Raw genomic sequence first — 70,634 nt, 5'->3', positions numbered from 1 at the left:
ATACATTGGAATACTACACAATTTATTGGAGAACTGATTATTTCCTAATAATGATTGAAACCATGTATCAAGTTTTCAAAAGAAAAATGAATAACTATAAAGCTGCAATGCCTTTTTATTCAGAATAATAGAATATAGGAAATTTTCCAATTACGACGAGAGCTTCTATTTGTTGTTCTCATTTGCATACAACCTACTGAATTGAAAGGTTTAAGAGGCAATGGTCAATAGTCGAATCAAACAGCAAATTTAAAATGTTGGTTTATTCGATTTTGGGCACGTGTTCTTATAAAATGAGAATAGATATATTCCTCTATTTTTTCAACTCACTAGATATCAACTCTTTATCTAGAGGTTCAGATGTATCTAAAAATAATACTGAGAATGAAAATCCGATTACGGTTTACTACAATCAAAAGGGTTTTCAGATGTTGGTAATGGTGAAAGAAAGATTTGTTCCAACACCGATATACATGATACATTATAGAAAGTAAGATTCGAATGCTCCTACACCGAAATTCAAAAACTTTCAATGTTGCCATGTGTGTACTTCTATTCTACTTATTTTTCATTTAAAAAGTGGCAACAGTTGACAAGAGAAATAAAAAGAGATTACCTCTACTAATGTAACTTCTAGAACTTCAATTTTGATTAGCAGATACACAGAAGTCGAGGCGATAGCAATAGTGACTGAAAATAACAGTTGTAATACAAATTATCTACCAAGACTCTTCGTTTTCCCCCATTAATCTCATAGCAAACACATCTTTTTATGTATAAATAATGTAGAAGCGCAGTTCTAGCATCCAAATCTGAAATAAGTTACTAGCTCAATCGATTGAAATGACAGTGGTTTATTATGAAAATAAAAAATAGTTAGTATCAAAGATGCACCTCATGTGATTATGATTAGATTGTGCAGCTCTTCTCCTAATTATTTTTGATGTGTCAGTTTCTATTTCGAAATACAATCAAGAAAACGAGAAAAAAAGCTATAAAAGAATATTTTCATATAGTTATAACTTTTATCGCACAAGTTCAAATGATAAATTTTATGCGTGTGTGTGTGTGATTTTTTAACTAAACATTATAAACTATCATCGCTGTCACTTGTTGTGAATTCAGTTCAACTTTTTGAGAAGAACGTAATTGTTTCTCAGATGTTTTCTACCTCATCAGTTGGCCAAAAGGTCTCGATAATGCTCTGCTTCATTTCTATGGCAGTTTCCTGTAGCTATTGATAACTGGACACTGGCGAATACTATAAATATCTGCATAAGTCAATTGCCTTGACGATTTTTTAGTGTGGCTTCTTCGAAATGCTGTCAAATCTTTATTTCTGGATTCTTGTGCTTCTTCGGATAATTGTCCTATAGGAAAAATTTCTAAAGAAATCACATGTGGCTCATGAATATTAATATTTTGTGCATTGTATTTTCCGTATAACACGAATAATGTTCAGTTCAACTGTATCCATGGCAAATTGGGCAAATGCCTCTACGTTTATTTTAAAACCCGAAGACATCGTCTAATTGAACTTTCATTCACGCCTGTAATTTGAGGAGAAACCTTGTAATTTTTGAGCTGTTCCAATTCCTCCTGTTCTTACTTAATCAACAATTAAGCTTGACTCACTCTGAATTTTCCTTGTATTTTTTTATCACTGGTTCTCATTAGCTCATGTTCCACTCTGCCACGCACTTGTCATTTTTGTAATTTCAATTTATATGATATGTGCAGGAAACAATCAAAAAACCTGTAACGTATAACATGGACAGGCCAAATTTTAATGAATTTTTATCCACACATAAGTATTCGAAAGATCGAATATATAAGAGATATATAATCTTTTATTGATTATCTGCTTATTACTTCTCGAGCGTATTTGTGGATATATTTGTGCTGAAAGAAAGTATTCGTTTATTAGGCGGAAATCTAGCATTCTTCTCCCGTTATTATTCCTGATACTTTCTCCATAGTTTCCAATGACTGTTCTATATTATTCATCTTTTAGGCCTACTCTGCAATGAAAATCTCCTATTTCATTAACTTCATTTTTTTGTTTCTGCTATACACATTATAATAAATTCAAATTTTTCAAACTCTTCTTCCAATTCTATTTATTTTCCTGTAATGCTTTTTATATTCCATGTCGTTAGTTTACATGTTGAGCTGTTTTTGGTTCCTTTATTCATTTTATTACTAACCCTACTGTTTGTTGTTCTTTCAACTTCAACAAAGTACGAAAAAATAGTTAAAAAATTCCTTTTCGATTTACACACTTAGACACTGCACGAACAGACGGCCGAACGGGTGAAAAACTAGAAGGTATCGATAAAGCCGTGTCTCTCTGATCATAGAATAATCATGTTTAGACTAGAGACCGATTCCATTGAGCCAGAACTCAGCAGAAAAAACTGATTGGGAAACATATAACACCAATGCGCATCCAGACCAGAAAGGCTAGACCAACTAATTGTGTAGCAAGATCTCAATGTAGTAAATGAGACTTGATCCATACGTATCGAGTTGCCCTATACAAGAAAGCAAAAGAAGTAGCGATGTTCTCTGTCCAAGTTAAGAATGGAAACACGGCACATCTTAAATACCTCCGTAAACTGGCACAGCTGCACACACTCACTGCTCACAATAAAAAAATTGAATAAACAAAGCAACAACTCACACCTGCGGCTTCCAGACTTCACAGGGTTCAGCGAAAGGCAAAGTCAATACAACTATGGTACTGGGGGAACCGGATAGCAGCTTCAGAGAGACTGAGGAGGACAGAGTACAGTTCTTGCTGAAGACTCACTTTCCGGAAAGTGGCGATTCAGACTCAGAAAACAAAATGGTGACACATAGCACATCTAGGAAAGAAACAGCAGCAATTGCAAAACAAGTATGCAACAGTGAACGAATAACATGAGCTTTAAACACCTTTCAATCGTTTAAGTATCCAGGAGTGGACGGAATCTTTCCAGCCCTCTATCAAAGACAGGAGTATATCCGCATCAGTAGAATCTGTCTCAAGCAGGGGTACAGCCTTAAAGAAGGGCCAAAGTAACCTTCTTACCAAAAGCAGGAATTAGCCTCACCTCATCTCTACTTGAAACGATGGGAAGATTTGTCAACAACGACATTAGGACAGAGATTCTGAAGTGGAAACTTCCATCCGTGTCAATTCGCATACCATGCAGGCAAATCTACTCCACGCTCTTACAAAGAAAACGTAGTATGTGATTTCTTAGACATAAAAGGCACCTAGCCAGACACGAGGCTGTCAAAAGAGCATTAGACGCAAGAGGAGTAGATAGAACAACCTCCAGATGGATGGCACAACTATTATCAACTGAAACAGCAAAATGAAGGTAGGGCAAGACACCTTTTCAATTACTGGAAACAGGGGATGTCCACAAGAAAGAGTTGCATCCTGACTTATGTAGAGATTAGTAATAGACTTAAGCTAACTGAACTCGGCATTCCCTGTCAGTGATGAGAATGTTCAGAAACAGGATTACCAAAGAAAATGATAAATAATGATTAATCCTGGGATAATGACCAATCCTTGGACATGTCTCTGGATAATGCATCAAAAAAGTTTGGCCTTTAGATAAAATTCACCGCAATACTAAGCTGTAGAAGTAAGTGGGATCATAATACCATACAAGAAATGAACAGAAATGCCATTAAACAGTAAACGTACGGATCTAAAATAGCAGACAGAACTGGAATAAGAGTGTACGGGCTCAGAACCGAATACTCTGAAATCCTGGGAAACACATCAAGCATTTTTCAAGCAGAAATTTATGCAATAGAAAAATGTGTACATTTCAACTTAAAGAGGAACTATCGCAAACAGAAAATAATTAAACGAGATAGACAAGAAAAATAAAGTTATCATACAATGGATTCCGGTACACACCGGAGTAAATGGAAATTAAATTGCTGATAAGTTCGTTAAGGCACGGGCAAACAAGCCCTTCATGAGACCTGAGCCCTTCTGTGGTATCAGTTACAGAATAATAGAAAAAGCACTGGAAAAGAAGGTAGATAGGAGCAAAATCAATTATTGGGACAACGAAAAGTGGCTGAGACAGGCAAATACTCTCCTTTGAAATGATAACCAGAGATCTGTTGAATGTTTTAACCTGAGAGATCTGTTGAATGTTTCAACCTGATTAAGAACAATCTACAAGTACTAACAGGAGTCCTATCGGGGCACTGTCGTAAAAACACACCTGAAAACGCTAGACTTAGCAGATAATGCAGCGTGAAGATTTTGTTGCACAGAGGACGAAACCTCTATCCATATTATTTCGAAGTGTGAAACACTACGGAACTCCAGCTGCTTTTCGACTGTAAAATACGAGGCTGGTTTGTATAGTGCTGATAAATTGGCAATCAGCATTGTCCATATATCGTGAATCGGTTTTCCTTTACTTCTCTTCAAACGAATGAAACTAAAACCTATTGATGCCCACATTAGCACGGTAGATAGAGATGTTGACTTCAATATATCTTTTCCGTTTATTTTTTTACTTGTCAATAAAATTTGATTCTTTATAATTGATTGTATATTTTTTTGATATTTTTTTTGTGATCGTTAAATTTATATTCTAAAAATTGAGATATCCGCCCTATGTAGACAGCGAAACAATCATTACAAGGAACTTGATGTATGATATTACTTCTTCTGTTTTTGAGTGTTTTGGATTCAAGTTTAGTGAAATATTTGGATAATGTATTTTGTCTTTCATGAAGTATACTAATATCAAATTTATTCAAATAATTCCATAGTTATTGGGAAAGTCCTTGTACATATGGCAAGGAAAAATGTTTGAAATTTAGATGTTCAGTTTCTTTTTTGTCTCATTTTGTTTGTGATTATATAGTCCAGTTATTTCAGGTTTTATCAGAGAAATACTCCTAGTGAGCTGAATTTTTGTATACACCTCTATTACAGTATTGTTATGAAGATATGAAAAATCGACATTGATATTGTACCGGCTGAAAAAGTTATTAAGGTTATGATAAATCAGTTTTTCTCAAATATCTCGTCATCTATTATTCGGAGGTCAATAGCAGTTATTATAAAAATTGTTACTAGTAAAATTATCTACAAAGAATTTTTGTTAAATTTTTCTGTAAAATCAACCGTTTTCGAAGTAGAGCACTGAGAAAGCGACTATATCATGACGATGCCCTCGTTTCCTCACCATTCACGAGGTACAATGCAAGGCGCGTTTCCACAGTTGGATTTACCATACGAAACCAATTACTCCACTTTTTTTTTCGTTCCTTATGGAAGGAACGAATACTTGTTTTCATTTTTTGGTTGATGGTTGATGGAGATTTTTTTTATTTGTTCCTCATTTTTATGCTTGTCATTAAACCATTTCACCATTGCAGTATGGTTGCATTAATGGATACAAATCTCCATTGTGGGCATGAATCAGTTACAAAATGCAAAAATTGGAAAAATAGTAATAGTTTGTGAAAAAGGTGGAAATCCTACTATCTGCATATGTCTAGCTTGAATTCATGTCAAATTACTTACTACTTCAGATTCTCTCTATGAAATTGAGGACAGCAACGCTTGAAAATCATAGAAAGAATCGAATACCGCCATTTCTTGGTTGATTAACAAAGTGAATAAATTGAAGACACAGTGAATTATATATTTAAACTTCGAATTTGGAATTTTAAAAACAAAATTACAATTACAAATATAATACTTTTATTAAGCCAAGTTAGAACAAAGAATGTAATATTAAAAGAAATACAGTTTCTATTATCTTCCATGTTTCCATGGAGTCATTACATTTCTCATATGCCGTCAGCTGTTACTTCATACGTAACTCCTCCCCTCTAAGATGAAAACATAACGGAGTGGTGTTCGAATTTGGGCTTTTCTATTGGATTTCCTCCTATTGCTTTTTCTTTCTTGTTTTGGTTCTTGCAGCATTGTGGAGAATTTTGTTTATTTTCTCCATACCAGTATTAATAAAATGATTAAAGATAACCTACTAGAGGTTATTGGGGTAGTGGCTGAATGCTAAAGTTTTTAGTGGTATAAGTTGATTCGCCATTCTGCTAATTTTTAAGATTGATTTTTTCCATTTTTGGCGTTTCGTATTCTGGAATGGTATGGTATTTTCCCGTAATTGGCTTGGGATGAAGTAGTGGTTATCCTCGTTGTATCTTGACGTCGTCTCGACGTATCTCGAAGAGTTTTTTTGCGTATACTTCTATTTGGCTATCTATTCTATTGGGTATTTTTATTAGTGCAGGTATTTTTACTTAGGTATTGGTCTGTGTGGCATTTGGAAAAAACCTTTACCATTTTTACTGAAATAATAATAACTTCCTCTTGTGTAATTTGTTCAGTAAGTGATTCTTCTAATTTTAAATTTATTTTTTGGCAACTTTTCGTCAACTGGTTTTTGAGGAGCTACTTTATATTTCTAACATGTTTTTGTAACTCTTGACTAGGAATAGTATAAATATAAAGTGTGTTAAGCGAAAGCTATCGAATTTTATGAATTATCTAAAAATGTTTACAGTCAGATTTATTCCTGAAATAAATGCTGGAATGGTTAAATATTCGTGGAATATTCTGGGAGAAGATTCTGAACCAATTCTACAGGAATTAGTCCCACGTTACGAGAATGTTAAATGGATTGAAAGAGGAGGTTAGAGTGGAACTCATAAATAAATTTCTGTCTCCTGAGGCGATTGTGCCTCCTCTAATTAACCCAGAAGTCAAAATAGCCGTACCAGGAAACACTCTTAAAAGAGATGCAAGGTTATCCATTCTACAAGTGCAAGTTGCGGCAGCCATAACGCATTTTTTATCTAATTTCGCGAAAAAAGGTGGGGAGGAAGAGATAAAGTATATAGAGGCTACAAATGATGCATTACACTTGCTGTGCGACGTTTTTCATCATTAATGTTACAAGGAGAGATCTCTTGCTGTTGAATTTGAATAAAGACCTTAAGACACCTTGCAAAATACCACGATTTCCGAGTACTTGTTTGGAAAGGAGCTAGATACCACCATCGAAGCTGCAAAAAAATCTCGAGAAATCGAGCGAACACTTGAAGATTAAAAAGAACAAACCACATTTTCCTACATTTGCCACATCTTCCAAACAGGGAAATTACCGTCGCCCATCTGCCAGAGGAGTGCCGCGGGTGGGCTACAGATCCCAGACACGCACTCCTATGTTAACTAGCAAACCGACAACGTCCACGTCCAAGTCACACCATCAGAGTTATCGACACAACAGCAATGTCGAGAGAAGACGCCGGTATTAAAGGTTAGCAGGCTATGCGGAAGACTACTACATTTTTCCCAGAAGTGGAAAAATCTAGGTTTTCATAGAAAGGTTATTTCCTATATAACTGGTCTCAAAATTCCTCTTATTAGAAGACCCATACAAAAAATTGTTCCTATGGAGCCTTGAAGGTCACATAAGGAATGTGTCTCCCTTGAAAATATAATTAAAAAATTTTTATTTAAAGGAATTTTTTATGTTGTAACACCCTGTAAAGATCAATATATATCGAGCATCTTTACTGTACCTAACCCAAAAGGTTCTAGTAGATTAGTTATCAATTTAAAATCACTTAATAGATTTGTCACAAGACTGTGATTCAACTAATTACTAAAGATTACTTTATGTTTATGTTTTCATAGACTTAAAGGATGCTTATTATTTACTGCTGATACATAACTCTCATTGCCAAAATTTTGGTTTTCTTAACGAAAAATTCGTTTTTAAAAAATATATTTATTCAAGCAATTACAAGTTTATTGTTAGAGATCTGAACAGAGAATGAATTATATTAAATGATATTACAAGAAAGTAAGATTTATCTACATAAATTGTTAAGTAACAATTTCTCAGAAAGTATAATGTTTCTGCTGCGCTTTTAAGTTTCCTTGATAAGCGGCGTATGTAACTCCTCCCTCCTTAAGTCTCGAAAAGTATGGATTGACTTTTCGATTTTTGGGCCCTTTCCAGGTTTTCTTGACTTTTTTCTTTTGTGTGTTTTCTGCATACTACATTTTTGATTTGAATTTGAACAAGACACCTGCTATTAAAATAATGAATATTATCGCTAAAAGGCTTTCGATTATTGTTATTGGAAATTTCTTGGATCGACTTCAATTTTCTTGACAATTCGTTGATTTAAAAAAGATCATCGAGATTGAGATTTGTTATGTTATATTTTTCGTAGCGTTTCGAAGTTGATAATTTGTTTGTTTCTAATTTAGGCAGGACAAATGGTTTACCGTAACTGATTTCGTCGTCGTTGATGTATCGTTGATTATTGATCCATAGTTCACAATTTTTTTGGGATTTTGACAAGTGATGGTTCTTTTATTTCGAGGTATTGATCGGATTGACATTTTGAAAGTATTTTTTCTTGTTGAATCGGCATTATCAGGACTTCTTTTGTTGTAACTTGTTGAATGATTGTTTCTTCGATATTGACTTCTAGGATTTGGCAATCATTGTGTTCCCTTCAAGTAGACTAAGGTTGCAATTATCCCTTTGGACAAAATTTTGACGGCAATAGTAGGTACCTTCGAGTGGTGGACATTCTTCTTTTTCTGATTGGGTTTCATTTTGCGTTCGTGCCAGGTAAGGGAATTTAGGAGTGTACATTTTATTATTTTGGATTATGGGAAAAAGGTGGTAAAATTCAAATGTTTCGGAGATGAGAATAGGTACGTGGGTAGCAAAGACTAATTTCGAATCAATGATTGATACTTGAGTTCCAAGAAATTGATAGTATGTTAAAATGTTAGAAAATTTAGGAATCTGTTTTTCTGAATATAGTTTTCCTAAATGTTGAATTATGTCCAGTATCTCGTAACTAGAAATTATAGACGTATGTACAGAATTAAGTTTCGAAAATACAACTGCGTTCTCAATATTATCTATAAACGTTATTGTTGACTGACAGTCTAAATTAATCTGATACAACATACCTTGAAACGTTAGATAACTTTCTAGTGTTTTAATTCTGTTATATACAGAGGCTGAAAATAGTTGTAACCCATTATTAAAGTTTGCTTGATTTTTATTTAAAGTAGTAATTGACTTATTGTAATGATCAATGAGTTTCTTATAGAGAGAAATTTGAAGGTTAGTTTCATGGATAATGTTCTTTGATTTTGTTGTAATAAAGTAATTGCGTTATCGTATTTTATCTCGTCATCTGAATCGAGGTTTCCAAATAGCCATTTGTTTATTTTACCAACGCCATTTAGTAAGCCTCTTCGATTTCTGATATTCTGAGGATTCAAATTTTCGAATTTTTTCTGTACAATGTTGATGAAATACTCTGTTCTTATTAACATGTTCTGTGCTAAAGCGTGATAGGATATAGTGTTTGTAGTGGTTACAGTTGTAATACTATTTTTTATGTAATTGAAATGCGTAACTAGACTATCTATTTGCTTAATAAGTTGGCTTAAATCTAAATAATGTAAAATATGAAATACGCGAAGAATCAGGTAAAGCATCAGGATTCGCGTGCTCGTCGACATCCTGTAACAATTTCCGAACATTACTTCTTGGTTTTCGGACAATACTTTTATGATACGTACCTTTATCGGTTTTAAGCAGAATACCTTTATCCTCTGATTATTTTAGTTTGTTTAAATTTTGGGAGTTTCTTATTTCTTAATTTAGTTTTTACGTAGGCAGTTTTTTGTTTTGAATAATCTAAAGGTTCGGACCTTTTCCTATTTAATTTCTCTATAACCTTTTGTTTAGTTTGTTCGTTTTGTTTAATTTTTTCGTATAAGCGTTTACTGGTTTCTTTGTGATTTTGAACGTATTGAGATATAACTAAATGATCATTCAGGTCAAACGGGTCAGGATTGTTTATATGTCCTTTTATAATTTCGAAAGGCGTGAATTTTGTTACGGTATGAACTGAATTGTTATAACTAAGAATCGCGTGTTTCATTATTTGATCCGGTCTCAAATTTTTATTATCTTCCTGAATACATCGATAATGTTCTAAAATACTTGAATGAAATCGTTCAACTGGCGAATTGGAATTGCTATTCTATATGGTGAAGTTTGCAAAAGTCTTCTAAATCGAAATTCTTAAATTCAGAACCACTATCTGTTGTTATTTTTTGAGGTAGTCCATGGTGAGTTATGACATTTAGTAAAGAGTCTAAATCTGTGGAAAATCCTGTGACACTTACTATGGGGTAAGCTTGTCCGTAACGCGAAAAAGAATCAATTACTGTTAAATAAATTTTATTTGCAATTTTAAAAACATCCATATGTACATGCTCAAACGGCTTAGACGCTGTGGGCGTTAGGCTTAATTTGACTACAGGGGGATTCCTATCGTATTTATTTTTCAAGCATGTATCACAATTATTGATAAAATTTTCTACATCTTCGATCATTTTCGGCCAGTAGTATCTACAACTAAGAGATGTTTTAACTTCGTTTATGCCCTTATGACCTGATTTATATATATGATGATATTTAATTTTTTCTAATTGCTCTTCTTTTGTTTCAATATCTGTTACTGATTTGGTACACATTGTAAGTTTAAATGCAGAATTCTTAAACATATTTTGTGCAGTTACAATAAATATTCTCGATAAGGGTTCGTTCTGGAAATAAAGTGCATAATTTTTTCTGGGGTCAATATATTCTTTAATGAAGGTTATTATATTATTTTCGATGTCAATTACCGGTAATGTAACGTATAGACGAATATTTTCGAATACTTTCTCTCTTCTAACCTTAAAGGTATTTATTTGACCGTTAGTACGATATATTTGATTTTTATATATATTAAATGGTTTCAGTGTCTTCGTTATTATTATGATTCGGTTCTTCCATTATAGGTAATATTGGTAAATTATTGCTTACGAGATTTCCTATATTTGAATCGTTTTGGTTAGATTTATCTAAATCTAATATATTTGTAAGATTTAAATTATCTAAATTCGGGAGAGTACTGGAATGAATTCTTTCAAATTCCTCATTTTTTATTTCATCGATGTCATTTAAATTGACATCCATTCATGCAGTTTCTAATGCATTTATATCGGGATATCGAGATAATGCATCAGCTGCTTTGTTACTTTTACCTTTCAAATATTTTATATCGTACTCAAATTCCTCAAGTTTAAGGCACCAGCGTACAAGACTTGAATTGGGCTCTTTTAATGACATGAGCCATTGCAATGGTTTATGATCTGAAAAAATTGTGAATTTTTGACCAAATAAATACGGTCGAAAATATTTACACGACCAGACTATCGAAAGTAACTCTTTCTCGATTGTAGAATAATTTATTTCTGCGGAATTAAGTGTTCTACTAGCATAACAAATAGGATGATTATTTTGAGATAGAATAGCACCTATGGCATATTTAGAAGCGTCAGTAGTTAATTCGAAAGGTTTACTGAAATCGGGATACGCAAGGACTGGTTCTGAAATTAAAATGTTTTCACAAGTTTTGAAGCAATTAATAAATTCTTCTGTGTGTTTAATTATGTGATCCTTCTTTAGACATGTCTTCATCGGTTTCGTAATTTGAGCAAAATTTTCTATAAACTTCCTATAGTAACCTACTATAGTCCTAAAGAGGATTTGATATCTTTAGCGGTTTTTGGGATAGGGAAATTTTGAATCGCTTTGATTTTATTCGGATTAGGTTTTATCCCTTGAGGAGTTACAACGTGACCTAGATACTCTACTTCTTTGCGAAGAAGCTCGCACTTGTCTAGTTGTATCTTAAGCTCTGCGTGGCGTAGTTTTGAAAATACTAATTTCAGATTTTGTATGTGCTCTTGAAGGCTCGATACCTGAATATGATAATGTCATCCATGTATACCATGCATATTTTGTTTTGGATGTCTTTAAGGACTTCATTTACAGCTCTTTGAAATGTAGAAGGGGCATTTTTAAGACCGAAAGGTAAGAAACATTCGCTCATTTGTATTTGATGGAAGCCGCTTGCCAAGTCGATATATATATATATATATATATCGGATATATTGGGAAGCGGGTACCTGTCATTAATTGTCTTTTCATTAATTTTCCGGTAATCAACTACCAGTCTCCATTTTTGGGTATTTGATGCGTCCATTTTCTTTTTAACAATTCATATCGGGGAGCTCCAAGGGGAATAGGACGGTCTAATTATGTTTTTATCGAACATCTCTTGAATTTGTCTCCTAATTTCCTCTCTGTGGACGTAGGGATATCTGAAAGATTTAGTGTGAACCGGTAGCTCGTCTTTGGTTCTTATAATATGTTTAACATTTGAAGTGAAAGTCAATTTATCCCCTGGTTTTAAAAATAAATCAGAATATTCTTTACACAACGAAATAATTTTTTGTTTTTCTTCTTTATTCATGTGATTTGTACGAATTAATTCGGTAATATTGTCATTAGGTTTTATAAAATTATTTTCATCAAAATCATTAGCAAAGCTTTCAAATTTACAGAGTTCATATTGTGAATATTTAAATGGAGTAACTTGAATTGGTTTTCGTAATATTATCGTTATCGAATTATTTGTGTGATTTTGAATTTCTATTGGTGCGAAACCGTTTCCCGCTGTAGATAAAATTTGTGGAATTATTATATTTTCTATTTTTCGAGCGTCTACAATAATATCCCCATTATCTATATTTACGGGTAATTTCTTTATCGTTTTTTCTCCGGGGTCTATTGAAAAAGAAAACTCAATATCGTTTACTTTTCTATACTTAAAAGGTAATCTTAGGTGAGGTCCTAATAGTTCTCGATTAGTCAGATCAATATTTATATTCATACTATTCATATTAAATCTTTAATACCGAGAATTCCATCAAAATAATTGTGAAAATCATATAGTATAAAATCGATTTGATAGTTTTTGTTTTTTAGTTCAGGAAATGCAGGAATAAGCGCTCGATACCTAAAGTTTTTACTTCCAAGACTAGTAGATATAGTAGTATCAGAATGATAAATTGTATCTGGAAAGTATTTTTCGGCAATAGAAGGTCTTATTATTGATTTAGAGCTACCAGTATCGATTAGCAATTTAATTTTTGGATTTGCAATTTCTATATATGGTAGCGGATTAACTGAAAGTATATTTATTTCTATGTTTTCCCGTCTAATGGACGAGCTACTTGAAAATTTTCATCGCGATTAGCTTCGTCGTTTTCGTCAAATTCTATTTCGTCATATTTATCATATTGATTGTCGTGATTATAGTCTGAATTACCATATTGATTTAAGTATAACTCTTCGGAAACAAAGTTTGGTTTAGCGTTTGGATTTGATCGGAAAAATCTATTATTACTATTATTATTATTGATAGGTTTTCGAGTACGTTCAGTAAAATTACGTGATGTCGTGGACATTGGTTCAGGTGTTGGTAATTGGTTTTGTGGAATTTGGTTAGGTTTGAATACATTTTTGGGGGGGCCGAATACTTGTCGATTAGTAAAATATCTTATTTTGTGGTATGGATTGAATAGGTATCGGCTGATTTGGCCAATTTTCTCTATTTTGTACGGAATTTGGTTGGTAGAATTGACGATTGCTATAAGAATTCGGATAACTGTTAACAGGTCTGTTATTTGGTACAAAATTTTGATACGTATTAGGATTTTTATAAAAATTTGAATTGGCTCTTTGAGAATTTTGGCTATGCGCATGCTGTCTATTACCAATATTAGGTGTATTTTGTCGATTATTTTTATCGTTTAAAGAACCGTACAGTCTTTCAAAATTTTCGAATTCGACCACATACGCCATCGCTTCTTCTAAAGAATGTGGTTTTCGTAAATGCATATTATTTTTCAGAGTACCGTCGCACCCCGCAATAAACGTATTTAAAGCGGTTTTATCGTATTGATTTATTTGACAATTTCTTTCTTCGGCAGTTATATTGGGGTCATTGCTAATTCTTTGAATTACACTACTACGAATTAATTGAAGTCTACTTCCAAAATCAATAAGATGCTCGTTTTTTAATGGTTTGGCTCTGATCAACTCTTGCACAAGACAATTTAAATCCCTTCTATCAGCAAAACACTGCAATAAGGCCGTTTTTAATTTTGGCCAAGTATTTAATTCAACTCTGTTACCGACCATGAAGGCTGCTCTACCTTCTAATTTCTCTTGAATACATTCTATAATGTGTAAATTTAATTCTGCATCATTATAAATTCTATATGACTCTATTAAATGAATTGTGATGAATTTATTCAAATATTCACTGTCACCGTTAAAAGGTTTAATATTTGATAATTTGGATTTGAAAAGATCTCAATTCATTGTAGGAGGAGCCATTTTGTTAGTACCAGTTCGTTCTACGTTATTTTCGACTAAAGAAATATTATTGAACAATTGAACTATGTTATCGAGATTACTAGAGTTTAATTCACTCATAAATTGATAATTTCTTTTTTATTAATTATATACGTTTTTGAAGCTTTAAAACTTAATAATCAATACTATCTTTCCGAAATCCAAAAAAGGTAGGAAAGGCAAGAAGAGGACAATAAGGCACTTACGTTTCTGAAGAACAGGCTTTTAAAATCTTCTCCCTCGATGATTCCCTGTTATCTCCAATGTTCACCATTAAAGGGCTATTGCACGATAATTGCTAGTCTAATATTGTTCGTTGTATTCGCACTTAAAACGTTGAAACGTTAAAGCCGTGAAGTCACTAAACTATGCACGATCCGAATTTTTGTTACGCACTGTATGCCCGTAAACGTTTTAGTGATTTTTGATTTCCACGACTTGCGCGATCCTACTGACTGCGCCAATTTTGGTTTTCTTAACGAAAAATTCGTTTTTAAAAAATATATTTATTCAAGCAATTACAAGTTTATTGTTAGAGACCTGAACAGAGAATGAATTATATTAAATGATATTACAAGAAAGTAAGATTTATCTACATAAATTGTTAAGTAACAATTTTTCAGAAAGTATAATGTTTCTGCTGCGCTTTTAAGTTTCCTTGATAAGCGGCGTATGTAACTCCAATTTTGTTTTTATGTTATTGTTAATTTTTTATAACGTGACATCAAAAAAAATCGATTTTATTATTTTCTTCGATTTCGATTTCATAAGGAGGAAACATGATAATTAGTGGAATCGGTGCAATTTCTGCTAGCATGAAGCTTGAGGTGTATCAGACATTTGATCTGTGCTTGGAAATATATTCCCATCTTAAAACACTACTGATCCTGTTTAAGTTTCTGTCTTGTGTTCCATACTTTAATATGTTATTTTAATTTTTTGAATAAATTTATATTTTGTGTATACATCATGACTTTGAACTTGAACTTTTTTTTAAACAAGGTCAAAACCTTTAGTATACCATTTTGGGTAATTTTGCCATACATCATAGAATTTTGTACAATGTTCAACAGCTTTTATAGTCTAATATTTAGAAAAAATATACAATCTTGACAGTATAAATTGATAACCTCATAAATTGAAGCCAGAAGATAATAAAAATAATCTACTCAAATTATAACCAGAAGAGACAAGAAGTGGAATAACTATCTAACTTTTTTCCTATTTCCATGCTATCGCTGCGTGTTAATTCATTATTATAATATTCTATACTTTCATGCTAGTTGAACACAGCCATAATTTGAATTATTCATTCCAATTGCATGAAAAGATACAATTATGTATTAATCTAGAATGATCACAAAGTTTTTAAACCACCACATAGTGTGTTTCCAATCTATTCCAATGTATTAAACACATATATTTAACAAGGATAAAGTTACAGCGTTTATATCTAACTATGGTATGGTGATGAGCTTAGCTTTTTAGCCGATTCAACTGAACACTCCTTATATAAAAAACCTAGATATAAGTTAAAATAATTGCTGATAATCTGTGGGACCTCATGTATAAGACAACTCCTTTGAAAGACATTTTATTGTTGAAGCAACTATATAGGTTTGGATCTATTGCAGGTATATTTCCTTCAGATTACATAACCGGCGAAATATCGTGGCAAATGGTGATAATAATAGTGATACTACTAATAGGAATGTCAGAAATGTACGAGTTTCTTTTTGGAGACATTTCACAATCTGGAATAACGTCTATTATTGAGACGTTTCAAAAATTGATGCAATATATTGTTTCCGCGCTCGTGTTTCAAAGCTTGATGCTAACTAAGAATAAGTGGAGAAAATTCTTTCAAACACTTGAAAGGATTGACAGAGATATTGGAGTTGTATATATTAACAGAAAGATGATATTAGTGCGAATATTATTTTACGTTATACCACTTTTACTAGTTGCTAGTTATAAGGTTTATTTCAAAGTTGATTTAACAATTAGTTCAAGCTTTGAATTACTTCAATCGATGATTGTAACATCGCAATTAACATCTATAACAGGTTTTGTTTTTGAAACTTGTCTATTTTTGAATAAAAGACAGAAAATCATTTGTATAAAATTGAGAACCTTTTTCCAAAATAAGAATAAAATAGCAATGGAGATCAAACGGGATGTTGTATCTCTCCAAAACGCAACTAAAAATATTTTCTTAGTAGCCAACACCGTTAATTTGGCTCTTGGTTGGCTGCTTTGCTCACTTGTCTTTTTGGATTTCATTATTTTTTACGGGGCTCTCAATTTTACGTTAGACATTTTAATGGATTATAATTTGAAATATACTCATGCCTTTAAGAAGAATGTGTTCAAATATGTTTTTTTGGGTTTATGTTCCGTAAGTATAATTGGTATTTTCTCTGGAATAAATAGTGGTATATCTAGAACAAGTGAAGTCTCCTCTCATCGCAGTGAATCACGTCCCTATTGTTTTTTATATTATCCCATCTTCTCTCACCTAAACTCACTACGGTGATAAGTGTCTACCATAAGTTGTCTCTAGTGAAAAATATAATATAATAAATACCTTGTTTTAATTAATCACCATTTTGAGTTATTAGTGTATGTATTAGTGTAGTATTATATATATAGTAATGTCATACTTCTATTACTGTTTCTAATAATATGTGCTCAAATTTATAATACATCTTATTTTGATACTTCTCTATTTGATCTTGCCATATTTTGATTTCTTTTTCAGTGCATTCTTCGAATTTCTCGAATACTTGGTCGCTAATGTTCGCGGTAGATCTCCGCACTTTACATGAATTATCCTTGTTTATGCCGTATCCTATGTTGATGAAATGTGTTAATCACTATCAAGTAGTTCAATATATACAAATCTATATCACCACTTAATTGGTATTTCCTTCTTTATCTCCTTATATACAAATTAGGTTACAGCTTCTGTCGTCTATTATTAATTTTCTACTGTGTCACTCAATTTATCCGAAAATCTTTTTTTCTCTTTCGATCTTGCATCTTCATTTACACCATACACTATATTTATTGTTGTGTCTCCTTTCAAATTTCGTTCTACTTCAGTATTTACCCTCACTTTTATTATTGTAACTGATGAGGAAGCAGCAGCGTCAGTACTGGAATGAGGCGAAGAAAAAATTATTCTGGCATCGCTCATATTCAGATACTTGCAGGCGAAACCATATCGGTTCATTGTTATTGCAGAAATGAAAAGGCTGGGAATAGATATTCTGGGCGTGAGTGAAACTCACTTGCCTGGCAATGGATAGTTTATAGTAAAATACTATACTACTCCGACAATGACACCATGCACACAACATAGAAGTTGAGTTGACATAATTGTCGCTCCAAATATTATACACAGTTAAATCCATTACCCTTTCTCAGACAGTATGTTGTTGATGCAATTGAAGTATATCCATTGGACTTGAATATAAACCAAGTATACGCCCCAATAGCTTAAATAACTTAAACATCGGAAAGTTGTACGAACAACTAGAGACACTGATTGAACTGACTAAGAAGAACGGAGTAATACTGATAATAGGGAACTTAAATGAAAAATGGAAAACGTTCGAATACCTGCTGGAGATTCTGGACTGGGAATCAGGAACAGGAACTAGGCTCTATACATGGAAAGCAAATTCAGCGGTAGGTATTGTAAAAAACCAAATTTACTTCATCATGGATGATGATAATTTCAGTTGAGAAAACAAAATGCATGAAAACGTATAAGGAACCTATATGCAAACATAAATTGATGGTCACGTAATACAACAGGTACTAAAATTTAGATATTTAGGAATAGACATAATGAGCTATGGAGATGTCGAGAATGAGGTGCGACAGCAGGTCGTCAGAACAAATAAAGTAGCAGGATGCCTCAACAGCACTATTTGGAAAAATAAACATCTTACAAAAGAAACAAAAAGCAGAATATATAAAACAACAATTAGACCTATAATGACATACACAGCAGAGACAAGACCCTAAGACAAAAAGACTACTAGAGACAACGGAAATGAAAGTACTCAGGAAAGTAGCAGGGAAAATACTTTTAGACAAATAAAGACGTGAAAACATAAGAAATACGTGCAAGAAAATGTGATTGGCTGGGAACTAAAACGAAAAGAAGGATGGAATAGTCAAATTAGCAGAATGACAAGCGAAAGACTAGTGCGTATCGCAAGGGATAAATCGCCAACAGGCAGAAAAAGGATTGGTCGACCGAGGAAGAGATGGTGTGACAATCTGGATCCAGGAGGCTGAAACTGAAGAAGAAACAGGTATTAAACCTACCATACAAGAAGGAAGATGATACCAAAACGATATAAAAACGCAAACAAACTAGCGAAAAGCTATCCTGGGATAGACGTTTATTCCGATCATCACCCCCTTTTGATGCAAAATGGAAATCAAATTAAGGTACCTTAAAGTGGAGAGACCTAACAATATGAAAATAAACATCAGAAAGCTTCATTATCCTAGCTAATATGAAACAACAAGTACAGTTATCCTAAGGCATAAATATAAGAGAGACATATGCAGATCTACAGATATTGAAATAGGGAAGTAGGAAAAAGTTGAACATTCACAACATATTCGAAGCAAGACAATATGAAGAAGGAATTTATGACAGATGAAAACCTTGACATGATGAAAAAAAGGAGGAAAAAATTGAAATTAATGTGCCAAACAGAAAATCAGTTTCTTGATATTTTGACCACCCTATTTAACACCATCTATGATAGGGGAAATATTCCTGAAGGCTGGCTGTAGCCAACCTTTATCGCTGTACCTAAAACACCAAATGCGAAGCTCTCCAAAAAATACCGCCTAATAAGCTTGATAAATCACATAACGAAGGGTCCTCTAAAAATCAACTACTAGTTATCATTTAAGACGTCTTTGTAAGTTGATTCAATAATAATAACTCCATACTTCTGATATTTTGAAAGAATGTCCTAGAACTGCTCTGAATGGTAAATAACTAAATCTTTTGAATCCAAACGCACACTCACGTATTTCCTAACCATGGGTTCTTTGACGTACATATATTTTAAACACGACATATATTCAGTAATAAATTATATGTTTTAGGCTATGATTATGTCGTTGGCAATAGCTGGGGATAAAATAGAGAAGTCTGGATTGGAAATAAAGAAGCTTTGTAATATTTTACAAGTCAATGAGGAAAATCTTATCATAAAGTCTTATTTGAAAGAATTTGCTATATTATTTGGAAATCTAAGACCTGTAATGACAGTTGCAGGATTTTTTATAATTAATAGAAATATGATACCTTTACTAGTATCCAGCTTCACATCATATGCTATTGTCCTCATCCAATTGAAGAGTGGACCATAATAAACATAAACGTGTTGCACCATTAAATGTATAACTTTTAAAAAATGGCACGGACTTCTGAAATAGATTTTCAGGAACGCGATAATCCCAAATTACAACACTTATTCTCATTGTGAAATGCTGTCGTGATAAATATGGGCAACTAACATATTTATACCTCGTTTAAGCGCACTTTAACTTCTTATAATTGACAATGTATTGATCTATATTCTATTTTTCAAAATTCCAATCAAATTTTCATAAGTTGACAAAATTAACTTTAATGAACATAGTTCGCAAAGTCAACACTTCTTTTAAATTTTTAAATAATTACTGTGATTGTCTTGGGTGTTGTTCGTAGAAAAATATATGCAAAAAATTCCGTTAAATCAAAAATATACTTCTGTGTCTTGATTGATTCTTCTTTCAAAAATCAATTCGTTTTCATTTATTTGGCTCAAATTAGTTACCAATTGAATTTTGAGAGAAGTTATACAGAGAACAGGAAAAATGAAATTTAACTGAGAAATCTGTATCTTTTTTTAATTAGAATATATTGTTATTACTGTGTGGAGTTTTGAAGAACAATGTTTCTTTTATGGAGACATAAATGCAGTCTATATTCGAATAAAAATGAGAATGAAGTGCAGTTTTGTAATTTGCACCTTCGTTCTCATGTCTTTCGGTTTTGCGTTTTCTGTTCACAAATAACTCTGACATTACAAAATTTCTGTTCTAAATTCTGCCAAGATAAAATTTGTCATTTTTATTGTCGCAATGGTTTTCTTTACCGAAATAAGCTGTTTAAGATAGCCATATCAAATATGATAACGTTCGTCCATAAGGTTGACTTCTCACAGATGTTTATAATCTTTTCTAATTAGGTTTGAACAGAGAACCTTTATTTTTCTATTTCCTTCCTCTTTTATTGTTTTAATTCAATCATAAAAATTTCGCCAGTAAAGCAGTTTGCTAATTTTCTAGATCTTTTCAAAGAACACAAGAAACTATATAAGAAAATATACAATAAATAGCATTGACGTATAAATATCATTAAAATACATTCGATAATCAATGCCAAGAGGTTTTGCTAACACATATTGTGGCGCGTTCATTAATAAATAAGCACCTTTGAGGTGTTGACAAAAATACCGTACATTTGACAAGCAAATTCCATGAAACTGTCATATCTAAGGTGTTAGACTTAATAATCTGTTTGGCTCGTACGGTGTGGCATATTGGCATATGAAAACCAAATTTTTCTGTCTCCATAATATTTTTAAGAATTTCTCTTTCAAATCTTAAATTTCTTCTTTCCCTAGGTATGTTTTTATCGATAATTTCATAATCCAAATTTTTAACTCTATCTCTATAATAGTACCGTCTTCAAATATGAATGGTATGGAGTTTATGTCACACGTATTATTTCGATTGTTGTCATTTTAATTATATTCTTCAGAATTCAAATTCCAAAATTCGTCCGTAGTTCCCGACAAATGAGATAAAATATCCATTACAGCATCTGAGGGGTACGGTTTTTTTGTAGTATAAAATGAAATTTTTCTTAAAAGACTAGTTCACGATGAGATAGGTGTATTAGATATTCTAAAATTAATTTTGCAACGCAGAAATCGATCGAATAATATTAAAACTAAAATAAACATAAAGAAATCCAATTGTCTTATGCTCTGTTTATCATAGTGGGAAAAATATAGTGAATTGGTTATTTATGATACAAGTGCAATCGAGCAATTGACCAAGGGTAAATTGACACTCATCACTATTCTCTTCAGGAACGTGTATATAATATCCATGGCTTGAACATAGGTTGGAGTACTGACACGTCCAGCCCTTTTCGCGGCACGTCCTGGCATTTTGTAAAAATTTACCAGACATTTATCGTGGTATTCAGCATTGACTGCAATTAAATCTGTTTGTAACCCCTCCTCCAAAAGGGTTATACGTTCCGCGATTTTCCCCCACTCGTCATCTCGCTCTCTCGCTTTTGCCAAAATCGTCTGTGCAACACCTGGGAGCGTCACTATCACCATAGCATTGCGTCTTTCGACATTCATCTTCACCTGTTTTTGTCTGTATTCATCATCAACTTTGTCCTCACATAGAAAGCACGTATTGTCAAACTGAAAAGGAAGCTCCTTTGACCGAGTTGGTTTGGAGGCAGCAGAAGTAGATGCAATACTCTCATGTCGACGCAAAAAAGCCTAAATCATTCTCTCATGGTTATACTGCTTTTGGCATTTCGCGTGCACATTTAATTCTTCCAATGGCTCGAGAAACTGACGATGTTGAGGGTTCTTGCGTTTGTCACTAGAAGCAATCCCTTTCTTCTTAACAATAACCACTCCATTTTCTTATGTCAAACTCTCCTCGCAAATGAAACACAGCTGAGGCACTGACGACGACGCCATATCCACCAAAAACGCGTTAAAGTCACAAAATTCACGATCAACTCACAAGCCCCTCAACAGAAATAAGGGCGAGCTGGGAGGTACCGTTATGGGGAGGGTGTCGTTACGGCGAGGTCGTTTACTCCCCGGACTTGAGGGCTGTTCTTACTTACTTACGACGCATATTTTTTGTGATATACGCCAAAAACCGAAAGACGTCAGAAAAAATCGCGGTATTTTGACCACCCCGATCAAGCATAGGCTTTTTTGTCAAAGAAACTAGGATTAAGCTTCCCTTGTCATCCTCGAACAATATCCCAACATTTCCTATCATTAAATTCGCAATTTTGTACAGGATAACTGCTATACTGTTGAGAGCTCCATTTCTTGAGAAATCGGATTTTGTTCATGTTTTGATTTTTCCTTATAACTTGCGTTGAGGTTGGCTTAAATTGAAGCCAAATAACTGCTCTACAACTTCATTTGTCATGACTTCCTCGTGGGATACATAGTTTAGCCAATATTTCGTGCAAAAGACGGCCAAAACATAAATTTTCAAATTTTTGGAGAGACCTATTAGACCTATAGTTATAATTTTCACATACGTAGTATTTATATTACATTGAAGTTATATTAGTAAATGTAGAAAACCTTATAAATATACAAATCAATATATCTACTAGTATAAATAATAAGAAAAAAAGTCCATTATCAGGATATAGCAGATTGAAATTCTTATAAAGATAAAAAAATTCATACGTTAATTGAAAAAAATCATTTATTCATATCAGGATATATTTAGTTTTAAAACTGATTAACAAATAATTATGAAACTTGAAATTGCCTGTTATTGCAAATGAACTAATTGACCACTCCGTCAATCAATCAAATCAGGCAAAGTGATTTTACTAAACAAATGCGAAATATTAATATGAGGAAGCTCGTATTGATTATTGCATCGTAAATTGGAAAATAGATGGATGTTGCACTATTTAGTGGAAATAAACTGATTCATTTTAGTTTGAAAAATTGCTATTCATATAGATTCAATATCCATATGAATATCAAAACCCCCTTGCTTTGTCAGCGACTTCTAAATTATGAAGATAATAACAACAATGTAACATTGGGGGCTATTCTTATAGTCGAGGATTCCGAAAAGGTAGCACAATAATAATAGAACGATAAATATTGAAACTTACTATACAACACACAAAACGATATAAACCAAAATAGAAAACTAAAATAGCGCGTCCTGAATTTCTAGGGAGCTGCGTAGCCCTACTGAGATCTAAGCGTTCGAGATCTGATCGCTTTTCTGTCTGGAAACAAAATGAATTTCTCTTCGATACAACCACAGACCACAGTGTGGTCTGTGGATACAACCTAGGCTCGTCTAGGTTCGTGTAAGTGAGAAACAATAAGAAGGTAAAGGCATGTAGCGGCTAGGCTTAACTTATACCGATTATATATAAAGAATGTGGTGTCAGATTTAAGCTGGCTATTGATTATATTATTGTTTAGTGAAGTGCGTTAGAACGAAATTAAAGCAACAACAAGATGAGAATATATGATTATTGGACAAATTAAATCCATTTCAACTGGTAATTTCTGTAGTTAAACTGGTTCAAATATAGGAAAAATCACAAATATAACATTTTTGAAATCATCGTCATCTAACTTTGCTCTCACCAATTCATTTAATTGAAATTACTGTAAAACTAGTTCTTCCCATCAACAGTTGTCAAATAATCAATTTTCTATTGTGTTTACAAGGTTCAGAATTTTAGTGATGGAACTGATGCTTTAAATTCCCTTTATTCAAGTAAAGTTATTTCGAATAAGTTATACAATTGGATATTGTCTCCTCCAAAGTAATTGTATTGGGAAACCACGGAATGTGGAGACGGTTTTTTCATTAGAGCTGTGCTGGGAGAATCCACGTGCGAAAGGAGGTTGAAGAGGTACAAAAATGTTTTTTTGTCAAAAAATGGGTATTAATAGAAGCATGGATTCAATGTTTATCTTTAAGGGAACATTTATTTGTAAGAAATTACCTGAGTATCAAAGAAAAAAGTAAGATTGTATATGATCTTTGTTGTGTTCATTTTTGCGTTTTTGAGCTTGTGTGTGAATCTGACGTGCTCAATTCCATGCTTTAGCACTTTAGTAATAAAAAATCCAACTCTTGTTATCAGCGATGACTCGTTTCAATTAATGTCAACCAATATTATTTGATCCCAAGCTAAGGTACCTTTCCCTTCTGGAATCTTTTGCTTAGTGCTAAAGGCTTATGTATATCTTTCCCTGATTAAAAATTTGATAAATGTTAGAGTAATTCAAGTTCAAAGAAAGCAATGACTATGCACAACCTACTGACTAAACTTCAAACACAAACGTCTATCGCAAGTCCGTCTATCTATTACCTCTCGTAAGTCGCGTGCTTGCATTATTGTCGTGTCGAGGGCTAGCTTTACGTACGTCGCCACTGTCAAAAAGTTCTCATCTAGAATTATTTCTATAATAACTTCTAATTCTGAAAGCCCTGAGCTCACAAACTCTACACTTTATTAGATACACGTTGCTTGATTGCTACTATAACATTATCATCTATTAGAAACGGAAAGAGAAGTTGATATATTTTTTCCTCTTTAAGTTTTAAATAACGCATTTTGGAACTATTTTGAAGGACGTGAGTAATAATTACCAAAGAGTTATCCCTTGTCGACGGGTTACAGGTATACTTACCACATTTGGGTGGTGATTACTCCACGTCATATCTTATTTACTTAGAAAATTAATATTAGAAAAAGGAAACTCGCTATATAATACTCACAGCTTATTTTCTATTTAGCTTTTGATATTGAGAATGTAAGCGAAAACTATTGCAGCGTTCCTATTTAATGATAAATATGAAGATTTGATTCTTTTTTATTAAAATTCATAGCCTTAGTAATTTGTTGTCTGCTTGCGTGGCTGTGTCGATGATATTGTCATTTGAATTTCGTTAACTGTACGTAACAATACAAAAAAAAAACGATTCATTGAATTGAAATACACGACCAAATTATTAAATCAATGTCCGGCAGTACCTAAGACAAATTTTTCCAAATCTTTTTGTAAAGATATGTCGAAAATATTGTATATAAAACTGAACTCCTCAACTTATGTGATTTAAAAAGGCGAATCAATTTTGCAATTAGATGAGCTACACTTGAGAAGCATGTTTTCAGTGTAATGTAGCAAATTGCATTTTTATATAAATTTTTGTAATAAATATGTCCAAAACAGTTGAAAATATGTTTAGGAGATTCTGCATAAATTTCAAAAAAATCGAAAAAAGTAATAATATACAAGCCATTGCATTTAAAATAAATTAGTTGTTATTGTCAATGTCTCACATAAGCATATTTAAACAAATATTGTTAAAATCTGGTACTTGATCACTCCTACGAAATTTTTGTAATTTGAAATTTTTGATACTTCCAAAATGATATTGCAAATGAGTTGAGAATTAATAATGTGGGAAGAATAACAAATTCATTTATTCAGCCTCAGAAAAGAAGAAGAATACAAGCAACTTCATTACTTCTAGGTATTAGATCTAGTAAGAAAATTTCGTCGAGCTCGTGAAAAATAATTATGCATAGAGTATTTATTCATTTAGGCACAAATTACGTTACTGAACTTCCAGAAGGCCTTTCTAAAAACGAATAACATGTTATTGCGGACTTTGTCAGTTATGACGCGTCTGGCCTTTTCTTAGCTGATTTGTACTTTAAATTTCTATCTTCAGATTCCGTAATTCTTTTTGTAAGTAATTAATACGTGCGCTCGATATTTCTTGATTGCGGGATAGTATTCTGGAATTATTTCCGAATGATTTAATAGATGATTCTAGTAATGTAATTTGATGTGTGAGTAATGTTTTGATACTATTTTAATTATTAGATAAGGCTTTAATAGCTTCGTCATATCGGATTGCATCTTCTTGATCTAAATTTTTATTGCTGAGCCAATTCCGTCAAAAAGAGATCGCTTCGCATGTTTTCCCCATAATGGGTTTAATTGTTCTATTTCTAAAGTAATTTTATTTTCTATTATTTGAATTATGTGGTAGGAGTTATCAAAGTATTTTGTGAAGTTGAATATGCTAGGATGATTTGAAAAAGATTCGTATAGATTATCATATTGGTCCCTTAAATATAAAAAGTGGTCGGTTATATTTGTAATGTCATAAACATGTATGAAAGTCCAAAAGTCTGTTTGTATATGTGCTGTACCTAGTCGTAAGGGTAGGAAATCAGGATTATTGTTTACGTTATGGAATTTGTGTGCATCTAATTCCTTCGGCGGTCCAAAAGAGGAAACTGAAATGGAAGGTGTTTTTAGTTCATTTATGTGAACAATGTCATTATGTGCTTCAAGTTTATTATGTTTAAATAATTTTCCAGAAATTTCAACACGATTTCTGTCAAGTATTTGAGTAATTTTGAATTCACTATTCGAGTCACCATTAGATCACCGTTTTTGTAGAATTTTTTCTTTGTTTTCTTTTAATTTTTCTTGTACGTCTTTATAACCATGATGTAATTTTGTTCGAGGATTATCTACATAGTCATTATAGAAAGTTTGGGGTATGAAAATTTCGTTTGGGTTTCTAGAATCTGTATGACCAAAGGTAAGTTCAAAAGGGGTGAAACTTGTAGAACTGTGTATAGAATTATTGTAATCTATTATTTCGTAATCCATTAAATCATCTTCGTTGGGGTAAAGTTCTCGTAGTATTCTAAGATGTTCAATCAAGGTTGAATGAACTCTTTCGGCTATAGAGTTGAATTTATTCACCAGTTATGGTGAAATGTATTTTAATTTTGTGTAATGCTAAAAGTTCTTTAATAGTATCGTTATTGAATTCTGTACTTTTATCTAAAAAAAACTGTGGTACTCCGAACTATGTGAAATATTTTATTACAGCTTTACTTATAATAACAGCTGTTTTAGAAGGAATGTGCACTGCTTGTGCGAATTTTGTGAATGCATCTGTTAAGGTTAGATTTTCCGTTGTAAACAAAAACGTCGATGTGTATAATTTGGTTAACATTAGCGGAACATAAGGTTTTTGTCTACCATATTTATTTTTCTAACAAATTGTACAAGAATAAATGAAATTAGTAATCGTATTTTTTCATATTTTTCCAATAGTAATTTACTTTTAATTTTTCGAAGGTTTTTTGAATTCCTCTGTGTGTGGTTTTGCTTTCATTGTAATTTCTGAGTAAAAGGATATGTTCTTCTTTATCTGATACAGTATTAACTAATTTAGTGCATTTGATAAGTCTTGGTTGATTTGAAGAGAAATGTTTTAAATAAACACTATTAAAATCATGATACAAGTTGTCTTTGTAAAATTAAAGATAGAATGTATTGTTAAGATCTGTGTTCTCTACTAAAAATTCGAATATAAAACGTTCGTTGTCATTTTCTAGAATTTAAACTTTCGTAATCTTGTGATTTTCGTTTGTATCGTGAGAGATATCTAGTTTGTGATATAGTTTTGGATATACTAAAATTTGGTGAACTTTGTTATTAATAATTTCATCTAATATAGGAATTCCTTGGTGAGTTGTTTCAAAAGCTGAATGAATAGTTGAGGAATTGGATTTAGGGGTAGAAGGTTTCGTCCAGTCAGGTTCAGTTATATTGAAGTCGTCTCGTAAATTTGGAGGTATATTAGTGACATTTTTAGGAGGCTGTAATTGTATGTCTGAGATAATATTTATTTTCCTCGTCGGTAGAATTGTTTTCTTGTTCTAAAGAGTTTTCTCTTTAGAGAAAACTACTCTACTCTACTACTCTTATTCTCGTAAGAATTCTAAAATTTCGGTTTGTTATTGGAAGGGTACCTTGTGATAATAGAAAACCAAGGGAATAGTTACTACTGTCGGTTGTTAGAATCATTGGTTTGGAAAAGTCTGGATATTGTAATAGAATTTCTTCACAATTTTGAAAAGAGTCTGTGAACTCCTTATCATGAATTATTCGCATTTCTTTTTTCAAGCATTTCGTCATGGGTTTTGTCAGTTTGGCAAAATTTGGTATGAAACGGCGGTAATATCCAAAAAGAGGTTTGGGTTTTGGGAATCGGGAAGGTTTTTATTACATAAATTTTCTCGGGATAGTAGTATACTATAGATTTTTGAAGGAATTTGTCGAGTTGTATCTTTGAGTTAAAATTTCTCAGTCTGTCAAATACTTGTTTAACTCTCTTTATGTGCTCTTGAAGATACTGTAAATTAGGATATCTTTAAGGTAAATAATACAGGTTTCGTCAGTAAGTCCTCGTAATATATTGTCCATTACGCTTTGAAATGTAGATGGGGCATTCTTGAGTCCAAAAGGCATTCTCTTGAATTGAAAGTGACCTTGTGGGGAGCTAAAGGCAGTTTTGGGTACGTCTTCGGAGTCAACTTCGGTTTGGTGGAAGCCACTAGCTAAATCCAAGGATGTAAAATAGTTAGCTCTTCCCTGTCTGTCCATGATCTCGCTTATTCTTAGGATTGGATAAAGTTTTTGAATTGATTTTTCATTTAGTTTGCGGTAATCTATTACCAGTCTCCATTTTTTCTTGCCGGAAGCATCTGATCATTTTAGTACGAACCAAACAGGTGCAGAAAACGGTGAAATAAATTCTTCTATAATACCTTCTTTCAACATTTTTCCCATTTGTCTTTTCACTTCTCGATGAATTTCCGGGAACCGATAAGATTTAGTGTATATTGGATCGTCGTTAATCGTCGATTAACATAATTTTATGTTTGATTTCGTTGGTAAAACTTAAAGGAATACATTCGGAATAAAAAATGTCTCTGTATTCATAGCAAAGTTCTCTCAACGCTTCCTTTTCTTCTCTATTGCAATGATCTAATCTTATATTTTTTAAATTTTCTTTCAATTTATTATTATTATTGGAATTACCTAAGTTTATTTCTGATTCTACTTCCATTTTTTCTAAAAAATTTACTTCAACTAAATTCAAGGGTTCAATGTTAAAAGGTTCATGAATATCCAGCTTGACAGGGTTCTCATTTGAATTTATTATTGTGGTTATTGCAAAATTATTGACTATATTTACCAATGCTTTTGGTGTTTGAAGACCATTTCGTCATCTAATATTCCAATGCCATTTTTATAATTAACTAGTAATTTTACAACTTATTGAGTACGACCTGATATAATTAAAGAATAACTTTTTATATTTTTATCAGCATCTGTACCAAATATTAGAGGAATAATTGTATTAGGAGTGATAATTTGCTTTTTACTAAGTTAAGCATTTAATTGTTTAAGTAAATTTATGCCTATGATTCCATCAAATTATTCACTAAACTTGAAAAGATAAAATTTGTGAGACTCTTGTAAATTAAAAATATTGTACAATGGAATATACGCTACCTCGTCGTGATAACTAATATTATGAGCAGTTTGAATATTAAATTTTTCGTTAAATATGTAATTCTTATAAAATGTATACGCTAGTTTCGGATTTATAAGTAACTTCGAGCTTCCTGTGTCTACTAAAAATGTTGCATTTATTTCTGGAATTTCTATAAATGGCAGATTTGTTTTGAATGCGTTCATACAGATTAAGTTACTTTGCTTGGGCTCGTGAGAGTATGAACATCTGAGTCTGATTATTTGATATTTCTGTAATATTGGTTTGTGAAAAATAGATGACGTTGAGTTGGATAGTGGTTATTTGGACGCCAATTACTGTAAGACGGATTTGTAGGAGAATGTTTTGTGTACCTCGGTGGGTATGATGCTGGAAGACGAGTTATTAAATTAGGTGGAAATATTGGACGGGGTGGTTGAAATTATTGTACATTGTTATGATCTGTGGAGTAATTATTGAGATTTTGCTTTCTACTAGGTGTAACTCATAAACTAGATTTGAATGACACATTTGAATTCAAATTACTTAATCTTAGAGCAGAGTACAAGAAGTTTTCTTCTTCTACAACTAAGCTCATTGCCTTTTCTAGACTGTCAGGTGATCATAAACGTATGTTAGTTTGTATAGGTAAAGGTAAGCCACGAACAAAAGTTCTTAAAGCTGAATTATCGTAGTTCCTAAGATGTAATTGTTTTTCGCTTAAGTATAAATGTAAAGTGTTTAATTTAGAGATAATGAGGCTCCTAGAATCTTTGTATCGCATACCAAAATTATAAGGGGTTTCATTCTTAAATGGTTTTAGGTTAATAAGATCTTGAACCAAACAGTCAATGTCTCGTTGATCTCCAAAACTTAAATTTAAAGCTTGTTTGATTTCATCCCATGATTTTAATTAATTAATTAATATTTGAGCTCTACTTGTTAATTTTCCTATAATAGCTCTAAGTGTTGTGTTCAACACATTATCTGGTCATTTTTAAATCTATATTTTCTATTTTCACTGGAACTATTTTCAAAATTATTATCTTCGCTTGGTCGAAAATTTAAAATGCTTTCAAATAATATACTTTCAAATAATATATGTTTTCTACTTCAAATTCGCTCATCAAAATATACTAACGATTATATATTTATATAACCACTGAATTATTAATTGTAGAAAAAGGAAATAATAATGAGCACTTACGTTACAACTAAAGCTATCATATTCTAGAGTTCCTAAAGGTTGGAACGATGTTAGTTCTTAGCACAGGAAAATCGTGGTCCTCCTTTTCTAGCTCTTCTGAAGTTCTTCACTGGTGTCGTCCACTGGAACCGCTGGAATCGCTCGATTTCCACTCGAACTATCTGCAGTTCTTAGATATGCACTCGAATTCACAGTTTCCGAACACAAAATCGAATATTCCGGTTAATCGTTAAAACGAAAAATTTCCCGTGTGATACGTTAAATTTCCGAAATATCCTACTGACTGCGCCAATTACGTTACTGAACTTCGAGAAGGCATTTTTAAAAACGAATTACACGTTGAGAAAAGTTTATTGAATACATTGACAAAACAGAATCTAATTCTATTACAAGTTTACAATATTTATATGTTTTACAAAGTGCCTCGTGCCTATGCAATAAAGTTTAATAAACAATGTTCATTAACGTAACTCACAGAACAAATCTAGTTTTTCGCACAATACGTTTGTAGAGTTTTGAAATAAGCCAAATCAACAAAAAAAAAACTATTAGAGCTATGTGAGATTATGATGACGAAAATAAATTTGCAAAGTGCAAAGTTTTTGTATTTCAAATGATTATGAATTTTTTATAAATCGATGTAACTGATTTGTTGAGCTAACAAAAATGTCTCTGATTACTACAAAAATCAAATCAAATTGAACGTATGGGCAGGATTTTAAGATTTTTTTTTCGAATAGTTTGAATGGAGAATTATGTAAGGTGCTTTAGAAAACACGAGTATGCTTATTCGAACATGTATAATTGAAAATGATGATAGGTACTCAGGAGACGATTTCATTTTCCAACCATATGACGCAGCTCTCGGTGCGCTGTCTTATTTCGGCGTATACGGAGCGTCCCCAAGGTGGCGGATAGGGGAACGGTCGGTGGATCTGCTAAGCAGTCCTCCAGGCTGGGTCCGATGGACCCACTGACCATAAGTAGGTCAGATTGGGGGTTGAGCATAGGGCTAACGACCCTATCTTGTAAAAAACACTGTTACGAAACCCTAACACAATGGATATGGATGCCTACAGAACATATATAGCTGCTCTCCAAGAAACAAAGTGGCTATGATGACGGTAGACACTACGCAGGTGTAGTTTTTGCTGTCAAAAAATCTATTTTAGAATCTGTGATAGCGTATGAAGTAGTTAGTGAAAAAATATGCCCTATTAGAGTTGAGGGAAAATTTTAAAATATATCAATAATAAGTCTCTATGCCCCCACAGAGGATAATGAAGATGAGGAAAAAGATCTATTCTATGCCCAACTAGAAGAAGTTGTTACAAAGTTACCAGACTACGATACCAAACTAATCCTCGGAGATGTTGATGCTAAAACAGGCCAAGAAACAGTGTGAAATAGTTCTTGGGGGATTGTAATGAACTAGTTGGATGAAGTGGACTGTCGAGTTTGTCGTTCACTACAGCACCCAAGTAGATGTGTTGTTTTCTTCGACGAGGTTGCGGAATGAAGGACCAGTCGTAATTTTAAGTAACGTTTAATAAAAACACTTAAATACGACAATATTACACGTAAATCGATGTACAAAATAAGCAACAAGATAAATCAACAAGAATGTCCACAGTGATATATAGTTGATTACAAAAGATAGCGAAGTTTATATGTATATTTCTCCGGTTATACTTGAACGAAGTAACAGAAAATTGCACGTTTTATGTTGCGTCGTAACGCGAGAGATATTTTGATTATTCAGGTAAATCGTAATTTTGCCCGTTTGTAAGGTTAAGATTTTTTATGATTTGATAAGTGAGAGAGAATCGTTAAGTTGATTTAGATATAGTTCGTTAGTTTTAACGCGCACTGTATGTTTAGTTTCTGTTTACTGTGGATTCTTTTTTCTCACTGTTCTGTACTGTGTTACTTTCTGCTCTCTTACTGTCTCTTGCATGAATGTTAAATTTTATTTATATGGGCTAAAATGGGGGTTAAAAATATCCCAATATCGTGGTAATATTTTGTGTTAATTGCCGTGAAGCAATAAAAAGAATCTATATTTTTCAAGCAGATTTTTTGAAATTTCTCTTTTGTTTGTATAAGGGTTGACCAGATGAACTTGGAATAGTTTGTAAAAGTATAATGAAGGTTTTTAAAAGTTTTCAATAGTAATTGCTTTTGTGTTTATTTGAGAGAAAGTTATTAGTGACACTTTAGAAATTTAACGATTGGTCTCTTGCGGAGAGAGAGTTATTTATTAGGGGTTTAAAGGTACAAAGGACACTCGACATTTGTCATTGTCTAAAATTTCCTAAAATTGTGAAAGTCTTAACGATTATGGTATTTACCATATGTTGAATCGCAACATTCTCCCGCCGGAAATGAAGTCTCTGCTTCATTTAAGAAAGAAAGCGCGATAGCGGGAAGATAGGGTGTTTTTGGTCAAAGGATATTTCAGCGTTTTCCAGTCTACCTCCGACACGGAGATAGCCGGATGTATCTAGAAATGGTTTTAAGGATATAAGTTGTTTATTTGATAAGTTTTTATTCTTTGAAAGTTCCGCTATTTCTGTTGAAAAGGACTGATTTTGAACTTGTTTGATAATGAAGTTTAATGATGAATTTAGTTCCCTGACTGACAGAGGTCCTTTGAATTGACTTTCTTTGTTTCTCGAATTGTGTGTAAATCGTAGGACGTACGCCACTGTGCGATGTAATTTGGAAAATGAAGAGAAGCGTGAAAAGGTGTTTTGCCAAAAGTTACATTGTTCGGAAATGGTTGTCAGGGATACCTTTCTTTCCTCATGTACGTTGACGAGATTCTTATTAATCTCGTATTGGGGGAAACCTGAACTGAACTCATTGAGGAATTTGGGTCCATTAAACCACATGGAGTAGATTTCAGGTGTGAATTTTCCACGCGACAGCAGGTCAGCGGGATTATCGCTTGATCCTACGTGCCGCCATTGGAAATTTGTTGTTAGCGCTTGTATTTTCGCTACTCTGTTTGATACGAATGTCGACCATCGACTTGGGTGGCTTTTGCACCAACACAGTGCAATTTGAGAGTCCGTCCATAAGTTAACTGAGTTTATGTCGACTTTAGGTTCCAAAGTGTTTTTGACTCCTTGAGTCAGGTTCGCGGATAATAGCATTCCACAGAGTTCAAGTCTGGGAATTGTGATAGTTTTCAGAGGTGCGACGCGTGATTTTGCTGATATCAGTACACGTGAAACTGTTTTATCAGTGTAGATAGTTCTAATGTAGACACATGCGCCGTACGCTTCAGTACTCGCATCTGAAAAGGAGTGAAGTTCGATTTTGCTTATTTCTTTGTTATTGAAGATAAGACGAGGAATTTTTAAGTCCTTGATTTGGCAGATGGTGCTTAGAAATTCTTGCCATTTCCTATTTATTTCTTTGTCGGTGATCTTATCATCCCAGTTGCACTTTAATTTCCAGATTTTTTGCATTAGCATTTTTCCCTTAACGATAGCGGGGTTTACAAACCCCAGAGGATCGTAGCACTGTGAAATGTGTGATAAGATATTTCTCTTGGTGATATTGTCCTCACTGACGAGTTCAGTGGGTACCGATATTTGGAACTCATCACTTATGGGATTCCATTTTACGCCTAAGACTTTAGACGGAGATTGATCTAAATTTATGTCAAATTCAGTTATTCGAGTCTGCGATATCTTTCTTAGAAAGGTTTGAGAGTTAGATCCCCACTTGTGCAAGTGGAAACCAGCTGGTTCAAGCATTGATTTAAGTTCCAAATAGAGTTTTTCAAGGGATTCGGTTGAATCACACCCTGTTAAAATGTCGTCTACATACGTCTGCGTAAGAACAGCGTCGGAGGCTAGAGGGAGATGTTTATTGGTACTTGCAATCTCATTCAGAACTCTCGTTGAGAGGAATGGACTACAATTCATACCGTAAGTTATTGTTTGTAATTCAATGCATTTTAATGGTTCTTTTGCTGAGTCTCTCCACAAAATATTTTGGAGGAATAGGTCTTTGGGATTTATTCGAATTTGTCTGAACATTTTCTCCAAATCAACTATCAACGCGTATTTGAAGGTTCTGAACCTACACAATATGTCGTATAGGTTGGGTTGAGTTTGATAACCTTTGAGACAAATGTCGTTTAATGAATAACCAGAGTTGGTTTTACAAGAAGCATCAAATACGACTCGCAGCTTAGTCGTAACTCGGTCTTGTCGATAAACTGGCAAGTGAGGGATAAAATATTTGTTTTCGCAACGTGAATTTTGCGACGATAGTGGTACATATTTCGCATGTCCTAGAGATAAGTATTCATGAATAAATTTCTTATATTCCGAATAGAGGTCGGGATTTTGTTGTAAGCGTTTTTCTAAAGAGAAAAATCTCTTTTTGGCAACTGCGAGGGAGTCACCTAACTTTTTGTGTTCTGTGACGGACTTTAACGGAATATCCACTTGGAAATGTCCGTTCGGGAGAATTTTAGTTGTGGTTTTGAAGATGAATTCTGTCAGTTCATCTTCGGTTGATAGAGATTTTAGGTTTGGGAGTTCTTCGTTCTCCCAGAATTTGCAGAGAGTGTTTTGTAATTCAGTGTCCGGGTTAGGGTCTTCGGTTTCACTGGCTACATGATGCGAGATAGCGTGTGGGTTTTTTGATTCTTGTCGGGAGTTCAGTCTTCCCGAGATAACGTAACCCAAATGGGTATTAAAGAGAGTAGGTAGGCCGTCACCTAGTTTGATGAGACCATAAGTTAACAATTCATAATAAACATCTGCTCCTATTAACAGATCTATTTTACCGGGTGTGGCAAAGGTCTTGTCAGCTAATTTGTTCACTATCCGCGAAGGAATTGTTATGTGATCTACATTCACTTTCACTTGCGGAATAGTCGTGGTAATTTTTTCGAGTACAGCACAAGAGATTTCGAAGTTCTTCGAGGGGTCAACATTTGAGTGTAGCACTATGTCCAACATTTCGTTAGACAAAGTACTAGTTTCAGATATACCTGAAATGTTTAAGATTTTCTTATACGGGGTGTAGTTGAGTTTTTGTACAAGTTCTTTGCTGATAAAGGAATTCTGACTTCCATTATCCAGAAGAATTCTTACCTTAACAGGTTGATTCTGTCGATTATAAATTGTTGCTTGTGCAGTTGCTAACAACACTAAGTTGTTTTTTATCGAGAGAGCTGATAGACTAGACGAATTTGGACGTGCTTGATTTTCTTGGATGCTTTGAGATGTGGACGGCCTGTCCTGAATTTGAATAGGACTTTCCAAATTAAAAGTTTGAGGGTTTTGTTGGAAATTCGAATTTAGCGACCGAGAATTGTATGAGTTACTATGTGGATTGAAATTGTTATTGCACGAATGCCTTTGTTCTACATTGCGTGAGTTTTGAAAATGTAAAAGAGAATGATGTCTTTTATGACAATGGGAGCATGACTTCTGTGACAGACAGGTTTCAGCACTGTGTCTAGTGCCTAAGCAGTTTACACACAATGTTTTGGTTTTGGCAAATTCATTACGCTTAGTAATGGGCAACGATAGGAATGTTTCACAGGTATAAATTTTATGTGCAGTGTCTGAACACATAACGCATCCGTTCATGTTTTGATTTTGTTTAATCGAATTATTCTTAAGCTGAGATGATTGATTTTTTGAGTTTTTATTGAACTTTGGTTGTGATTGCGAATGAAACGCTACTTTACTTTGTGACCTCTTGTGCGAAACTGAGTTTTGCGAAGTTTGCGATTGGCTAGTTTTACCAGTGGCATTGTCGACTATTTCAATTTCCTCTTTAAGAAATTGTAAAAATTCATCTACTGTTGGTAAGGTATCCCTGTTCCTGCATTTTTCAAACTCTTTTTTGAAACCATAATCTAATTTTTGTTGATAAAGATAAGTTATTAATGCCTCTAAAAATACTTTGTGATCAAGCTCAAGATTCTGTAGGAGTGTCCAGTTACGCCTACAGATAGTAGCAAATTTTGAAAGTTCGGTAGGATTGTGCTTACTTAACTGCGGTATGTTCAATAATTCGGAGAAATATACATGTACAATTTTTGTTTTGTTTTCATAAGTTTCTCTTAACAAGTTTATAGCTACTTGCAAGTTTCTATCGTTCACTTGTAAAACGTCTACAATATGTAGTGCATCACTTTCTAAATAACTTTTTAAATAATATAATTTCTCAGCATCTGATTTTAGTTGCGGATTTTCGAGAACACTAGTTTTGAACAAGTTGTAAAAACTTTCCCATTCAGTGTGATTTCCTGAAAACTTTTTTATTTTTATTTCAGGTAATCTAGTACCTGAGTTGTGGTTTGAATCTAATCTGTTTTCCCTAACTGACTCATTACAACTACTTTCAGATATAGTTAATTTTTTGATTGCTCTAGCTAATTGACTCCTAGTTTTACGATAATAAATTTCTACTTTGTTCCTATCTTCTTGATCTGGAATTTCTTTTTCATTTTTTTTGGGTGTATAACTTTCTACTTTATTTTGTGTGATTTTATACTGTTCAAAGTTTTTGATAATTTCCTCTTGTAGAATTTCCAGATCAAAGACATCTAAACTATTTAATTCTGATTCTAATTGTTCAGTTATTCTGGTGATTTCACCTTTAATAGATTCACGTTCGCTGATTAAATGTTTTAAATCCATTGTTGTTTGTTTATTTTAAGTTTAAGAGCGAAAAAGTTAATGATATTTTTATCGGATATAATCAGATGCTGGGAATGCTTTATATATTATATAAATCAGTGTTTTTACAATTAAATATATAGATATAAAATTGAATAATATTGCAAGCAATTTTTCAACAGAGTTTAAAGATAAATGTCTTTTTCTTAAGTTTTCTTGAGCGAAATGTTGATGAGTAAAAAATTGGAATAAACTGACCTTTTCCAATCCAGCGATGAGAGATACCTGCGGTTTCTTGCCTACAGGTGTGAGTTTATAGATGATTCGATCGGTTGTATGTTTCTGATGGCACACTCGATGACTTGTTCTTTTCACTTTCTTGCACTTTGCTTAGCGAGAGAGTTCACTTTGATTTACGTGTATGAGATTTTGTTTAGTTTAGAGTTGCACTGGTTTAGATCCGGCTCGAAGGACCAATCTTGGGGGATTGTAATGAACTAGTTGGATGAAGTGGACTGTCGAGTTTGTCGTTCACTACAGCACCCAAGTAGATGTGTTGTTTTCTTCGACGAGGTTGCGGAATGAAGGACCAGTCGTAATTTTAAGTAACGTTTAATAAAAACACTTAAATACGACAATATTACACGTAAATCGATGTACAAAATAAGCAACAAGATAAATCAACAAGAATGTCCACAGTGATATATAGTTGATTACAAAAGATAGCGAAGTTTATATGTATATTTCTCCGGTTATACTTGAACGAAGTAACAGAAAATTGCACGTTTTATGTTGCGTCGTAACGCGAGAGATATTTTGATTATTCAGGTAAATCGTAATTTTGCCCGTTTGTAAGGTTAAGATTTTTTATGATTTGATAAGTGAGAGAGAATCGTTAAGTTGATTTAGATATAGTTCGTTAGTTTTAACGCGCACTGTATGTTTAGTTTCTGTTTACTGTGGATTCTTTTTTCTCACTGTTCTGTACTGTGTTACTTTCTGCTCTCTTACTGTCTCTTGCATGAATGTTAAATTTTATTTATATGGGCTAAAATGGGGGTTAAAAATATCCCAATATCGTGGTAATATTTTGTGTTAATTGCCGTGAAGCAATAAAAAGAATCTATATTTTTCAAGCAGATTTTTTGAAATTTCTCTTTTGTTTGTATAAGGGTTGACCAGATGAACTTGGAATAGTTTGTAAAAGTATAATGAAGGTTTTTAAAAGTTTTCAATAGTAATTGCTTTTGTGTTTATTTGAGAGAAAGTTATTAGTGACACTTTAGAAATTTAACGATTGGTCTCTTGCGGAGAGAGAGTTATTTATTAGGGGTTTAAAGGTACAAAGGACACTCGACATTTGTCATTGTCTAAAATTTCCTAAAATTGTGAAAGTCTTAACGATTATGGTATTTACCATATGTTGAATCGCAACAATAGTACAGCAGGAATGAACAGGAATAGAAATAAAGTGCAAGAGGACATTTCCTTTGAGGAGGGAAAATTGTGGAATTTCAAGTGAAAATTGCCAACAGGTTTGCTGTCCTGGAAACCGAAGACACAAACTGGCGAGGGTAATGAAGTTAAAACACTTTGGCAAACCTTTGAAACAACTATAAAAGAAAGTACAAAGGAGGTATTTGCAAAGTGAGAGCACTCTTCAAATCCCTCGAGTCTCGAATGCCGTCTTCATCCCAGTGAAAAGTTATTTCTTTTTCTGTAAGTGGAGTTAGTGGCACAGTCCAAGGAAACTCCTAACTTGATGTTAATTGGTAGGTTGGCAATTTTCTCCGGATCCTCTGCCACTCCTTCACTGCTCACTATATGGCCTAGATAGTTGACTCGATTCTGGAATAACTACCACTTCCTTTGGCTTAGCATGAAATTGCTTGAATACGTTTTCTAAACTCCTCAAATATGTTTCCAAATACCACGACGTCATCCAAATAAAACAGGCATGTTTTCCAAAATAACCCTCTGAAAACGTTTTCTATAAAATTTACAAATGTCACGGGACCGTTTTAACGAATGACATGACGTTGAATTGCCATGGTCTAAATCCGGTATCTACTTGCTAGTATCAGACGTCCAATGTAGAAAGAATCTTGCTGCCAGCTGAAGTGTCCAGTGTATCATCAATTCGGAATAGAGGATAGCTTTCTTTCTTCATGACGTTATTTAACTGACGATAGTCCACATCTCGTAGTTCCATCCTTTTTCTTGACGAGCACTACTGGAGACATCCATGGACTAGTAGACAATTATATCAGTTTCTCCTCTTTCTTTTCTTTCTCCACTTTTTGTTTTACGGCTGCTATTTTACCAGTCTTTCCTAGTTTTGGTTCAAAGAAGTCTCGATACTTCAAGAAAAATTTCCTCATTCTCTTTTCATATCAGCTTGATTCAAGGATTGACTAGATACTGATATTAACAGTGCGAGTCGGTCATTAAAATTGTCGGCTGTCACCGTTTGGTGGACTATAGACAATACTAGTACGCAGGACCCAACATGGTCCAACCCTAGTTTTCTTTTTGATGAAAATCTTCGTGGACGTAACTGATGCTTCTCCAATTAGTACTCCTTTGCCAACATCTACGTCGTGGCTCCATGGCTCCATCAATACCGGTGTGTCTTCTTCCATGACCTTCAGTAGCCACGCTACTATCATGGTTGGATGAAGAAATACTTCTTTAGAACCCATTTCAGTAGTTCTGTTTCTAAAGTTGAGATGAAGATTCATAACGTTCATAATCAGAATTATGTCTTCAATGTCAGCTACGATTACCTTATGTGTAAACTTATTGCCTATTGGGTTTGTGTTAGTACTTTCACCTGTGGCAGACTGTAGTTGAATTCCAGTTGGAAATAGCTTTTTCTTTGTGCTTATTAGATCGTGTCTTATGATGGTTCTCCATCCTCATATACACTGTCATTATGACATCTAAAAGAAGCTATCAGTTTGAGAGGGCTTTGGAACGATCTTGGATCGGTGCTGCCCCCTCGTACCCGACCCGTTCTAGTTTTCCTATAACTGTGGTCCTTCATTTGCGGGAGTTCCGGGACGCTTACACGAACTTCGTACATGTCACATCTCTTCACAATTAAAGCATCTTATCTTCTTTGACTTCTTCGCAACTATACCTTTTATCAAATTTGCTCTCGTCACCCTCCTCATGTATGGTTCTGACCTTGTTATGTGAAGCCACTTGCTCATATGATTTGAAATTCTACCAACAAATAATAGTGTGAAGTATTCATGGATAACTGCTATATTTTGAGCACTCCGGATTTTCATATTTTAATATACTACTAACTTTCTTTCTCATAAATTTATGACTGATTTTAATAGCAATGAGCAGCGTTATGTTATCAAGATTTATCGTCAAAAATAGGGAAATTGGAATTAGCAAATATTGCTTGTTTGACACTACTACCAGAAAAATCGAGGAAGTGGTATTAAGCAACGAATACAAGGGTATTTTCTAAGTACATAAAATACACGTTTTATATGGCATATCGCCACACAAGGGTAGTAAGTTTTTTACGTCTGTCTATCCAAACACTATCAAAATACGATGCTTGCAATATGGAGAGAAGAAAATATTTGCTTCAATCTACTTATGATGTGACAGATGAGAAAGGATGGAAATATCGAAAAAATAAGTTGAAGGGAGGCGGTTTACAAATGGCAAATATGTGTATGCGTCTATGTCCGATTCTGTATTGTCGATTAAAATCTACTCATAATCGAAGAAATAATGAAAAAATAACAGTATTCGCTTATGTTCAATCACTTATTATATGAGCTCACAACAACAAGAATTCTACTTTTTGTTCATATCTGCTGAAATTTTTGTGAAATATTCAATAAAAAAAAATTGTTAATCAAAAAAATACATTACTCTTGAAAATGTCAAAAAGTATGAAGCTACATAACTGTAAAACTGCTCTTTTGATTCTTTCCTTTCACAAGTTATTGATGCGATATAATAATATTCTAAAAATCATGCTAGTTAGACGGGACAATATATTGAATTTTCCATTCGAAGTGCACAAAAACAATTAACTATGTAACAATGTTTTGGTATCATAATAAGTTAACACAGTACTTGAAAAATCAGCTTTTTCGATGTATTTCAATTCCAAAAGGAGTTAGTTGTAGCGAACTTCATACCAGTTATAACAATCTGTGAGAAGTGAAACTGCTAATCACATTTGAATAGTGAATTATATTTTATCAAAGACAATTAAAAGGAGACTGCGTTTTTTGAAAACTCTAAATTGACCACCTTGTTGTTGTTGTTCACCTAGTTTTACGTGAAAAGTAGAAAAAGGTATTGACATAATTACTAATAATTTAAATGCTTAAGAAACGAAAAAATCAACAAATCCTTAAGACATCCAAAGACATTACTGCTGAAACAATTATGTTGCGAGTACATTTCCATCATACTAGGCCACAGGCAATTCATCATGGCAAATTGTGGTAATGATAGTGGTAGGTTTGTTACAATTTTACGAATTTTGTGTTAATGGAACGTCATTATCAGGAATAACATTTACCATTGAGGTATTCATGTGATGAGGTGTAAATCCTTATAAATATTTTTGTATCTAACTACACCATCTTTTCAATTTATATTTCCGAATTAGATAATATATTCAAAATTAAAACTTTACTAAACAACGTAACTTATACTTAAAATAAAAAGACAATGACATACATTCGAGAAAACGAATTCAAAGGGATCGTTGGCTTTGGATGGTTTTAGAAAGTTTGGAAAAGTTCGCCTCATAACTTAATATTTCAAGTTTCGATCATGACTATAAATTCTCATTTTTATGTTGGCTTCGTACTTTACTTTCAATTATATTCACGCAAGCGAGTCCGATTTGACAAGAAGTTATTAACAATTTTGTTCGCTAAATTCATAAATTAACGATTTCGTTAGAAAATTTAAAATTTTGTGGTTTGTTCTGCTGTGAAGAATCGTTCATGCACTTTTATTTTTTCCTGTTATACTTCTGGCTCCCTCAGCTGCTATTGAAACGATATTAAATTGATCCCATTGTCTTTAATCATTTTTGCACGGCATTCGCTATATCTTTTCCTCCCTTGTCCCTGAAGCAGAAGGGTATTGAGTATATCTTCGTAAATCTACTTACCTCTCAACCCTTTTAAATACAGGTACTTGATGATAGCTCGATACCCCAATTTTTCGATTTTCACAATTTCGGTGGACATCTTTTTTATTTTATTGCGTAACTCTGGTTTACTTTTTTGACGTCAAACTTTACTCTGACACTTCTAATAAGTATTATCCTCCCAAAAATGGGAGGAGGAATTTTATCTTTTTCAAATTCTACACCGTTATCTTTTATTGTATCTTCATTTTCTAGTCCATCAAATTGATTTGATTTTGGTAAGTTTAACCAATAATCGTTAGTTTTCTTTTGTTTGTCTACTCTCTTTTCTCGATTTTTTTTGTGTTTTCAATGAAGGTTTATTCTTCATTCTGGCTTTGCAAGGTAGGCAGTGAGGGGAATTGAGTGATATATTGAAGTTGGTGGTACATGAAATGACATTATTAGAAATTAAAGAATTTACCTTGATATTATCGAGTCTGTTCATTTAGATTTTGAAATTGAGGTGGATACTCCACCGGTTGTTGTATTACATACTTTCCCTGTGTATTGTATATAATACCTAGGCATTCTATAGAATGACAAATGCTATTTAGGCAAAATATAAAAAAACGTCCTGATGGGCTAATTATGTTAATAATGTACAGTTGGGAGAAAAAAACACATAATCCGAGTTATCATCAGCAAATTGTCGTAGAGAGATGCAACAAGTGCCATTCTTCATGGATTTAAGTCTTTTTATATTTAAGTATTAAAAAACTGCTTAAGGGGTCGTCGTCACATAAAAATTTACATTATCTTAAAATTTTCCAATACTAACACCCAATTTTTATCCTATAGATTGATTTTTCAGACAAATTTACACCTAGAAACCAAATTATTCGGTCAGTGAGTTTAGGAATTGCTCTCATGAAATCTTTTGAGTTTGTAATATCTATTTAATTTGAAAATTGCAAATCGTCTTCTCTGATGGAGGTGGTTTTTTGAATGTTACTCAAATACTATTCAACCGATTGACCCGAAATTTTATATGCACATGTTTGAAACTATTCTAAATTTATTTGTGTTGAAACTTGTGCAGGTAACAATTAAAATTGTTTTTACTAAATTATATTTAAAATATTTGAATTATGACCTACAAAAATTTTAACAGAAGTCTGCTCAATCGGTTCAGTGGTCCATCAGGAGTAAAATTTTGCAGTTTTTGAAAATTTTCACATTACAAGCTGAGGTGTGTAATTCCTAAACTTACTGGCCGAGAAAACTTTAGTCCTTTATCGACTAGAATCTTTTTCATGTTTTTCGCCTTTTCACATTGTTTAGATGCTTCCTATTACTTTAGCTCTAGTTGCTCTGTATTCATATATTTTAAGACTGGTAGAAAAGATGTTGTAAGCGCCAATTTATTTTTGCAACCAAAAAGAGATTCGTATGGTGTTTTTTGATCCCAGAATGACAAGCTCTATTTTTTATAAATTATAAGAAACGTAGTCCTCCACTTCATCGGTCAGATTTATTATCCTGCATCCAAGTACAAAGCATATTTTCGATATCTTGATTCGCCCTTTCGACACTACCCTGACTTTAGGAATAGCGAAGCTTCCCATGCACGATCTTTAGTGCTGGCCAAAACTCCTTCTAGCTAGCTACCACATTATTGGCAAATTCCCTATCATTATTAGATCGAATACAGATGTTGCTCCAAGTAACGAGTCAACTAGATTGTAGGCTACTTCTTCAGTTCTTTTTGACGAGATTTGAGAATCACAAATTTTGTGAGATAATCTTGATACACCATAATAAATTTGTATTTTCTGTCTGGGTGAGACTGGAAGTCAATAAGATCTACCTGACAACGGGAATTACAGTCCGTAGACAAATGAGCTTCATGAAGTATGTCAAATAACTAAGTGTCCGTGACGTAATACTGTATAGTACTAGAACCTTCTTTAACAGGATAAATAACTCCACTTTTATTTGTCACAATCATCACATCGATTCAGCAACCAATAGTCTCTGGGTTCTTTCTTAGTAGTCATTATAGCTTTTTGTACATCATTTATCAACTGCTGATAAGTAGTTTTGGTTAAGAAAACACTATTTTTGCAGCGTTAACTCTAAAGTTGCATAGTTCGTCGTCGAATCCTTGTTTTATGTTCACAGACCAAGACTCCTTCTCTAATATTACAGCTTGCTTCTCCATTTTCCTGCAGCAGAGTAAAATAATAATTATTGTTGAAGAAATATTAGTAAGATTGCGTATTTTGACACGCCCATACAAACCGCAATATGCAACTCACAAATTCTGAGTTTGAGGTGCGCTAAAAAGCTACATGTCTTCCCACGTGATATTCCAAACGAATCGGAGCGACACTCCCGTAGAAATCGCAGTCTGTAGCTGAGCTTGAGACGCGCTGAAAAGTGACGTGCCTTCTCACATGATATTCGATATATTTCATACTTGGCCGGTTTCTCATTTGCCATTCTATAGAATGCCTAGGAATTGAGTGACGTATAAATCGCTTCAAACATTGCCGACTAGTTTTAGGCATGTATAGAGTGCCGGATTTTAAACTTTGCCGTTGGGAGGAGTCTGATAAACAAACATCGGACATTTTTCCACTATCACTTATTTTTGTCTTTCACCGTTACTAACTTGAAATATATCATTATAAAAAACTGGAGTTCTTATCACTTTAACTGGAATGTTTTACTGAGCACTAATGGACTGTTTAGCAGCAAACGACTTTATTCCTTGAAAGTCAAATGAATACTCCTATACCTCAATTTACTCCTAAAAGTTTTTTAATAAGCTGTCAAAACTATTCGTTGACGTTTGAAATACTGTAGAGGATAGAGGATATTCGCTATCTGATTTGATTTGTAGTATTTGTTAGATTATTCAATTGATAGGTATCTGTACGGCAAATTTGATCATACAAAAAATGTGTGCCACATTAGTGCCTCAAAATTCTTCCAGTTGAACAAGTCTGCATATTTGTACTGAAACATTGAATGTTTTTGGAATTGACCCAAATAATTGGAAAGGATAATAATATGTGACGAATGTTGTTTTTTTTTTAATTAAAAAAAGCAGCAATTAATGCGATAGAAGAACCTGTTTTCACCTGGAACATTTCAACATTTCGGTATAAGACCATTCGTCTTATCGCCAGATCTTGCACCATGCGATTTCTCTTTTTTTAGATGAAATCTGTATTAAAAATTAGAACCCTTTCTGAAGAAAAGAGAAGATTTCTAGCTAAGTTTCACTCAATTGAAGGTTCGTATAAAGCATTGTAGTGATAGAGGAGATTAGAAATTAACCAGAATGTATAAATTCAGAATAAAAATTACACAGCTCCCATCTAGTTACTTGATAGCCATAACTCTTTTATCTCAAACATTTCTTCTAAACGGACTTACTAGTGCTGTTAAATATCTAATTATAGATTTTTTCTATATGCATTCATTTGGTGTTGGAAAATATTACCTTAGACTCAAGGTATTTTTATCTAAAAATATATCGACCTAATTCTATTAAATGAAAAATACTCGGTTTTAGAGAAGTTCTTGATCAATATTATGTCTTTCATTATTTTATAGCATCTTAACTTCCGTTTTGACATTTTCTAAATTGTTATTTGCTATATATAGAAAGTGTCTCGCATAAGAACCGACCTAGAGCAGAGGCGTATAGGGAGCCCAAAATATGACAATTGGGAGAATTTATCGATTATTTTGCAACCTTTCAACTCAAAAATACCAAATTTGGTATGCTGTATGAGATTGTTGTAAGTAGAAGAAGATCGAACTATTTTCGACAGTTGATTAGGGGTGACCTAACTGTAAAATTCCACAGAAGCTTCTTATTTGTCAGTTGATTTGAAAAAATTATACTTATATCATGGATAATTTAACTCCAAACCTTTTCACACTTATATAATTTATTATAAGCTTTATCTTTTTCAAAGTAAAGTCGATTATACATAAACTTATTTTCAACAATGTTATTGAAAAAGACAATAGTTGGCTATGAATTTATACTTCGAATTTGACCATTTCTCATAAGAATCGACATAGATCAGAGGTGTGCATTAGTAATTGATGAAATTTTTTTTCTATTAGCTGGTTTCAAAAAAATATTATTCTCACATAACGTTGGGTATGGATTTTATTTAATATTCAAGAAATTAATTGATGCGTTCCAATAAGAACAATTTAATGGAAAAATAAATTAATAATATTTTAGAAAGAACATAAACATTTATAATTTCAAGACGTTATTGAAAATTGACACCATTATGTTTTGAAGTCAACCATGGTCACTAGCTGTTGATAATTTTTTATTTAGTTCGATTTCTATGTTGTTCTTTCCGGATATCCACTGAAAAAGACTAGAAAGACTCCTTCAACGCCTCCTCCTAAATAAAGTATATATAAGTATCCTCACGTCCAAACAACTTGTTTGGATGGATGATGGATGATCTTAATATGCTACACTGCCAAGATAAATTTCAAGTGCTAATATGCCGTTGATCGTCAATAGTATCCAAAAAAAGTGCTTCATTTCGCATATTCATTTAAAAAGGATGTTCTGGATTATCACTATAAAACTTTCCTGTTTCTCTAGCCGATTTTCTATCTTCTTGTGATTTTTTAGTGTATCTCTGGCTTTAGTTTTTAGACTTAAAACTTATTAGATTTTCAAGGATTTGTATTTTTTTTGTAGCGATTGAATGATGTTTTACTTTCTTTTACGGTCAATCGACATTCCACCAGGGTACTGGATTGTCCCTTTCCATGTTGCCGTCTTTCAAATAATATTTTACGCGGCTTGTTTGATGATGTTTGTGAATTTGTTAATCGTTTCATCAATTTGCTCTGTTTTTCTTATAATGAGAACGTAATGCTTTTTGATTGTGATATGAATAGTTATCTTTAACTAATTAGATAAAAATCCTGCATTAACTTTTTCTCAGCATACACACAATGTTCTTTTTTAAACAATAAATGGATAAGGTCCATATTGTATATGCTTTGTTGTGATCCCAGCGAGGTTTTAATTGCAAAATGATTATGTAATAGACTTTTTAATAAGTAATGATGAGAAGGAAGTTTCTTATGTTTTTTATTGTAGTTTCCAATATTTTATTGGGGTTTTAATTTATATATATTTTAGTTGTTCACAGCAATTTATTAAGGAAGATTGTTTCCTCTTTGGAAAATATTTTATTTCAATGAATAAATACTATACGAGTAACAATTTCTTATTAAGAACCTTTTATTTCGGGAAGAGAAAATGGACACTCAAATCATTTGTCAAGGAAATCATACTTCTTAGGAATAGATAGATAGAATTGATATATTTTTGTTGTAGCTTTTTAAATAACATTGTAAAAAACATGTTTTGGTTATTTAAAATTTCCTTGAAAATGACAAGTTTCATGAAAAATTATGAGAGTAGAAACAGTTTTAAAAACAAATTATCAAAGTTATGAGTATCCAATTTTTTGAATCAACTGAAAGGAAATTTCTAAGAAATTCAATTAAAACCCCAGAATGGTTCCATCGCCTTCTAATTATCATCACTTGACACCCTTAACAATCTCATACAGTGTACCAAGTTTGGTATTTTTTAACTAAAAGGTTGTGAAGAAATTTCTTTTTCCAAATTTGGGGCCTTTGAGGTAAATTGCATTCGATCATCATATTTTGCTCTGTATCGGTTCTTATGCTAGAGATATTTTCAATACTCCTGTATTCATCATCGTGGACTGAAATCGTGGTCTAAGTACGAAATTTGCCTGTACTGTCTAGTATTTCCGGTTGCGTGATATGAATTATAATACTATAATCAATAAAGATATCTAGCATTTCATTGTATTCTAATAATTGCGTGTATAAATCGATTCATGTTTAACAATTAAAAAATATGTTCCTTTTAACATTCAATATTTTCATGAATAAATTGAATAATAATTATAATAATTCTAAATCATAACGCAATACTCTGGTTAGTAAGTTATAGGCTTAACAACAATAACATTGTGAATATAATTATCAATAAATTTGAAAGAACTATGATAGAAGATACATTTTTATTGAAAAATATTTACAAAGTTGGTAGTATTATTGGCTTATATCCTTCTAAAACTGGCAATATATTCATACAATCAATAATAATCATATGTTTGAATTTATTCCCTGGAACTTCAGTTTTTGATTTTATTCTGCAAGATATAAGCACTTTCACATCACATCACAGAATACTATCACATTTTTGAATGTATATTATTGTGTTTTTATCATTAATTCTGAACATTTTTTTCAAACATTTTTCAAGTTTAAGCGGAAATATGGGGAGATGTTACGTTTCTCTATATACTTTTATATTAAAAAGACTTTTTTGGATTTTATTTATGTTTGGGGGACTGGGAAATTTCATTTTGGTGAATATGGTGATATATACTGCTTCTGTGATAGAAACATTAACACTTGTCAAACATAAACTTATTTATTGCCTTTTCATCTATATATACAAACATTTTAGCAATTATATTGTCTCTTCCCAGTGCTTCTCATCGTCTTATTCCATCTTCCATCAATCCTTTTTTAGTTTTTATGTTTTTTATATGTTGTAGATTGTTACAACCTTCGGCTTACATTGTTTTTAAAACTAGTAAAATTCGAGTAGCATTGTGAATACATGCTGTACTAACAATTATATTCATGAGGAATTTTCAATGTAATCCAACATTCATTTAAAGTAGGCTCAGTATATGGATTAACTTTACCAACATCTTATATATTCATACAATATTTTGAACGGTGGTCCAAAAAGAACGCATGAATTTGAGTTGAATAGTGGGAGTGCGAGAGCGGGGGCTGGTTTTTTTGAAGGGTAAGTGTGTCCAGTTTTAGTAGCAATGGCGTGGCGCATCACGTTTTCGCTGATAAACATTTCTTCAAAAGTAGTGTTCATAGGCTTTTCCGCACAGAATTCAATGTTCCACGAAATGGTTCGATACCTGATTGCAACACAATAATTCGTTAGTTTACCTCTTTTCGCACACCTGGATCAGTTATGAAGCAGAAGGTCGTTCTCGCACGGCGCGAACTCCATAAAATGTCGACAAAGTTAGGGCGTCGGTTCTTCAAAGTTCTTGCCACTCTCTAGGCTCCAATGAACAAAGTAATAAATTGCATTCATGTGAGTCCATTTTGTGTGTAATCAAAATAAAGCAAATTATACTGGTTTGAAATTCATGCGCTCTTTTTGTACCACCTATTCAAGTATTCAATCTCCTTATATTAAATATAATAAATTATTGCATCAATTGTGGAGCATCACGTGAGAGTTACGGCGACAAAGCTATAGGTTATGTTCAACTTGTCGTAAGAATGGTATTTGTATCCTCAAAGGACGTGTATGTTTAGAACATCAGGTTCGGAGTGAAGCTTATTCTGTTACTTTAACTATTAATCAAAAGTCAAGAAAAATTCAGTATGTGCAATACCATGATTGCGCAGCTTCAGTAATGTAATTTATACTTGAATCAAACTCAAGTTATTTGAAGTTACAAACAATAATAATGTTTTATATTGTGTGTATAGGTGGTTGTAAACATGCATTAGCATTACTTATGTGGACTTATCGAAGAAGTGAAGATCCGACTCCATCTGAAGTAGATTATTGAATAATTATCAATAATAATAGTGTTATAGAATACTTACACTGAAATTATCTTCACAACAAAAAAAATTTGATTTTGTTTTGGGATTATCTCGGTGCACTGCTTGAAACCATTTGTTTCGGCGTTTTTCATCTTGCGGGACATTTAGAAACATTTTTTCTGGAGTGGTTTTTTGTTGTATTCGTACATAATGGTACAAGAACGATAACTTGAGGTTTGATATTTTCATTATATATTTGAGTATTTAACAATGACAACCAAATTAAATAGATCAAAATACTGTACTTATTATCTCCGTATACTTACTGCATTGATTAAAAACTGACATTATGACATCACTCGCGCTCGGGTCTATTCGGAAATTATCGGCGTGTCTTCGGTACTGGATTCAAAAATATTGCAAAAAAAATTGTTATGAAACTTATATATGATCTTTCACACAAAAAAAATTTCAAAAACCCAATTATAGTTATTCTGTGAGAAATAATTTTTTTTGGGTTCACACAATCAACATAAAAAACCTTGAAACATGGGCTTACAACAACGGAAATTAAGTGAAAATATTTTTGCTCCAGAAAAAGTGTCTGGCTTTTCGTTATTAATTTTTGTCCACGACTGTTGTATAATATATAATATGTCAGACGCTTTCTACATTTAGCTGTATTATATTGTTTTGCTTTTAAAAATTAGTTTTCATAATTTTATCATGTAAAAAAGCAAATTTTCTTAGACTAGATTCGAACCCGGGACCTGGAGTTTAATACACGGTGCTATTAGTGACTTTGAATGTGTTTGTCTTATATCTGTTTTTCAACGTACCATGGTTTTTTGAAACACTATAAATTGAAGTACCTTTTGAAACAATATAAATTTCACTCAAATCTCTTGAAATTATTATGTGTTTAGGTTTCTTACTGTTTTAATATCTTATATCTGAACACACTGCTTACACCACCACTACACCAACACTCACAATTACACTGTCTGACGCGCGTTTCGATACTTACACTAGATTCGTCGAAAAAAGTTTACTTTAGTTATATTATATATTCTTCTTCTTCAAATAATTTACCAAGAACTCTAATTAATCATTTGTTTCTCTAAAATGATTTAATACCGATTTGTTCGTTTCTATGAATTTTTAAATTTGTGGTACAGAATTATGAGAAGTAAAATTCATTTCTACTATTTTTGATTCTTTTTCCGAGGCACTTTTCAAAAATTTACGGTTTGATTATAGTTATTTTCTTCTAGTTCGAATAAATTTTGAAAATCAACTCTTCCCTCAGTTTCTTCATTTTTATCATCATAATCATTATTATATAATTCTCAGATGTGAAATTCGGCTTCCCATTCCTTGATTGAGAATATTTATTATTAGGATTAGTATTAACATTTCTTGAAGTTCTATCAGTAAAATTTCTTGATATCATTGACATCGATTCCGGTTTTGGTAGCTTTTGCACAGATATTCGGTTTGGTCTGAAAATATTTTTTCTGGGTCCAAACACCTGGGTGTTAGTTGTGTAATTTCGTCGTTATTATGGTATGGAGTTTATATTAATTGGTTGACTAGGAAAATTATTATTATGATTGTTATATCCGTTATAATTATTGTTTCTTCGATCATTAAAATTATTTGTATCATATTTATTGTTATTATTAAAGTATTGATGATATGGATAATTTATTTAAGGATTTATTATTATTATTATTTTGATCATTTCTTTGTAAATTCATTCTGAAATTATTATTATTATTATTATTATTGTTTGAGCCATCAGAAATATTTCCCGGCGTGACAACGCCGCATCACCGTTAGAAGTCCATCCCACTCGATAACCAAGAAAAGATGGGAGAGTCGACAAAATATCTCAACAACGTGTAGTGAATATATAAATTTAGAGACTCCATTAGTATTTTTGGACTTGAAAGGTTAAGAAGAGAAAACAATAACAAATAACTGGGCAACGGTGAGTGTTCCTTTATATTTAAATTTCCTATATATTCTAGTGGGAATTGAGAAATACTTGCTACTAGACACTGTGAGAAATAATTCTTTTTTGGCAGACGACAACTGCTTTTAATATTTTTTCAACAATACTACTTATTACTTGCAGATAACTGCTCTCTAAGTGTTTCTACTGTTGTTAACGTGCGCTGAGAATAATTTATTAGTTTTCTACATACACAGAAGATAACTGTTGTTTTATATTATTTGACACTCAATTCTGATTTATAAGGTGCGAACAAGTTTGTGGAATACTTTGATATTTATTAATATTTCAATAAGTTTAATTGAAATCATGACAGAACAAGCACAAATCAACAAAGAAATCACTAAACTGATATTACGGTAATCAATTCTTATAATAATTTAGCAGTTAGTAACAATCGTGGGGATGATAACCACACATCCATCGGCTGCAAGCTCAAGTAACGCTAATAATATTCATAGGCAGATACGACTCGAGCCTATCCGGATTCCGATTTTTGAATGGAAATTATAACAAGTGGATGGAATTTCGCGATCTTTTTGAGGCGTTAGTTAATTCGAATAATTCTCTAACACCTATAGAGAAGTCTTAACATCTAAAAACGTCGGTTTCCGACGAGCCACGTAAACTAATCGCAAAGCTAGATATAAACACCAACAACTATGAAACGGCGTGGAAATTACTTTCGGACAGATATGAAAATAAAAATTTAATGATTTATAATCAAATAAGAGACATCTTGGAAAAATCGCCTATTACAAAAGAGTCTCATACAGAACTCAGGGAGTTGTCAGATAGCATTAACGATCATCTTTTGTCACAAATACATTAGTATTTTTTTATTTGCATTATCATGTTAAGTTTATTGAAATCATTTATTGTGATAATAAAATGAATATTATACAGTCCACAATTTCCTCCACATCTTTTATTACCTCCTCGTTGGAAGTAAATTTACGACCTTTTAAATTTTTTTTACAGTTGAGGAAAGAGAGGAAAGAGTCAAATCTGGTGAATAAGGGGGGTGTTCTAGTAATTCAAACCCCAAATCACGCATATTTGCATGGCAGCATGAAATTTGTGTGCAGGGACGTTGTCCTGCAAAAACAAAACACCTTTGGATAGCTTCACGCGTCTTTTCTCTTTATTTTTTTCCCGTAGAGTGGTCACTAATGTCGAATAGTAATCTCCAGTTATTGTTCTACACCTATCCAAAAAATCAATCATGATTACTCCGTGGCAGACCCAAAAAACTGAATCAAGAACTTTTCCAGCAGATTTTTGGACAAGAAACTTGTCTTGGAGAACCAGAGTGTCGCCACTCCATCGGTTGTTGCTTTGTTTCTGGATCGTAGAAATGTACCCAAGTCTCATCCATAATCTGCTTACCCCCTAACCCTTTTAAATACAGCTACTTGATGATGGCTCGATACTTCAATTTTTTGATTTTCACAAATTGATTGGACATCTTTTTTCTTTTAATTTATTGCGTAACTCTGATTTACTTTTTTGACGTCAAACTTTACACTGACACTTCTAATAAGTTATTGTTCGTTGACTTTTTAATAATTGTAACCTATTTCCAAAAGTTTTCAGATATTCGTTTTTAAAGAGTCTTGTTCGTGTTAATTCTTCTAATATACAATATAGATCACGTCTATTTGCAAAACATTGGATTAAAGCTTCTTCAATTTTAGCCTAGTATGTATTTATATCGTGATCATTATATATTGCGTTTCAATTAATTTTTCACATCTATATATAAATTTGTTAGGGGTATTTATATCTCCATCATAAAGTTTTCTCTAATTTCAATTTAAATAATTCCCAGTTAATATTTTTGAACTTTGCAGTACCCATTTTTGAAGTATCTGGATTATCTTTTATATTTAACTTATTAAATATATAAATTATATAAATCGTTCATAAAAAGTTCAGTATTCAAATATCAATAAATCATCTCTTCCTTACTCAAAATTTTGATAAGGATAGATTAAAAGGAATAAAAAAAATGAGGAGACTTGGCAGTTACAGTTTTCTGAAGTCCTGTCCCTCGATGACCCTAGATTTCGTGCTGTAGTATTAAGAAATATTTTTATAAAGTTGAATGAACATAATTAATTTCACAAGCGAATTAACTACAATTCAATACTAAGTGTCTAAAATGATCCTATGTTTATATTAAAATCAATGCTGACACATGTTTACAAAATATGATCTTTTTACTATTTAATTTTTAGAATATTCTATATTTTTCATCATGTAACTCCTTACACACTTATTACATAAATAACTATTTTATACATTGCATAATATTTATTTTATTATACTTTTCATTTGAAACATGTTCTACCTTGAAAATTTTCTGTCATTCAATAACAATTATTATATGCATCATTGAAAGAGTTTTGATAAGTTTTTTCTTTTCTTCTATTTTTAGAGATAAAATCTCCGGGATCCTACCATGGACTCTGGCCGAGATAGAATTTGTAAAATGAGTAATTCCAGTCAATTTGTTGGCTGCATCTGCATTAACAGTTTGTTCTAATGTGAGAACAATAAGAACTCTGGCTATATTTTTATTCGTTCGTTTGATCCCAAAAGCATCTCGTAAAAAATGTTGAAATAGCGGAATTATTGTTATCTCTCATATCTATTAAATTTTTATGGTATATTAGGATCCATCTAGCATAGTTTTGCTGATTAAAAATGAAGAATAAGTCAGGTATTTCAGAAAGAGGCTCGATATAAAGATTGAAATTGCTAGTCCCAATACTTTTCGAAAATCGAAAATATATATTCATGAAATCTACGTACTGTAGATAAAATTGAGCAGTTTTTCCATGTTTACCTTCTAACGTTGATTTAATAAAAATTTGATATTTCCCTAGTAATTCTTTTAATACAATGGTTAAGATTATATCGGTGTTCAATTCTGTCGAAATGTTTATTAAATCGAGAACAAATGAATCATCCAGTAAATCTTCATTTTCATTTATAAATTACTCAAAATGTAATGATTGGATTACACCAGCAATAATGTGATGAATTCTTTTACATTGTTTGAAGTGTTTGGCATTTATAAACCCGTTTACTGAACCAGAAGCAAGAATTTCACATTCTCCAAGTACAACCTCAATACCACAAGAATCGATGTATTTACCAAGAGCCTTAAAAAATGCCATTTGTATGTGAAAAGCCCCTATGTTGATGAAAATGTTGTCATAAGTGGAACTTTCGGTGATTTGAATTTTCCTTGCCATCCTTGCAATGGCTAAATCATACAGAACTATTATGTTTTCTTGTTCACACTGCTTGGCAATGTCTTGTGCATTTTTCAAAGTTTGCAGAACTGTAGTATAAGATGTTGGAGATGTATTGATTTGTGGTAAATAGTCAACTATTTGTAGCTCACTATTATCTATTAAAGTTTGACTATTGAAACCAACCCACATTGGATTTTGTGGTACAAATGTAACTGAAATTGCCCAAATTGCATCATGTTTCAAAATATAATTTTCTGCTGAAATATTTTCTAAAAATTCGTACGGATGGAGACATGTAGCAGCTGTCGGTGTTTTTGGATATGTAGCTATATCGCGAGGAATAACATCAAATTTACGTCTTTTATTTGATCTTGATATGGAAGTATTATTGTCTGGTGATTCATCATTATCAATTGTTTTTTCGTGATTGTCAGCTTTGAATTGATAGATAATGCCAACAATATCATGAAGTGTTTCTTTGCCATTTATTGTATCGACAAAACGATCATAATTGTCGAATGCGACGTGGGTACATAAATCTTCATCTCTGATGGTGCCTGCTGGTATTATACTATTTTCTTCATATGCAGTATATGTCATTTCTGTTTCTAATTCCTCAGCTACAGAAGATGACACACAATGACCGTATTTATTTAAAATTGTCAATATTTTTTTACTTCCAGTTAATGATTTTAATGATGATCCTAACATTATATGCTTTGCGGGCTTTATTCTTCCTTTATACACTATATAAATCAAATAGCTGCATATTGATTCTATTCTTGTGGTATCTTCATCCGATAGTTGCGTAAATTTGGACCTTTTATTAAATGATAAATGAAGGACTGCAATGAATCCGGAATATCACAATCTCCTTTTGTGATATATGCTGAATCTATTTTTCGTGGTTTTTTAGTCTTTACGTTTAATATATCATGACGAAGAGAGTAAGCAATATCGCGTAGTTTATATCATGATCCAATCTCATGTTTTTTTATGAATAATTTTTCTGTAGCTATGCTCCTTGGTTGTTTCAATAGCTAAAACCTCATCATATTTATGTAAAACTTTAGCTTGCAAATGCTCCATTCGATAATTCTCAAAATCACAAATTATTTTACGTTCTAATATCTGGAATGCTTGATGATGAATTTGACGTTTTTCAGACCACAATTGAGCTTCAGAATCTTCTTCATTTTGTTCTGCTATTGCTCTTTTATATTTAACTATGTCTACATGCACTGTGATAGTAGATACATGATGATTCACATATTCTCTGCTCAATATTTTCATCATTTAAGACAAGCAACATATCTCTGATTTTTTAACCAAATTATTGTTATGTTTAACTGGGTATTCCCGACGTTTTTTTATTCTCTTCTCCCAGCACCCGCAAGTTTTCGTGATTGTATTATCACTGCTCTGTTCAGATATATTGTTTTCCTTTTGATCATCTGAAACTTCCATTGGTTCTGCTGGAGGATTATCACGTAAAGTACTCGGTTGATTCTATAAATAATCATATAGCATTATATATTTTTATATGAAATGACGTTTTTTTATGATGTAGAGAGTATTAAAATCAGAGAGAATAATTATTGAAATTATTTCAAACGCGTCATTATTTGTGAAACGTTTATAAAAAATTTTCTAACCTTATCACGAACCCAGCAACATATATTTATATAGTATGCTGAATATAATCATTCTATGAAGTGTTCTGGTTTTCTTTCGTTTCTACAATCTTTTTTATTTCAATATCTTTTAATATTCGTATTCATTTTTTGGTTAAATTTATTATTCTTGCAAGAATGATTGTTATACGAAAAATTTCTAGCTGTACAAGAGTTTTAAATAATTTTTTTTTCAAAAAATTGATATTTCTTTTAAAAATAAACTGTTTAATAATTATTGTAGGATAAATTTTTTCAAAAATACTATTTGATCCTGGGAAACAAGTTTAGAAACTACATTTTTTATAATACAAATTTTCGTTGCTTGAAATATGCGGAAACTGAAGGTAAATAGTCACTTTTAGATTTCAGAGTTAGTCCTCATGCTTATTATTATTATTCTTATTATTTGATATTGCCTTTCCGCTTGGTTTTCTCGTCTTTTTAGAGGCATTTTTTCTCATTTCCAATCTTCCTGTTCCGCTGTTGCACCAGGGTTATTTTTAGTTTTCTGCGATTTGATTTTTTGCCATTTTATCTATCCTCCCATCTGTTTTCTCGGCTTGAGACGGAATTTGCTTTGATTTTTGAAGATGGTGTTTCCAGGTGCTTAGTTGCCCGACCCCTTTTTCAGGTATATATCTATCTGACCTTCAATACATTTATGTTATCTACCTGGCCGTCTATTCAGGTTTATTGTTTATCTGTCTGTATCGGTATGAGTTATTGATCTGTTGTTGTCCAATTCTCTTTGTCAGTGTGTTGGATTTCACCTTTTCTTTGTAAAACTTTGTCGCTCTGGTTTTTATTGTATCTTTAATAGGTATATACTGGAATTTCCATTGTAGTTCTTTGTTATTGATTTCGAATCTATTTTTATCAGCTATCAGTCTATAGCAGGTGTTTTCTTTTGTTTGTAATTTTTTGAAATTGATATTTGTTCTCGAGCACCATACCGAGCAGCCATATAATAAAATAGATTTGACGTAAGCATTGTATAATGCAATTTTTAGTTTATTTCCAGTTGGGAGTTTTGTAAATGTAGGGTTGTATATGTCTTTTACTAATTAGGGCTTTCCTTCTTGTTTCTTCCACGTGTTTTCCAAAATTCAGTTTCCTGTCGAGGTGAATTCCCAGTTATTTTATGGTTTTGTCTTCTTTCACTATTTGGTTATTTATTCTTATTGTCGATGGTGTCGGTGTGGTGTCATTTGCGAATATCATAAACTGGGTTTTTTCTTTGTTGATTTCGATTTTCCATTTGTCACAGTATTCGTTTATTTCTGCTATATGTGTTTCTAGATTTTTTGTTATAATTTTCCTTTGAAATGATGATGTATATATTGCGGTATCGTCTGCGTATAGTGCTATATTTGTTTTTTCATTAGTCGGTATGTCGTTTATGAAAATGTTGAACAGTGTCGGAGAAAGTACACTTCCCTGCGGGAGTCCTTCGGGCATGGTATATATGTTACTTTTTCTATGTTTAAACTTGACTTCATATCTCCTTTCCGTGAGGTAACTGTTTATTGATTTCGTTGGTATCTGTGTTGTTTTCATCTTGTATATTATAAGTGCTTTCTCCCACACTGTGTCATAGGCTTTTTCTAGGTCGAGCGTGGCTAGTCCTGTCTTTCGTTTTTTATTAAGTTCCGTTTTCGTATGGTCTATTATCCTGGCTAGCTGTAGTTCAGTTGTGTGATTTTTCTTAAATCTGAATTGTTCTTGTTGTTAAATGTTAATAAACAATAAGTATTATTAGATTGACTTTATTAATAATACATAAATGAAGCACAATAATACATGAATAAAAGTATGCACGTAACGCAGTATATAAAATGCACTTGAAAAAGTCTTTCGTTTAATTATAAATGAATGGACTGTAAAAAACACTTTTGTATAAACACTGATAACTGGATGTGAACTGCTGAATGCGACTGACTGTCGCGTGGGCTGGTGGCGGACTGACCGTGGTGGGTCATCCTTCGGGGCTCTTCAGACGGAAGGGGAAGAGCAATAAAATTTGGCTCTCTTGGTTTCCCGTCTACCTGGCATTTTTATTTCGCACAGGCACAATTATATTTAGTGTGCGCATCGTTGCTATACTCCAACACCCTTCCTCAACGAACGCACACCTGCAGTGATTTATTGACATACTAATCCGCCTTTTTCTGCAAAGTATCGTAGCTTGTTTTTTCCTAATGACTTTGTTAGCATGTCAGCAATCATTTCATCTGTTTGGCAGTACTCGTAGTTCATGAGGCTCTTCTTCTTTATGTCTCTGATGAAATGGTATTTTATGTCGATGTGTTTGCTGCGGCTGCTGAATTTTCCATTTTCGACAAGCTTCAAACAGCTCTGGTTATCTTCATAAATTACCGTGGTCTCTTGTGTTTTTCGTTCGAAATCTTCAAGTAGATAGCGTATCCACAAACCTTCGCGAGTTGCTTCCGCAAGAGCGATGTATTCTGCATGCGTTGATGAATCGGCAACGCAGTCTTGTTTACGACATGCCCAGCTGATCGGCGAACCAAATAACTGAAACAGGTAGCCGCTGTGGGACTTTCTGGTTTTACGATCTTCGCCGTAGTCTGCGTCTGCATAGCCAATTAGTCCGAGGGCTTCGTTTTTCTCCCCTAGACGAAGCTCGTAGTCTGCTGTGCCCTTTAAATAACGAGCGATTCTTTTCGCTTCGGTCCAATCGGTCATCGTAGGCGCCTTATTGTACTAGCTCAAAATTGTTACGCTAGCAGCAATGTCTGGTCTTGTATTCACTGCTAAATAAAGCAATGATCCGATTAATTGCTGATATCTTTCGCTGTTCGGCATTGGTTCTTGATATATCTGTCTGTTTTTAAAATAGCCTTGATCTAGTGGAATACGTGAAATTTTTGCGTCCTGGAGGCCAAAACGATTCAATATACTTTGAATGTAAGTCGATGTGTCTGTAAGCTACGCAGCCAAAAATGTGTAGATGCTTTAAGTCTGGTTTGATGCCGTACCATAATTCAAATGGTGTTTTACCTGTCGCTCGCGTAGGCGATCTGTTTTGCAAATAACATGCAGTGTGAATTGCCTCACCCCAAAACTGTTTGCCTAGCTGAGCGTCCGAAAGCATACATCTTGTAGCGTCTGTCAAATACCTGTTTTTCTTTCTGCGACGCCGTTTTGCGGTGGCGAATAGGGCGAGGTGTACTGAATGCGAATCCCTTCCTTTTGCAGATATCCGCGTAAATCATTATTTACGTATTCACGGCCTCGATCTGATCTGATCATCTTGACGGTCTTGTTGAACTGAGTTTTCCCCATCTGCACAAACTGCTTGATGAATTTCGTAGCTTCATTCTTATGCTCTAAAAGATACAAGTGCGTGTATCTCGAAAAATCATCGATGATGGTTAAAACATACTTTTTACGACCGACCGTGAGCTCCGGCATTGAGCAGACGTCTGTGTGCATTAAATCGAGTGGAGCCTTTGTCTTGCTAAATGACTGTTTTGGAAATGCTAAGCGAGGCATCTTGCCCTTCAAACAGCACTCGCAGATTTCCCGCATACCGCAATCGATTACCTGGATGCCGGTAGCAAGACCCTTCGCTGCCATCTCCTTTATAGCATCTGGATTTCGATGCCCGAGACGTCGGTGCCAAACATGTTGGCAGCTTTCGGTGTGTCCTTCGCTGATTTTTTCTTTTACGACTTGATTGGCCGTACAGGCCCTTTGCGCTGTCTTTATCTCGTAGAGATCTGAATTTGAGGGGGCGCGCGCGACTGCTTTCACCTTTCCATCTTTTACGATGCTGCAGCTATCCTTTTTAAAAATAATTTCGTAGCCGTCGTTGGTCATTTTCCGAACCGACAATAAATTTGTCCCCAAACCGGGAACGAGCAGCACGTCGTTTATTTGCAGTTGTGAAAATTTTTCGCCGTCGGCCGAACACTTTATGGCCCCAGACCCCTTGCCTTCGATTGCCGCTCTCGTCTCGTCTGCGAGGCAGACAAATCCCTTTTTACTGGGGTCTATCTTGTCGAAAAATTCTCGAGACTGCACCATGTGGCTCGTTGCGCCTGAGTCCACAATCCAGCTGTATTCTGTTGTCCTTGCGCCTAGACAAATCTCGCGACACGTGTAAGCAGTTCCTGTCTGTTCGCGCTCCTCGGAAACTTTATTGCCCTTTTCCTGCTTCGCTTTCCAGGCCTTATATTTATTGCAGTTTACCTTGATGTGCCCTTCCTTTTTGCAGAAGAAACAGCTTCTTTTGGATGTCTGATTGCCGCTGCTATTTGCTTTATGCTCGGCCTACATCGCTGTTTCTTTGCCTGAAATCTCCCTTACTTCTTGAGCCCCTTTGCGCCTCATGAATTCGTCGATTAATCGACTCTTCACGAATTCAGAGGTGAGGTCTGATTCGGGCCTACTCTCCAAAGCCGTAGTGAGAGTGTCGTAAGACTCCGGCAAACTCGATAAATAGAAACAAGCAATTACGTCGTCCTTCATTTCTACGCCTAGTGCAGCGAGCTTATCAAAATATTCTGACATTTTCGCAACGTGAGCTTCCATGTCTCCGCTCTCTTCGAGAGTCATGCGAACAACGCGCTTTAAAAGGTGTACCTTATTTGAAGTTGTATTCTTTTGGTGATGTGACTTCAATGCCTCCCATTGATCGTGCGCCGTTTTCTTCTCCTTGATGAATCGCAATTGGCTATCTTCAACTGTCAAGCCAATCACGACTTGAGCGTCTTGATCCTTCTTCTGCCAAGCGGTAACGGCTGTAGCAGTAGCTGCGGCAGCAGCAGCGATCGCGGCGGTGTCGGCTCCGGCTGCGGGGGGAACTGTAGTGGCCGCATCTTTATCTTGACGAACCACGTCCCACAAACCGTCTTTTATCAATAGCAACTTCACTTTGAAACTCCATGTGGAGTAATTGTCACTGTTCAATTTTTGCACGTTATACCTTACGCTTTCTGCCATCGTGCGAAAAATTCACTTTACTTTAGTTCACTTCAGTGTTTAACTTTAAATTGTCCTATACTGCGTTACTTAACTTTATGAGCACTTTTATTTATTTACTTTATTGTATTATTGGGCTGGGCCCATAACCTGTTGTTAAATGTTAATAAACAATAAGTATTATTAGATTGACTTTATTAATAATACATAAATGAAGCACAATAATACATGAATAAAAGTATGCACGTAACGCAGTATATAAAATGCACTTGAAAAAGTCTTTCGTTTAATTATAAATGAATGGACTGTAAAAAACACTTTTGTATAAACACTGATAACTGGATGTGAACTGCTGAATGCGACTGACTGTCGCGTGGGCTGGTGGCGGACTGACCGTGGTGGGTCATCCTTCGGGGCTCTTCAGACGGAAGGGGAAGAGCAATAAAATTTGGCTCTCTTGGTTTCCCGTCTACCTGGCATTTTTATTTCGCACAGGCACAATTATATTTAGTGTGCGCATCGTTGCTATACTCCAACAGTTCTGATCGAATTATTTGTTTCTTCTCTAGGTGAGTTAATTCTTTTTTGTATAATTCTCTCCCATATCTTGCTCATGGTGTTAAGAAGAGATATGGGCCTATAGCTACCTGGCCGGTTGGCTTCTTCCTTTGGTTTTCGGATCGGAATTATATTAGCATTTTTCCATGGTTTTGGGAAATAATTTAGTCTTATTGCTGCATTAATTATGTAGTACGGCTGAACTACAGCCTTTTTGGGAAGATTTTTTAGAACAATGGCCTGGATACTATCTTCACCTGGCGCCTTATTCTTCATTTTTTCTATGATGTATTTTACCTCTTCTGGAATGTGCTTGTTGTTTCGTCGTTTTTTTGGTTTATTATTTCGTTTCATGGTTTTACTTGTGACTAGTTAGATTATGGTTTCTTCTTATTTGCTCGGCTATTGCATTCAGCTTCTCGCTTGGGTCTTGGATCAGAATGTCATCCATTATTAGTGGCGGTATTTCATTATTATTTCTATTTTTCTTGGCCTTGATCATTTTCCAAAAGTTTTTTTGCTTTCGTTTATTTTTCTAATTCTTGCATGCCATTGTTCTATTTCAAGTGATTCGAGTCTGGTGTTGATTTCTGTATTTATTTCGTAGATTTTGCCCCGTAATTTGAGTGTCGGGTGTCTTTGGTATTGTCGCCTTAGTATGTTTTTCATCGTTATCATGTCTTTTGTCTCCTCGTTAATTTTGGTGTTTTTTGTCTTATACTTTATTAGCGGTATATGGTCTGTCATTGCTTTTTGTAATGTTTTTGTCAATTTTGTTATTTCTTTGTTTATTGTTTCTGCGTCGTCTATGAAACGGTTAATGTTGATGTTTTTGTTTAAACGTTGTCGAAAGTTATCCCATCTGGCGTTCTTGTAGTCGTATATGTCATTGTCTGATATTTCGATATATTTGACGTTGTTTGTCGTTTCCGTTTGGGGCCGTTCATAAAATACGTCACGCTAAAATCAGTTTTTTCTGACCCCCTCCCCCATTGTCACGCTATGTCACGCTTTCTGTGACCCCCCCTATAAATATCGTCACAAAAACTAACTCCCCCCCCCCTTTAGATGGTAAATTTCAATTGATAGTACACAAATTTTGAAAATTTAAATATTTCTTTAGTTTTTATAATAAAATATAATAAATATCTTTCATAACAAATAAATAAATAATATTTTTATTAATCAGAAGTCCAAGGATTCTGTAAATGCGCCGAAATATCTATAATCGGTATTGCAGCATCTTCTTCTTCTTCTTTTTCATTTATTTCAAAACTACCCTCCACTTAATCGTCATCTATCCATTCTGCATTTTCCGTGCCATCTTTTTCATCTCCTAATACGCATAATGGTTCTCGAGCTCGTCGAGCTGCGATGAAAGTTGGTTGTATGCGTTGAACTACTTCATCTTTTCTTTTTCGATGTAAATTTTATAAATGCTGTAGTAGAATTTTATTAGATGTGTGATATAGACTACATTCTTTGCATGTTCTGCTTGCTAATTTATCGTGAATTGACGGACAAAACCAATCGTAAGGAATTTGTTGAAAATCTTCAGCTACAGGCTGAAGTTTCACTGCAAGACGTGCAAATAAATTAAAATATTTACCATCTTCAGAATTCACTTGCGATACCTTTAATCCATTTTGAGTTTGTTGTAATTTAATTGGTGGAGGCAAAAATCCGTTTGGAAGTAAACTTCTCAAACTACTTTTAGTTTGCCCACAGCAGTCTTTGTCTGAGCATTTCAAAATCTAGTCCAGCAGCCACTACCCAGTCATGGTCTGGAAGAGAAACCTAAGTTGAAAACCTAAAGTTTTTAATTGCTCGTGTAACTGATCTAAATTTTTACAGCTTCTTACTGTTTCAGTTCTACGTCTTTCGTCAGCAGAGCTACCAAAGATGGCAATTTTCATGATCGTTTGCAATAAAGCTGGTTGATCCTCTTCTAAGTTCGGCCGACCTGGATTGCTTCTTATTTTTAATTTTTCTGCTACATCCGGATGCTCAAGACAAACATTTTCAAGCTTTCTTTTTTTTATTGCACGGGGTTTCGATGATCTTTGTTGAGCTAGTTGTTTACGCTTGAGAGATTTTTTTTCAGTTTCTATTTTGTCTTTTAGTTTTTTTATTTCTTTATTAAGTCCAACTGTAGACAATCCAGAATCTCTTTGCAAAAGTAATGAATTTAAACTTGATTCCATAACTCAAATTTTTTTTTGCTCTCATCTTGGGCGTGTGTAGCTGTTTTTGAACTGCACATTTGTTCTTGACAAGGAAAGATATTTTCAGTAGAGACTGTTTTTTGTGATGGAATATCTTCTTTACTCGTTGACGCTTGAGGCCCATCTTTGACTGTATTTTGTGGCTAAAAAAACAAAAAATTGATTATAAATATGGATTAATAAAATTGATTTAATAAAATAGTGGCTTATAGGCTAGTTTACACTATAAATCTATAGAATATAGAAATTATTCAGGATAATAATATTGATATAACCCCGATAACAGTAAATATATAAACTAGGTACAAAAAAAAAGTTTTTGACTTTCCTTAAGACTTGTGAAAAACGTTGAATTTCTTGCTTTGTTTTGAGTTATCTTTTGATTTAAAGATTCAATGATATTTTGAATATTCACTTCAAATTGCTTGCCATCACTTTTGTATTCTTGTTTGAGATCACTCCAAATCTTGTTAACATTTTCTTGGCGATCATTGATTTTTTATGCGGATAACACTTTTTATAAGTGTTAAATAATTTTTCATAAAGTTCACCTCTTATCGATGTCATTTTTTTTCTAATATATATACATATATATAAATATTTCGACTTTTGAATTCATAAGTTATAAATTTTGGTGAAGTAATTTCATAATAAGTAATAAAAGTATTAAATTGAGAAATATAAAAAAAGCGTCCGAATTAGTTCACCACTAAATGACGAATGAAGAAATTATATAATAATAAAACCACGAGAAACAGTATTTTCATTGAGAGCGCAGAGTTCACACCCCAATCGGTATGCCAAGCGTTCATGTCACCCGCCATTATGACACTTTGATTTCCCTCCATTAGGCTTTCGATTTCTTGTCTTTTTAAGTTGTCTTTTGTTTACTGAATTGTTTGCTGTCGGTTTCCATAAATGTCTGTGTTGCCGATTCTGATGCCTGTCGTTACTAATGATTTTGTCTGCGTTTCTATTTTATTATATTCAATGTTCGTCTTTGTATATATAGCTACACCGTCTTCGGACTTGTTTTCGTTATTTTTGTAAGTTAGTGAATAGTTTGGAATAAAAGGAGGTGTATTGTTATCTTTATACTTCGTTTCCGTCACTATTATTATGTCAGGTTTTTTCCTGTTGGCCATTTCTCTCAGCTGGTATATCTTTTTCCTCATACTATTTGCGTTCCATTGTATAATTTTCATTTTTTTGTTTATTTGTTTATGGTCCATTATATATGTTTTCGTATTTCATGAATATCTGAGCTTTTTCAAAAAAGTTTTTTGCTCCTAGAATCTCTTGTTTTAAGTTTGATAGTATACTTATACATAGATATCTATGTTGCATATATCGTTTATTTCTCTCATTAGTTCGCTGAGCTAGGTCGTTTTGTCTTTCACGTTGTCACTACTCGTAGGCTTTGGTTGTTGTCTTGTTGTTGCTGGGGCCGGCGGTGGCTTCAGCAAAGCTAACATTTTCTTTTATTTTTGAACTTACGAATGTTCTTTTTATTGGAGGTGTCTTGGGCTTATATCTATTCTCCTTTTGTCTTTCGATTTTGTCCACATTCTAAGTATTTCTTTGCATACATTTCCCATTTGACTCCAATATTTTGTACTCCTCTTATGTTTTTGACTTCTTTCAGATTCACTTCTTTTTTGAAGTGAAGGAGGTAGCTATGACTTTCGATGTTTTCTTTCCTCGATTTCATAGCAATTATTTTCTCCACTTTTATGTGGTGTTCACTTAACATTTCTTCTTTGATTGCCTCGAGGCTTAGGTCTGGAGCTGCTTTCATCACCAACTTTTTTAGGATTTCATCCCTATCTGTGTAGGTGAAGAATTCGCTTTGTGATTGTTTAAATTCATTTTTCACTTTATCGTAATGTTCCTTGTTGTTCGAGTGAATCTTTGTCTCTCTTCTATTCCGGTTGATAACGAGACGAAAGTCTCTAGATCCTATAATGTGAGTGATTTCTTTCACTATCTCGTCGTACTTGGGTATTGTACCTAGTAGAACTAGGGGAGGCAGAGTTTTTTCGCGTTTTTTGGGCGCGCTGCTCGAGCTTCCTTCTCTTTGGTCGAGATACTCGTTATTGAGAACCCCAAACTTGTTTTTCGTTGGTACACTGGGATGGATCATATCCTGATCTTCGTCCATCGTGTTGCTGAGGTTGTTGTCATTAGGTTTCATCTTCTTGTTGCCGTTCATTTCGGTCATTTTAAGGTTTTCAATAGTCTTTAGGGTTTTCCCCTTCACACTCACTTTTTGCTATTCACCGAACTTATTCGGATGTACGCACTTTCATGTCGCTATAGTTTTTCCGTAAGGTCTTGGGACCCCATTCGTCGCGGGTTTGATTTTTCCGCACTTCTGATTTTTTGTCACGTTTGATAATCACTTTGTTACTTCACTAACTATGTTATACTTCGATGTTTTCACCTCGAGATACACAGGGATACTCATCGTCCTCATGCTTCTTTTAAACAATTGCTTTTATAGGTACCGTAAGAAAGGACTCTTTCCAGATATGTTGCACGTCACGGCCCTCTTAGCCCTATTGTTAAGTAAAGGTACAAAGGAATATCGTATTCTGCCTGACTTGAAAATTCTCTTCAGGAGCCATTTTGAGAAAGATAGGAATTCAGTTACCTGAGTAAGAATCGCGATTTTTTTGAAAATTCAAATATAATAAACTCTCTAAAATACATTAGTTGTTGACAAGAATTCATTTAAAAAAAATTGATTCAGTTATACATGCACTATTATTGAACATTGAACATCAATTAAAATTTAAAAAATATTTTCTACTCACAGCTTGTATCAACAAGGCATATTTTTCTCTATAATAAACTGGTATAGGCGTATATTTCCTGTAGCACGAGAGATAATCGCCGTTATTATTCAAATAATTCAAATTTAAACTTAAATCCGATTATTTTAAGTTTTTTATTCGTCTGAAGCGTAGCCCACTTTGACATTGTTTGAAAGATTCTTCTTTCGAGGAGAACGAAGTAATCTTCTCGTTAGTAGATGTATTGCGAATAAAACACTTCATTTTGCAATTACAATAAGAAAATAGGAAAATTTGACACAAATATATAAATGTTTCACCACAAACTACAACACACTGAATTAATTGTCACTACGACACAGTACAAAAAAAACAATATGAGTTGATAATATTTAAAAATATAAAGATCAATAGTTCTATCCAAAATAGAAAACGGAATGACGAAACATTCGTCACTTGAAGGTGAAGCAAACTGAAGGGACAGAATAGCTTATACCTATGTACTAAACAATATTATGTATGTAAAAAACATTCATTAACAAGAATAATTTTACAAGAAACATAATGATTATTGATGTAATACACGAGATCATAATAATTATGTAACAACGGTAATTCGACAAAAAGTATTTACTACAAAATAAATGTATTGAAAATCGTACATTTTGGAGCAGATGCTAATATAGTTTATGCACTTCAAGATGGTATGCGGGATTTTTTCGGCAGTTTCAGTATTACCGGCTCCCCGCCACGTTCCAAAAGCCTGTAAGTGCCAAAACTAAACATGTTCATGAGGCGAATAAAACTGCATATGTTTTATTTTATAAACTTCACAATTTATGTTCTATTTTTATTGCAAGCTAAGAGAAAAAGGGAATGTTTCTAAATGAAATTTTTGGTTTTCACTTTTGTGAAATAAGATTTAAACCCAATTTCATAAATTACAGATATTTACCTATAAGTTACAGGTTCTCACAGGCTTTTGCCCTCATAGGAAATGGGGAGTTGTTATGTAAAACAATCGAATTTATTGTAATTGCTTTATTATTAATAAGTAGCTTATTACAAAAAGACAAATAGATTTTTAAAAATAAATCAGATTTTTAAAACCCCTAATCCAAGTTAAAACTGTAAAGTGTGAACAAAAAACATTGAAATGGGTAAAAATAAAAAAAAATAAATAATAATAGTAATAAAATAAATACAAATGAATAAATAAACAAGTTCTTGAATATCAAGGGTAAAATGAAACAATTAAAATTAGTCAACACTCGTTAATTTCGATCTAGCAATAAAATCTTAACCTATTTGATGACCGATATCATCGTAAAACTTATGGCAATCTTTGGGAATAACACGTTTCAGGTCTTGTAAATCTTTGTTTTTATCAATTTTTATTTTCAGCGGAGCACAAAACAATCTTATAATTCCACCTTCAAATTTGTTTTTTCGTCTTTCTGTTCTCAAGCATGGTCCAATCCTCTTCAAAATCAAGTTTGTAAAATATCTGTTTAGATGGTGAATATTTAATCGCACGCAAGTCATTGACTTTTGGATCTCCATCTGTGCGACCGGGTCGGCCTCAATTTGGTCCATGAAAGTTGTGTGGTCACAATATTCAACTTCATGTGGACAGGTTCAATTCTTGCATCTGGATGACTTTAAAATAATCTGCTGGTGTGTAGATCACTTTGTTCTTGAGTTTCCTCTCAATATGTGCATGGATAGAGTCACATTCGATTTGCGTGTGTCCTACCTCAAAGTATTTTTGAATAATATTTATGTTGAGCTCACCACTCTATTTCAGCAGAGCGTTTGATAAATTGTGGTTTCTGTTCTGGTATCCTGCGCCGTCACTCCAGAGTATAACATCCTGATCTTTCGATAATCCCTCACCTTCGTGTCAGACTTAACATACTACTTGGTGGTTTTTATTGTCAAATAAAGTGAAATTGTGAACACATAACTTCATTTTGTAATAGTGAGGAAGTATTGAAGCTTATTGGAGATAAGAGGACCCCTTGTCATTCCATTATAGCAACAAAGTGAGCTCCTTAGGTGTCCTCCTCCTTTTCTTTTCTTGCGAGAGTCTTTCGATTTTGATGAGCTTCAAAATCTTCTTGTGAACAACTTCCTGCTTTGAAGGTCACACGAGTATCACACTGGTCTTATCGAGGTACATGGTCTATCTGGTTTTTCTACATCAGCTTGATACAGCTTCTAGACATCCATTTTGGTTTGAAACACTGGCTCAAGGTATAATTTTCTAGTATTTTGTCGACAATAGTGTGACTCCATTCGAGATAAAGACTTAAAAAATTCTCCAAAGCAACCACTTTCTCCTCTTCTTGTGCGTTTTTTCCCTGATGATCCATTCTCAGTGCACTCAACTTAATTTCCAATTCTCTGTTCTTCATATCTTATCGGCTCACTACCTCTTTCATTTTGGATAACTTTTTCAGTTGGTTCTTCTCTATTTTGAATGATTTCATTCCCTGAAATTAGTTACTCTCACTGCCAGGGAAATATTCATCATCGTCTTGACCATCCTTTATACCAGGATCGTCCTTAGTAAACTTTACGGTTTCATCACTGGATGGTGCACCTTTGATGGTAAGATGATGATATATTTATATTATTTGAATAAAATGATAGAAGTTTGTACTTACTTGTTTCTTGATTCACTAAGGTACATTCACTTAAACCCAACAACATATCAACTTAACCTAACTTAAAGGCTTTTGCTCCATGATTCTGATATCTCTAACTTACAGGCTATTACAAAAGGTCATAGATAAAACATAGAGCCTCATAGATTTCATTTGGTGATGTCAGAATGTGAAACGGGCCAACATTGACAGTATTTT

General features: G+C 33.3%; 3 protein-coding genes across 3 annotated transcripts; all 3 read right to left on the bottom strand.

The window, feature by feature from the left end:
- Window positions 1-33,203: 33,203 nt before the first annotated feature.
- LOC130897587 (uncharacterized) lies at window positions 33,204-37,481 on the bottom strand. The gene has a single exon (XM_057806521.1). The coding sequence runs from the start codon at window positions 37,479-37,481 to the stop codon at window positions 33,204-33,206; it is 4,278 nt and encodes a 1,425-aa protein (XP_057662504.1).
- A 19,381-nt stretch (window positions 37,482-56,862) lies between these two features.
- On the bottom strand, window positions 56,863-59,948 carry LOC130897586 (uncharacterized). The gene is made up of 2 exons (XM_057806520.1): window positions 59,619-59,948; window positions 56,863-57,075 (listed from the first exon to the last, which is right to left on the bottom strand). Exons 1-2 carry the CDS (start codon window positions 59,946-59,948, stop codon window positions 56,863-56,865), a joined length of 543 nt encoding a protein of 180 aa, XP_057662503.1.
- A 6,558-nt stretch (window positions 59,949-66,506) lies between these two features.
- On the bottom strand, window positions 66,507-67,193 carry LOC130897585 (uncharacterized). Its single transcript, XM_057806518.1, has one exon. It carries the CDS (start codon window positions 67,191-67,193, stop codon window positions 66,507-66,509), a length of 687 nt encoding a protein of 228 aa, XP_057662501.1.
- Window positions 67,194-70,634: the final 3,441 nt, after the last annotated feature.

The sequence above is a fragment of the Diorhabda carinulata genome, chromosome 8 (genome assembly GCF_026250575.1).
Source record: "Diorhabda carinulata isolate Delta chromosome 8, icDioCari1.1, whole genome shotgun sequence".
NCBI lineage: Eukaryota > Metazoa > Arthropoda > Insecta > Coleoptera > Chrysomelidae > Diorhabda > Diorhabda carinulata.
This window is presented reverse-complemented; position numbering and strand designations above follow the sequence as displayed.

Excerpts from the sequence above, each read along its gene's own strand:
- LOC130897587 (XM_057806521.1), bottom strand. The coding sequence starts at position 37,481 with ATGGATTTAAAACATTTAATCAGCGAACGTGAATCTATTAAAGGTGAA.
- LOC130897586 (XM_057806520.1), bottom strand. The coding sequence starts at position 59,948 with ATGACCGATTGGACCGAAGCGAAAAGAATCGCTCGTTATTTAAAGGGC. Across the intron at positions 57,076-59,618 it reads GAAAAACACAAGAGACCACG|AATCAACCGAGTACTTTACG; the intron begins GTAATTTATGAA and ends GATTATTTATAG.
- LOC130897585 (XM_057806518.1), bottom strand. The coding sequence starts at position 67,193 with ATGACCGAAATGAACGGCAACAAGAAGATGAAACCTAATGACAACAAC.